The 72,089-nt window shown below is 38.3% G+C and overlaps 4 protein-coding genes and 1 long non-coding RNA gene across 7 annotated transcripts; 3 read left to right on the plus strand and 2 right to left on the minus strand.

Moving 5' to 3' along the window:
• The first annotated feature begins 707 nt into the window (after positions 1-707).
• LOC127417179 (palmitoyltransferase ZDHHC23-A-like) lies at positions 708-11,541 on the plus strand. Its single transcript, XM_051656999.1, has 6 exons — positions 708-1,163; positions 2,344-2,543; positions 3,214-3,858; positions 9,542-9,709; positions 9,827-10,094; positions 10,443-11,541. Exons 2-6 carry the CDS (start codon positions 2,422-2,424, stop codon positions 10,452-10,454), a joined length of 1,215 nt encoding a protein of 404 aa, XP_051512959.1. The 5' UTR covers positions 708-1,163; positions 2,344-2,421; the 3' UTR covers positions 10,455-11,541.
• Positions 11,542-12,209: 668 nt separating this feature from the next.
• Positions 12,210-20,831, plus strand: LOC127417202 (uncharacterized). 3 transcript variants are annotated; one of them, XM_051657055.1, is made up of 4 exons: positions 12,210-12,335; positions 14,523-14,843; positions 16,580-16,709; positions 17,285-20,831. In XM_051657055.1, the coding sequence occupies exons 1-4, from the start codon at positions 12,251-12,253 to the stop codon at positions 17,358-17,360; spliced, it is 612 nt and encodes a 203-aa protein (XP_051513015.1). In that variant the 5' UTR covers positions 12,210-12,250; the 3' UTR covers positions 17,361-20,831. The 3 variants fall into 3 exon arrangements, with proteins under 3 accessions (XP_051513015.1, XP_051513024.1, XP_051513006.1); XM_051657064.1 differs by having other exon boundaries at positions 16,580-16,695; XM_051657046.1 differs by having other exon boundaries at positions 16,580-16,695; positions 17,201-20,830.
• Positions 20,832-26,650: 5,819 nt separating this feature from the next.
• On the plus strand, positions 26,651-30,073 carry LOC127417195 (procathepsin L-like). Its single transcript, XM_051657033.1, has 7 exons — positions 26,651-26,776; positions 26,972-27,094; positions 27,218-27,370; positions 29,012-29,236; positions 29,446-29,614; positions 29,721-29,838; positions 29,974-30,073. The coding sequence occupies exons 1-7, from the start codon at positions 26,651-26,653 to the stop codon at positions 30,071-30,073; spliced, it is 1,014 nt and encodes a 337-aa protein (XP_051512993.1).
• Positions 30,074-51,700: 21,627 nt separating this feature from the next.
• Positions 51,701-55,584, minus strand: LOC127417174 (zinc finger protein 703-like). Its single transcript, XM_051656985.1, has 2 exons — positions 54,721-55,584; positions 51,701-53,907 (listed from the first exon to the last, which is right to left on the minus strand). Exons 1-2 carry the CDS (start codon positions 54,973-54,975, stop codon positions 52,381-52,383), a joined length of 1,782 nt encoding a protein of 593 aa, XP_051512945.1. The 5' UTR covers positions 54,976-55,584; the 3' UTR covers positions 51,701-52,380.
• A 3,366-nt stretch (positions 55,585-58,950) lies between these two features.
• On the minus strand, positions 58,951-61,458 carry LOC127417229 (uncharacterized). Its single transcript, XR_007893243.1, has 3 exons — positions 61,400-61,458; positions 60,983-61,005; positions 58,951-59,039 (listed from the first exon to the last, which is right to left on the minus strand). It is a non-coding gene; the product is annotated as an uncharacterized LOC127417229 (long non-coding RNA).
• Between the last annotated feature and the right edge of the window lie 10,631 nt (positions 61,459-72,089).

Raw genomic sequence — 72,089 nt, forward strand, 5'->3', positions numbered from 1 at the left:
CAAGTAAACAGGTATTTTTCTAAGACTTAGCCATAAATTACACAATAAACTTGTAACTGGACAACATCTCTCAGAATTAATAGCAAAATACAGTAACAGACTGTAATTAATAGAATACAGGATACTATTGTAAAAAGTTACTATACAATTTACAGCAGTTTGTTACAGTGTGGTTTTATTCTGAAATGTAATTTTAAATGGATCTGTATAATGTAAATGTAATCTGATTAAATCAACCTGACACATTAGGTTACACCAACTGGAGTAATTTTCATGGGTTAGTTCAACTAAAAATACTGTAGATCCTTGAGGTAACAATTGCAGGTTATTATTTCAGTGTAGAATAGAACAGAAAAGGTTTGCACAGCACAGTTATTTGGAGTATCTCTGCACACTGAGCCTACAGTAATATATAGTATATCCAAACAGATTTAGTGGTATTTATGTGACTAAAGAATATAAAAAAATTGTTGTGTGCCGTCTTTCGTCGATGTTTTAAAGAATGAGGTGACAGGGTGTCGGTGACCCGGTGTCCGGCCCGTCCAGTATGCGCGGCATGCGCGCGTCGCTATCTCCCCACTTGCTTCACGTTGTCGCTGTCACGGTAACACCTGCCAACTTCCTTTTTCAACACCGCCACCCAACCCTAATCGGTAAACATATCTCTCTCACACGCCTGCCCTCTCACAACGGCGTGAGTGGAGCGCGAGTGCGGTGAATTATCTCACACTGGTCTTTGAATCTCGACAGTCTTTACCAGCCGCACTTCATAAACTGTTAAATCCTACATAAGGCGCATTTCTCTTTATTGGTGGTAGCCTATTGGATATTATAGGCTATTAACTTAATTAACATTTTTGAATGGAATGAAGATGCCTGGACTTTAATCTGCTTTATTGTCGGGAAATATTTAATGACATTGCACAAACTGGATTCAAGTGGACAGTGAAGGTGGAATTCCTTGAATAACATCATTGACATGGTAACATCCAGCGACTGGATATTACGGAGGCGGAACAGAAACCTCTGGAGATGTCTGCTGTGTCAAAAAACTGCTAAAAGTGCTGTCTGAGAGAAGAGTGATCCAAGAACGAAGACTGAACGTAAAAGAACTTCCTGTGGGATGCAGTTCGATCTGTGTTGAGGAGGTTGTTAAACTGTAGGTAAAAAAATTAAAAAAATTATTGCTGAAAAAATAATTTTTTATATAGCTTTTAAAATAAAATTATTGGGGAAATATATGTGATTTAGGTGTTTCCAAACATAACTTCTAATCATTATAATGAAAGGTTAATTTTTGAATCACATAACACACTGCAGGGCAAACCTATTGTTTACTCAAGGGAACCAGTGTAATTTGGAACATGTCAAACACATGTCACTCAGTAATTTTCTCTATCCGACAACTGTGATAGAGAGCAATCTCTTAGGAAAAAGTTTATGATGGCCCAATTATAGGATCCACAGGAGACATGATGGCCTTAATTCAAGAAATGGAGAGTGGTTTCAGTTGTTAATGAGCAGAGAAGCTGGAATACACCAGAGATGTCTGAATTTTGATATTTTACATTTTGATAAGAATTAAAGAACCCTATGTATTGGAGGAAAACAAAAAATAAAAAAACAATTACCTTTCATTAACACAAACCTCTCATGTCCAGACATTGTACTAAATGAAGTAGAAAATTATTTCAGACATTTTACAAAAGTAATTTGAAAATAAAACGAAAATAATTTATTTAAATGTGCAAGGATTCACCCAGTTGCGTTGACATAAAGGCAATCGGTTTGCATATTTTTTCTTTGTAAACATACATATTTGGCTCAATAATGTGAACTTAATTATATACTAGTTACAAGTAAATTTAACTCATCTGTGATTAAAGTATCATTGATTTTATTTAATTATTTAAATTGAGTTATAGCACTTTTACAGTATAAGGGAAATCATGACTGGATTCTAGGTTAGCCATATGGCATATTGGATACTCTTCAGTACTTTATAATGCACGTAAATCTGCACTTTTGTAAAATACAATTGAGTAGAGATGAATGACTTAAATTGAACAGGCTCTAAGTTCACCAGAAGTAACACTAATCACCCTAATGGTGACGTAACACAAATCTATCAACCAGCTACAACAAAACAACAACAACAGACATAAGAATTAAAAGTTGTACTCAAATTTGAGTTGTATTCAAATTAACTCCAATAATGAGCTTGAACAAGTCTTCTGTAAACTAACTGCAAAAACTACATGCAGTTCTAAACATGAAGCTGCTTAAACATCTGAATCTCCTTTTGAAACTCTGTTCCAAGTTGAATAAACCATTTTCATACAGGTGAATACTTGTGATCTAACCTAATCCTGGATAAAGCTTGACTCCACAGTGGAAGCAGGCTGTGTCTGACATAAGGAGATGAAACGAGAACGTTTTAAGCCTCCAGAACCAGATGACCCTTTATGTTGCTGTGGAGACATCGACCAGCAAAGAGAGTACTGCTGCTGTGATTGTGAAGAACTTGATGATGCCTGTGAAAGGTCAGTGGAGTGCCGTTTTAGGTCATGGCATGTAGATGTTGTTTGTCATTACATTTGTTCATCTTCTACATCTTTAAAGGAATAGTTCTTCTAAAAAATTCTGTGAATTAACTCATTTATTTATTATCATTTATTCACCCTGATGTTTTTCCAAACCTATATTTTTGTTTCTTTTATGGAATACCAAAAAATAAATAAAAATAATAATAATTATTATTTTATATATATATATATATATATATATTTTTTTTTTTTTTTTTTTTCATTCAATGAAAGTGGATGGTGAATCAAATGAGATTTGAGAGCTACAGTAAAAGGAAAGATTTTAAACAAATAATTACTTAAATTTCAGTCTGTTCCTCACACAAAGCTATCGAATGACTTCAGTGCAGAATCTGTATGGACCAATTGCTGTAAATCATACTTTTATGGTGCTTTTTTGTCATTTTTGGAGCTTGACAGAACTCTTCCCCATTCACTTTCAATGTACGGAAAGGACAGCCAGGTTATTCTACTAAACTTCTCATTTAGTGTGGCATAGAAGAATGAAAGTCATATGGGTTTGGAATCACATACAGGTGAGTTAATGATGACATACTTTTCATTGTATTGCTTTTTAAGTAATATAGCCACAAATTCATCCCTCATTTCTGTCATCTCCTCTCATTAGATTACTCAGAAGAGAGCCAGACAAGCCAAACATCTTCTCACATTTCGTCTCTCGCATTGCTGATCGTTTGGGTTTGCCTTGTTGTGCCATAGGACCTCTCCGATTGGAGCTGTCTGTCCTACCTCCAATGGTATTGCTTCCTGGCCTGTTGAGGGTGGCAGCAATCAATTGTCTGCTGGGAGTTGTAACCCTGACTGCCTTACCAGGACTGGTGCTCTGGTATTACTATGTAACTCACAAAAGGAAAAGGCGCACACTGTTTTTCCTTAGTTTGGCACTCTTCTCCCTTGCCTATATGTACTACCTTTTCCTCACCGAGATCCTTCCCAGAGGAGATGTAAGTAGTCTGCAGGTGGTTACTGCGACAACAGGCATGCTTCTGACACTCATCTCTCTTGTGTGCACCAAACAGGGACCAGGGTTTGTCAAATCTCACTCATTAGCTCTCAACAGCAGCTCTACAACCAATCAGAGCAAAAACTTAACCCAAGACTCCACCCCCTGCAATGGAATTAACCAGTCAAAGGGAAAGATTGAAGAAAAGAAGAAGTGGTGCCCTGTGTGCCGACTGGTGCGACCACCAAGAGCAGGGCATTGCAGGATCTGTGGGACATGTGTGCTTCGAATGGACCACCACTGTGTCTGGTGGGTTTCTCACTCCTACTTCCTATCTTTATAGGTGATGTGTGTATATTTTTCAATGTTAAATTACTTTCTCCCATTTAAACTTTTTATATAGATCCATTCATTAATATAAGTAATTCATAGGTTGATTCCCTCGAAAAGTGTAAACACTGTGGCTCTGTGGCACTATCAAAACATTGATCTGTTTAAGCATCCAACATAACAACAATGGCTTATACCAATTTTATAGTTTTAGTTTGGTGCATGATTATCCTTTTTCTGACCAATGGCAGAAAGGGGAAGTGTTTGAGAAACCTGTTGGAAAAAAGTCACTATTTTTGCAATTCCGCTTGGTGCAGATAGTTGTGCATAAATTATACATTTCACCTTTAACAATTGAGTAAAAGGGCCTCCACATGACTTGTGTCAGTGTTGCTAAATACATTGAACTTTATAGAGTGATGCGTCAGCTATAGTGTTGCTCCCAGGGCCATGCTGTGCCAAAGTTTATTTAGCCCAAGACGGAGCACTTGTGTTAAATAAATGCGAGAAATTGGAACACCCAATAGAGCGGGTGTAGAAAAGGAAGTCCTGCCTTACAGGGAAAAGAGCCAATCACCTTTAAGAGACAGAAATTGCCTGTCAGTCAACTAAAGTATGCACATGAGCATTAGTTAGACCAGCCTGAAAAATAGCATTTTTCAGCATGATCCGAGCTGAAGAAGCACTATATATAATCCCACTGTTGTTAGATTTTACTGCTTTGATCATAATCTTGACCAACCATTTTGGAGATGGTTGGTCTTTCCCCATTAAATTAGTTAGAAGCTATGCTTTTATGACGGGAGCGTGCCCAAGATGGCCACCAAGTTGACTGAGTTGCGCTGAAAGGGACTTTGGTTGCGTTTTCCTCAAGCATTGTTACCAAAGTCTTTCTAACAAGTCAGTGCACTCGGTGGCCATTCTTGAATGGGGAAAGACTGAAATCTCAAAAAAGATTATGATCAAAGAACATATTTCAAATCAGCAGTAAAATCTGACAACACTGAAATCATAAATTGTGCTTCTTTACCTCAGATGTCACAAAAAATTGAGGCTGGTTTAGCTAATGTGCATGCGTAAACTCAAGTTGAATGACAGGCTATGTCTGTATCTAAAAGGTGATTGGATCTTTTACCTGTAAGACGGGACTTCCTTTCTACATTCGTTGACCGTTTGGCGGTCCAATTTCTCCCATTCATTTTAATAAAAGTGGCTCGTCTATGCTAAATACTCTCTGGTTGTAACGCAGTACTCATAGTTCAAACAATTTCAACTTTGAACCCGTCGCTGACCCTTCAGCAAGTCTGCTAACACCGTAGTGATTTTCACACACGTTTTTACCTCACTAATTATTATTATTGTTTTAATTTTAGGGTATATAGCAACAAGAAATATTTTAAAACTATCAAATTTGTGAAGGGATATTGAATGTTGAGCTTCCAGAGACCTCAATTCCTTAACAATTTAAATTTACCAAGAACATCCTAAGATAGGAGTGTCAAACTAATTTTGGACTGCGGGCCTGATTGGACCAAGCGACATTGCTTGGGGGTCTGAAGTTTATATTGATAAATTATATATACTGTGTTTGTATGTTTATACAGTTTATAATGTATATATATATATATATATATATATATATATATATATATATATATATATATATATATATATATTGTATGTATGTATGTATATGTATATATACTACCGGTCAAAAGTTTTGAAACACTTGACTGAAATGTTTCTCATGATCTTAAAAATCTTTTGATCTGAAGGCATATGCTTAAATGTTTGAAATTTGTTTTGTGGACCAAAATATAATTGTGCCACCATATTAATTTATTTCATTATAAAACTAAAATGTAATAATAAAAAAAAAGTTTTTGAAATTGATGACTTGGACCAAATAATAAAGAAAAGCAGCCAATAAGTGCCCAACATAGATGGGAACTCCTTCAATACTGTTTAAAAAGCATCCCAGGGTGATACCTCAAGAAGTTGGTTGAGAAAATGTCAGGAGTAAATGTCTGCAAATTCTAGGCAAAGGGTGACTACTTTGAAGATGCTAAAATATAACACAGTTTTTATTTATTTTGTTTAGTCTCAACATAATTCCCATAGTTCCATTTATGTTATTCCATAGTTTTGATGACTTTACTATTATTCTAAAATGTGGAAAAAGAAAATTATAATAAAGAATGAGTAAGTGTTTCAAAACTTTTGACCGGTAGTGTATATAATATATATATATATATATATATATATATATATATATATATATATATATATATATATATATATATATATGTACACACACACACACACACACACACACACACACACACACACACACAAAAAACTGAAATATCTTGCTTGCATAAGTAGTCAACCCCTGTGCTGTGGAAGCTGCCAGGTTACACAGATGAAAGAAATTGCCCTAAGGAGGACACAGTTACTTTACCACTGGCATCCACCTGTGAATCATTAAAGTTGCAATCACATTGTCTGGATAAAAAACCCATTATTGAAGGATCATTGGTCAGGCTGTGAATCTGAAGGAAAATGAAGACCAAAGAGCATTCACAGAAGTTAGAGATAAAGTAATAAAAATGCACAGATTAGGGAAAGGGTACAAAATAATACCCAAATGTTTGGATATCCCAGTGAGCACAGTTAGATCAATAATCAGGAAGTGGAAGCTACACCACACCACCCAGGCACTGTCAAGAAAAGGCTGTCCCTCAAAACTCAATGCTCTAACAAAAAGGAGACTTGTGAGAGAAGCCACAGAGAGGCCAACAATCACTTTGAAGGAGCTACAGAGTTCAGTGGCTGGCAGTGGAGTAATGGTGCACCAGTCCACCATATCAAGAGCACTGCATAACGCTGGCCTATATGGGAGGGTAGCAAGAAAGAAGCCATTACTCAAAAAGTACCATCTGAAAGCACGTCTGGAGTTTGCCAGAAAGCATGTGAGTGACCCAGCTTCGATGTGGGAGAAGGTTTTGTGATCAGATGAGAACAAGATAGAGCTTTTTGGCCAAAACTCAAAGCGCTATGTGTGGTGCAAACCTAACACTTTCTATGCCTCAAGACACACCATCCCTACAGTGAAGTATAGTGGTGGCAGCATCATGCTGTGGGGATGCTTCTCATCAGCAGGGACTGGGCATCTTGTTAGAATTGAAGGAAGAATGGATGGAGCAAAATATAGGGAAATACTGCAAGAGAACCTGCTTCAGTCTGCTAAAAAACTGAAGCTTGGGAGGAAATTCACCTTTCAGCAGGACAATGATCCCAAGCACAAGGCCAAAGCAACATTGGAGTGGCTCAAGAACAAAAAGATAAATGTCCTACAGTGGCCCAGTCAAAGTCCTGATCCCAATCCTATTGAGAATCTGTGGCACTATTTGAAAATTGCAGTCCACAAGCGTCACCCAACCAACCTGAACAACCTGGAGCAAATCTGCTGAGAAGAATGGGCCAAAATCACTTCGTTACTGTGTGCAAAGTTGGTACATATGTTCCCTAAAAGACTTAAAGCAGTTATTGCAGCAAAAGGTGGCTCGACCAAATATTAATGTGTGGGGGTTGAATACTTAAGCAAGATATTTCAGTTTTTTATTTTTCATAAGAATATTTCCCAATAAAAAAAACAATGTCACCTTACAATAATTGATTTTGAGTTTCAGTGTTTTAAAATAAAATATCAATCAGAATGAAATTTCAGTGTACCATTTATAATTTGGTAATATGAGAGAATTGGTCAGGGGCTGAATACTTTTGCAATATAATATATATATATATTCTTTAACTTTGTTTAAATAACTTAAAATGATGTATTAAAATTATTAATTATCTTTAACAAAATTCTATCATATATTATCGCATTTTATCAACTTTGTACACAAAACATTTTGACATGACTGAGAGCAACTTGCAGAATATCACATATTCATTCAGCCCCTCCGAGTAATTCAGTAAGTTCATTCAATGAAGGATTCGTCAAACTGATTCAAAACGAGAACTTGTGAGCTGGTGAATCACTGTTTTAAAAATACCAGCTCAGAGTCATTTAGTCATGAATCGGACTAAACCAGTCACCGTGTTTGTTGTTGAGTACAGCCAGCGAACACAACGCAACAGAAAAGCGCACTGTTTTGGTGTTATTTCACAGTGCACGCTTTTTTATGTCACCACATTCAATTCAGACTGCAATCTTATAACTTGGGTAAAATATAATTTCTCTAGTGATGCTGGTAGTTCAGCGGTGGAACAAAGGAAAATTGGAGCAGGAAAACAGAAAGATGCTGTTTTCATAGCTAACACTGGGGTAAAAAGATACACATTTTTTTTGCCCACCAACCACTTTGATTTTCTTTTTTACCAGCTCCTTTGGTTATTCATAAAAGTATATAAAACACCACTTCTGAAGCTGTAGTGAATTATGATGACACACAAGACAGTTCATTAATGTTGCTGCATGTCATTTGCTTTGTATGGTTATGTATTCAGCCACAAATGTTTGGAATTAAGCAATGCTGCATTCACAATGCGTGTAAATGTGAACTGCTCCGTGGAAATCAAGTGAACTAAACTTAGAGCACCTCCTGACTTGGTGTGAAATAATTTGCAGCGTTCTCACAGATGACACTGTTCTTGCAGATGCAAACTATTTTCAGATGACTGAAACAGCAGAAACAGTGAGCACTCTGTATGCGCATGTTCCAATGAGAAAGCTGCGCTTATGGGAAGCAGAGCGCCTCTGAATACACAGCGAATCAATGGCTTTTCTTTTGTCTGTTCTTCAAAATATACTCAAGTGTGTTTTTTCAAATGCGCATCTTTGTGTCTGACAGCATTTCTTGTCACATATCACTCCAAGACTTATTCTAAGTTGCCCACCAAAGAATAACCCACTACCGCACATAAATTAACCACTTTGTACAGCTCCCATTTTTTCCTGGCAAACTCGTAAAAAATACACCTCCATGGTGCTATCTGCAAATCAGCACGTGGCATTGAGTGGAGCGTTGACGCTCTGATGCGAGTCATGTGGAAGCCCCTTCTAAACAGAGTGCTTCATTCCCAGTGTAAATTTAGCATTATTAACCATAGACACTCTGGAAACTACAGAACTATGAGAGTAATTTCACAATGAAGCATCACATGGTAATAATCTGCTCATGGCAATATTTGATTCTTTTGTATGATCTCCTTGACACCCTTTTATGTATGTATATACACTACCCAGTCAGACAAAGACAAAGACACACACATACTGTATGTTCAAGTTGATTCCCAGAAGATGTCACTGGAGCAGGGCAGACTGGCAAGACATGTGCAAAGGTCACAGGAACACAGCACTCAGCACAGTAAAGGTGCCAATCTGTTTCCATGCTACTTCACAACACACACAGGCACAAATTAAAGCATGAACATGGACCATGTAGTTTTGTGTAGCCAGACCTTTGACTAAAACTAAGTAAGAGCACAAAATGTGTCTGAGGGTGCGACTATGGACCACGTAATTCTCTGTTTAAAGTTTAAGGTTTGTGTGTGTATGTAACACTTAATTATTTCAGTGCATATGTCTGTGTGTTTCCCTGGTTTACATTGTGTTTTTGTCTTTATGTGTGTGTGATTTTCCAATTTATGACAGGATAAATAGCTGTGTTGGGCAAGCCAATCACAGGCAGTTCCTTTTGACGCTGCTTCTCTTCTTGTTGACATCATTCTATGGGATCAGTTTGGTCTTACGGAGTATATGTCCACACCAGAGTATATTCACAGCCATGTTATACTGCCCTGGAGTCTACAATCAATACAGGTACACACAATTTCAATTACTTTTTACTGGAAAAAATAGATGCACATAGACAGCTTTTATCAACACGGCCTAATATGACACATTTGTTTGTGTGTGTGTGTGTGTGTGTGTGTGTAGCAAAGCACTGTGCTTTACATGTGTGTGGTACAGCAGTATCATAACAGGTGGTTTGCTGTACCTGTTCATCCTTCAGATCATCAATGTCAGTAATAACGTAACAGAACGTGAAGCTCAAATTGCTTTGCGCAACAAAACTGGAAGACGGCGTTACTTTGGCCTGGTTGTGGAAACTGGCATCTATTCACAGGGCTTCCGCCAGAACTGGATCCAGTTCCTCACCATGAATACTGACGAGAACGTATCCCCCTTGACCTTCACAGATATGGTATGATGACCCAGGGGAGTGGTATTGATCAAATGGAATATGTACTACATCTGTACTGATGTGATACTGTATGCAGAACACACCTGTAAGTGTGGTTAGGCTTAAAGAGGAACTCGTTTGAAAAAATTGAGACCTTATCATGTTTGAAATGTCAATTGGTTGACACATTTACCTCATTTGTATCAAGCAGAATGCTAGTGTTGTTAATAATGGACAGTATAAAACTGGCAAAAAGCAGTCACAATCTACTCTAGACAGATGAAAACACCTATTTTAAAAGTACTATCATGTACATTTTCACACTGTACTTTATTTCATGTTGTTTTTTTGTGTTTTTACTCCAACTAGTGGCAACTTTAAATGGGCGCATTGAATAAGGCACAGCTTGATGTTACTGTGTGTGCTATCACAGCAAGGTATTCATGAAATGAAACTGCCTACTCCCTCATCTAACCAAGCTCTGCCCATAAAGGTTACAACTTTATGGCATAAATAAGTAAAAACAACACTAATTCAAATAAGTTTCACAAGTCATTGTAAGTAGGCCCACATGGGAACTCAACAGAAAAGTGCAACAAATTTCTGCAGAATTAGAACGCTCATCATTAAAAAAATTCTACTAATGCCCCACCGCTTGGGTGTTCATTTATTAAATATTTTGGCTGATCTGATGATGCTTTCAGCTAACAATAAAATAAGTTCTACCATCAGCTCCCTTTAACACATTTTTACCATATTAACAAAATCTTTGCAGAAAATGCTAAGAAAAAGTCTGCAGATTTCTTAAGACTGGATTTTGCAAACTGAGTAGAGATTCAAAAAGTCTGTGTTTTCTTAGAGACAAATATAAGAAATATTAAGAAAATGTAAGTTACATTTTAGGAATACGATGAAAGCCCCAATAAATAAAATGCAACATGGTAAAATGTTTAAAAATTACTGTAATAAGAGGGCAAAGAACATAAAGGTACCTCTTAAAATGTATTTATTGCTATTTTCCAACACATAACGGCCCACATAATATATTCCATGCTTTTCTAAAATATTGATTTTATTTAAAATTTTACAGCTCGTAGAAATCATGAAAATAACATGAAAAACATGAAAATATACTTCTGACTTGAAGGTCAGCTGCCTTCTCAAAAAATGCTACCATGTTATGTTTCGATAAAGATTGTGAGTTGATGGTTTTGCATACACAAAGTCACATGACCTCAGTATTTTCAAGGAGGGTTTTCAATATTTTTCACAAATATTTGACAGACTCACTCATTGCTTTTTTCTCTAGCCTCTTAAATGTTTGGATCCTCCAGGATACAAAAACCTTTTTAGGGTTAAGAAACATTCATTAATAACTGATTTTTAGATATATGAAAGATTGTTTTGTCTATCAAGCTATGTCTACTTGAACACAATAATTCTATTTTATCATCCATATTAAATTAATTATCACACATTACTTCAGTTGTGTTTTCTGGTTTTATCTCTGTGTTAAACTGTTTCAGTGAATTAAATCCTTCTGGTTCTGTTGATTACTGTGAAAATGTCATGAGTGACCTACTTAAAGAGTCGAGGATGATGGGTAAAGAATAAGTGGTTTTAGAGCTTTTAGTTCTAGCCCTTTCGCCTCTGTGCGACCACAAGAAGGAACGAGAAAGAGTTGATTGTTTTTTAGAACATACTTCCTCCTACAAATATGCAAAGTGATGTTATGATATGGTTTAGCTGTTTCAGTTAAACACATTTCCTGTTTCTCATCACTGACATCTTTCACAGAGCAGTACAGAATACTTTAAAATAAAATAATAAAAATATAGTATATTTTGTTAAAACAATATACATTTTACATGTTTACTCAGACAAATTACAGTTTACAAAGATAACCAATTATTTTCAATCTACCTGTCCAATACAAACAATAGAGAACAATATAAAAATATTAATTACAAACCACCCATTATATATAGTTTATATACATATGTGATCATTCTGAACAGGAAGTTATGTTGGTTTCAATAGATCAGATTTACTGAAGCACTGGCCTGCTCCCACCTTGAGGGCTATAGAGCTGCCAGGTTGTTTTGGTGGAAACTTTCTGTCTATGCTGAGAAATGCATTAGACACCATCAAGCACATCCTGTATAGAGTGAGACACCATGAGGATCGGACAAACCAACTCATCTCTCTTACCTGAGAAACACTGGATCCATTGCCTGATACTCTTCATAACACTTATAACAGGTACCATTTATGTGTGTTATAAGAGTTTGTGACTGTGTGTGTGTGGGCAGGTATAAGTGGTTTATGAGGACTTTTTTTTAGGTTATAAACTGTTAATTACAAGGGTATTATGCTATAAATGTGGTTTATGAAGACATTTCTAGTGTCCCCATAATTCAAATCGCTTAAAAAACATACTAAACAATGTTTTATTGAAAATGTAAGAATGCAGAAAGTTTTTTTGTGAGGGTTAGGTTTAGGGGTAGGGTTAGGGGATAGAATCTATAGTTCGTACAGTATAAAAATCATTATGTCTATGGAGAGTCTTCATATTGAAAGCTGCACCAACATCAAGTGTGTGTATGTGTGTGTGTGTGTGTGTGTGTGTGTGAGAGAGAAAGCAACCAAATAGGAGGAATAAACAGTTCTGACCAACTGCTTCATATATAAGCCTGACTGATGTGTTTAGCTTCATGAAAGACACTTTGAAGTCATGATTCCAGAGTAGTAACTCGATCTGTATAGGCTTAAATTTCCACTGATATTTTCCAGGAAAAAATATAGTTTATTAAACACCCTTTGGTCTTTTGTGACAACATGCTCCAACAGTGCTTTAGTTCTCAACTGGTTTTGCTAAAGGACCCAGATTTTACTTTTTACATCAAGTGGCAACCCAGCACAGTACCAGAATGGTTTATTATACAAAAAGTGAACAAAAATAACCTTAAATCAAACATTAACCTTAATTAATATTACCATAAATGGCACAGACCCAAAAATATGCAAAATTATTAAATTAATAGGAACATTTACAATTAACTGCATAAAAAACAATATGAGTATGATTTACCACCTTACTCAATGAAACAAACACTAGGCCAGATATTGTATTAGTATTATCCATGTTATCAAATGACAGATGAATCTGAGTCAAAATACTGTTAGAATTTGATTAAACATGCAGCCTTCGATGTCAACAACAAAAGATAGAAAACGTATTCTCCACCCTTTTGACAAGTGATAAGCTTATTTATTTACTACCCTTACTATGTATTATTTTGTTAGTTTAATTTTATTATTTCCATTTAGCATTGTTTATCTTGCTATCTGTGACCCTATTAGAAGAGACTTGTGACCCATTTTGAGTTGCAACCCACCAGTTGAGAGCCACTGCAATAGTGGACAGATGTAGTAAGTTGTCACAGTGGAACTTTCCATTATACTGACTTTTCAGCAAAATGTAAACAGTAAAACAATTCTGAAACACACACACACATGTTGGTGCAGCTATCATTATGAGGACTCTCCACAGACATAATGATTTTTATACTGTACAAACTATTGATTCTATCCCCTAACCCTACCCCTAAACCTAACCCTCACAAAAAAACTTTCTGCATTTTTACATTTTCAAAAAAACTTCATTTAGTATGTTTTTAAGTGATTTGAATTATGGGGACACTAGAAATGTCCTCATAAACCACATTTATAGCATAATACCCTTGTAATTACCAGTTTGTAACCTAAAAAAAAGTCCTTGTAAACCACTTAAACCTGCCCACACACACACACACACACATGTTTTGTTTTATATCATCGTGGAGACTTTACATAGACTTCTGTGGATTTTATGCAGATCTAACAATAATTTCTATCCCCTAACCCTAACCCTACCCCTAAACCTAACCCTCACAGAAACCTTTTTGCATTTTTACATTTTCATAAAAACATCGTTTAGTACGTTCACTAAGCCATTTCCCTTGTGGGGACCGCTGGCTGGTCCCCAAAATGTAAGTGATCTCAGGTTTGGTCCCTACAATGGAGGTTAAATCTGTACACACACACACACACACACACACACACACACACACAAATCTTTAAAGAAATGTAATGTAAAAAATATGTAAAACGATTTTTTATGCAATAATGTTTTATTGCGTGCCGTTGTTTACCGCTATAGCAAAAGAAATTTGATAATCTTGGTATTTTCATTTGGAGGATAAATTTAACAAAATTGATTCTAATTTAAGAGGGTTTATAAGCGTGAAACCAACATACAAACCCACTATAAGGAAAACACACATTTGCCTATCGAGACTTTTGACTCTTTTGACTTTAGGTACTGAGATATATTCTTGTATATCCCATTAAATTAGCTTTTCTCTTTACACCCTATTTATTTGTCTTTTTTCACTTTCTTTGTCATAGGAGCTTTAACAGATGAAAATGTGATTAAATCTGTCTTGGGTGGGAGTGCATCTTTTAGATTTAAGGTTACAGGAGACATGAAGTTAACCCAGACAGAATTGAGCAGGTGTCCAAATCAGAAGGTTTTTGTGTCCAGCCCTCAGTTTGGACTCAATATCCTGGACAGCAACTATACTAACCGTCTTTCTGTGGAATCAAATCACAGCTTTAAACTGGAAACAGTACAAGAGAGTGACTTTGGGACTTACTGCTATAAACTGACCACTTTCCCAGATGGGAGTCTGACTGGAGAAATAACGCTGGTGAAAGAGACAAAAAATGGTGGGAATATACCTCTTATGTATTAAGGCATCTTCTTCAACAATTCTCTTCATATAACACTAGGCATACATTTGGTTAGATCTCAATAAGCCAATTTTTGTTCCAACAAATGGCACTTTAAGGAATTATAAGTACCTTTTTACATCTATTTAACTATTGCAATGTTCACACCTATATCTGTGTAACATTTTAGATTCAGAATAAAGTATGACACATTTGTGGTAAGAACAAAGCAGACAAGGTGTAATAGCACTTTTCTGTTGTGTTAACCACTTAGTTAGCCATTCTTAGAAACTATTTCACTTTTTTATATCCCTGTTTTTTCATGAAATAAAATATACACTCACCGGCCACTGTTTCAGGTACACCTCTACACCTACTTATTTTATGCAATTATCTAATCAGCCAATCGTGTGGCAGTAGTGCAATGCATCATGTCATGCAGATACTAGTCAGGAGCTTCAGTTAATGTTCACATCAACCATCAAAATGGGGAAAAATTTTGATCTCTGTGATTTCAACCGTGGCATGATTGTTGGAGTCAGACGGACTGGTTTGAGTATTTCTTTAACTCCTGATCTCATGCATGACAGTCTCTAGAGTTTACTCAGAATGGTGCCAAAAACAAAAAACATCCAGTGAGTGGCAGTTCTGTGGATGGAAATGCCTTCTGATGAGAGAGGTCAACGGAGAATGGCCAGACTGGTTCGAGCTGACAGAAAGGCTACGGTAACTCAGATAACCACTCTATACAATTGTAGTGAGCAGAATAGCATCTCAAAATGCACAACATGTCAAACCTTGAGGCAACTGGGCTACAACATTAGAAGACCATGTCGGGTTCCACTTCTGTCAGCCAAGAACAGAAAGCTGAGGCTGCAGTGGGCACAGGCTCACCAAAACTGGACAGTTAAAGACTGGAAAACATAGTCTGGCCTGATGAATCTTGATTTCTTCTGAGTTGCACAGATGGTAGGCCCACTGCAGCCTCTGCTTTCTGTTCTTGGCTGCCAGAAGTCGAACTCAACGTGGTCTTCTGCTTTTGTAGCCCATCACTGTACAGAGTGGTTATCTGAGTTACTGTAGCCTTTCTGTATGCTTGATCCTGTCTGGCCATTCTCTGTTGACCTCTCTCACTGGATGTTTTTTTGTCTTTTTGCACCATTCTGAGTAAACTCTAGAGAATGTTGTGCGTGAAAATCCCGGGATATCAGCAGTTATAGAAATACTCAAACCAACACATCTGGCACCAAAAATCATGCCATGGTCGAAATTTCTGAGATCACATTTTTTTCGTCATTCTGATGGTTGATGTGAACATTAACTGAAGGTTCTGACCCATATATGCATGATTTTATGCAGTGCACTGCTGCCACATGATTGGCTGATTAGATAATTGCATTAATAAGTCAGTACAGGTGTTCCTAATAATATGGTTAGTGAGTGTACATATCATTTACTGAAATCAAATGCATGGTAAATGCAACCCTCTGACAAGATCTGACATGCAATACAACACATAGAATGATGAGGGATGACATAAAAAAGAAGAGTGTGAACAGTGAATTTATTTTTCAAGATTTGTTTATTCTTCTCATTTGACAAATTGGTTTGATTTGGGTTTAAATTGAGAGATGTTTGTTAGTACTAACAAGAAAAGATCAAAGATAGATAATAACACAGTTATCAGCACTCTGACACAAATTACATATTTGTAATTGTTCATGTTCTCTCAGGTCGCTCAGCTCTCTCAGAGCCCTCTGGTCCCCCCATCACGATGTTAATCTCCTTGAACTGTGGCATAGGTTTTGCAGTACTATGTGGAATCATCGCTGGAGTGGTTTGCTATAGGGTAATGGAGAACAAGTAAAGAGAGTCTATATACTTCATTGACTTCCTGGCTTTAAAGAATGATGCATGTAAAGCAAAGTCGGGCGGACTTGAGCAGATCTTGTAGTAGCAAAGATTGCACTTTGTAACATATTTTGAAATAAATAAATAGAAAGGTTAAATTAGCATAAAAGCCCCACTGTTTTTCAAGAGATTATGAGGGTGCAGAGGTGTTATGAAACATTTACCCTGTGGGATTTTATTTGTCAGATGAATATGCCATGCACCTTGAATTTAGGTTTAGTAGACTGATTCGTTATATATGGTAATTTAAGTAATTCAAGAAAAAACATAGGATCTCATTACTCAGAAATACTGTTCACCATATTTAGAGTGCACACCCAAAGATTGATGTTTAATCAAAGAATGACAAAACATATTGAGCACTGAACTCTAACTCTAAATAAACACTAAACCATGTTTCAAGCATTTGCTCTGGCAAATCTGACCCCTGTCTCTCCCCTTAGAAGAGGAGAAGTAAGGTACAAACTCCAGTGCACATTGCGCTGCATCCTGGAAGCCTTCCTGACAGTCAAACTTCTGTCCTGCAGAAAGATCCAGACCAGCCCAATAGCACACGCAGACAGAGAGAAGAAGAGGCAGAGCATGATGATGGCAATTACCTAAATGTTCCTTAACCTTGCCAACTGTACTTGTACTGGATACTGGATGCCTGTACTGCAGGATTTACTTGCGGCTGGACGGCTTTTTATATTTACTAAATTAATCACTGGATTCTGACAAACAGTGATTCTAAAAAACTGTGAAACATTCACACAAACTGTGAATGTTTGTGGACCAGTTGACACACACACACACACACACACACCTGCATCCCCTTAGCTTTTTACCCTCCTATTGCGTTCGGGTCATTTTTGACCCAGTAGAGGTAAATCATAATTTTTTAATACCATATAGTTTTTCGTACAAGAACCAAATTTTGTTTTTTTGTCAGGACTACCAAAATGAACATAATTATTTTTTTTTTCTGATTTGTAGAAGAAATTATTTACGAGATCTAACCATTTTTATAAAATTGTGCTCCTGGGTCAAATCAATTGTGGCTTTACACATGATATTATGCATATACAGTTGAAGTCAGAAGTTTAGATACACTTAGGTTGAAGTCATTAAAACTCATTTTTTAACCACTCCACAGATTTAATATTAGCAAACTATAGTTTTGACAAGTTGTTTAGGACTTGTGCATGTACTTTGTGCATGACACGAGTAATTTTTCCAACAATTGTTTACAGATAAATTGTTTCATTTCTAATTGAATATATCACAATTCCAGTGGGTCAGAAGTTTACATACACTAAGTTAACTGTGCCTTTTAGCAGCTTGGAAAATTTCAGAAAATTATGTTAATCCTTTAGACAATTAGCCAATTAGCTTCTGATAGGAGGTGTACTGAATTGGAGGTGTACCTCTGGATGTATTTTAAGGCCTACCTTCAAACTCAGTTCCTCTTTGCTTGACATCATGGGAAAATCAAAAGAAATCACCCAAGACCTCAGAAAAATAATTGTGGACCTCCACAAGTCTGGTTCATCCTTGGGAGCAATTTCCAAATGCCTGAAGATACCATGTTATAAACAATAGTATGCAAGTATAAACACCATGGGACCATGCAGCCATCATACAACTCAGGAAGGAGACACATTCTGCCTCCTAGAGATGAACGTAGTTTGGTGCGAAAAGTGCAAATCAATCCCAGAACAACAGCAAAGGACCTTGTAAAGATGCTGGAGGAAACAGGTAGACAAGTATCTATATCCACAGTAAAACGAGTCCCATATCGACATATGGACTGCTCAGCAAGGAAGAAGCCAACACTCCAAAACCACCATAAAAAAGCCAGACTAGAGTTTGCAAGTGCACATGGGGACAAAGATTTTGTCCTCTGGTCTAATGAAACAAAAATGGAACTGTTTGGCCATAATGACCATTGTTATGTTTGGAGGAAAAAGGGTGAGGCTTGCAAGCCGAAGAACACCATCCCAACTGTGAAGCATGGGGGTGGCAGCATCATGTTGTGGGGGTGCTTTGCTGTAGGAGGGACTGGTGCACTTCACAAAATAAATGGCATCATGAGGAAGGAAAATTATGTGGATATATTGAAGCAACATCTCAAGACAACAGCCAGGAAGTTAAAGCTTGGTCACAAATGGGTCTCCCAAATGGACAAGCATACCTCCAAAGTTGTGGCAAAATGGCTTAAGGACAACAAAGTCAAGGTACTGGAGTGGCCATCACAAAGCCCTGACCTCAATCCGATAGAAAATATGTGGGCAGAACTGAAAAAGCATGTGCGAGCAAAGAGGCCTACAAACCTGACTCAGTTACACCAGTTCTGTCTGGAGGAATGGGCCAAAATTGCAACTTATTGTGAGAAGCTTGTGGAAGGCTACCTAAAACATTTGACCCAAATTATACAATTTAAAGGCAACGCTACCAAATACTAACAAATTGTATGTAAACTTCTGACCCACTGGGAATGTGATGAAAGAAATAAAAGCTGAAATAAATAATTCTCTCTACTATTATTCTGACATTTCACATTCTTAAAATAAAGTAGTGATCCTAACTGACCTAAGACAGGGAATGTTTTCTACGATTAAATGTCAGAAATTGTGAAAAACTGAGTTTAAATGTATTTGGCTAAGGTGTATGTAAACTTCTGACTTCAACTGTATTTTCACACATTTATGAATTAGATTTTTCTTTAAATACTTTATTTACATTTAGCCTCTTTCCCATGCTCTCAAACACACTTTTGTGTCTCAAAATGGCACTGCATCTTGTTTACAAACATGCTCACACATACACATATAGTCTCAAGCACACACAGAACTGACAAACCAGATGTAACAAACATAACAAATAATATATATCAAAGAAAAAACTGCCTATAGGGAGGTGTGGCAAGAGCAAAAGTTCAAGCATACATAGTCTGAATAAGGGTTGAAGGAAGAAAAGTCTACATTTTACTCTGCCGCTCTCTACAGGCTGATCTGATAATGAACCAGCTTGTACCATAATCACACATTAACATTCAGCAGTTCATGCAATAAACAGAATACATTTAGTTTAAAAACATTGTATACAAGTACAGATGTTGTGTAGTTGTGTTGTATAGTTGTTTTGATATGGTTTGATTGGAAAAACATATTTGGTTGCGCAGATTTTGACTACTGAGTTGTTTTTCAGCAGTAATGAGAAATGTAATTAATGTGGAAGTTATTAGGAGAATTACTAGAAATTCTCACTTTAAATATTTATATAAATTTAATGCAATGTTATATTCAAATGAAATTTCATTTAAACCTTGATAAAAAAAAATATATCTTCAAATGTATCACACTTTTTTACCTGTAGTTAATGTATGTTTTGAAATGTTAAAGAATTTATAATTTTTTTAATAAATAAACTGACATCATACATAATAACATTTATATTTTTCAGTATATTTTTACATGTATGAACAGCTAATAAGTTAACAATGAGCTACAATATGGTTTTTGATGAAAATAACTGGATTATTAATGATTTATAAGCTTAAAATTCCACTGGGTCAAAACTGACCCGCAAATGCAAAAGGTGTATGCAGACTTTGAACGCAATATGAGGGTTAAGTAGTCTTCAGTCTTATTTTTATATGAATTCTTATTTGTAATGTTTTCTCTGTTTTTTTTTCTATGGCAACAAAAAGTATGTCCTTTTTATGCAGCCATTAAATCTATCTTTTTTCCCATCATAATAACATAAGGGACATAAATAGACTGGAGGAAAGAAAGAAAGAAAGAAAGAAAGAAAGAAAGAAAGAAAGTAAGACTTACGTATTACTGATCACGTGACCCTGACACATTTCATGGGGAAAAAAAATTATAAAATCTTGTTATTTGATTAAAAATATTGCTGAAATAAACAATAAAATCTGTAATATATATACAGGTTCATCTCAATAAATTAGAATGTCGTGGAAAAGTTCATTTATTTCAGTAATTCAACTCAAATTGTGAAACTCGTGTTTTAAATAAATTCAGTGCACACAGACTGAAGTAGTTTAAGTCTTTGGTTCTTTTAATTGTGATGATTTTGGCTCACATTTAACAAAAACCCACCAATTCACTATCTCAAAAAATTAGAATATGGTGACATGCCAATCATTTAATCAACTCAAAACACCTGCAAAGGTTTCCTGAGCCTTCAAAAAGGTCTCTCAGTTTGGTTCACTAGGCTACACAATCATGGGGAAGACTGCTGATCTGACAGTTGTCCAGAAGACAATCATTGACACCCTTCACAAGGAGGGTAAGCCACAAACATTCATTGCCAAAGAAGCTGGCTGTTCACAGAGTGCTGTATCCAAGCATGTTAACAGAAAGTTGAGTGGAAGGAAAAAGTGTGGAAGAAAAAGATGCACAACCAACCGAGAGAACCGCAGCCTTATGAGGATTGTCAAGCAAAATTGATTCAAGAATTTGGGTGAACTTCACAAGGAATGGACTGAGGCTGGGGTCAAGGCATCAAGAGCCACCACACACAGACATGTCAAGGAATTTGGCTACAGTTGTCGTATTCCTCTTGTTATGCCACTCCTGGCGTCTTACATGGGCTAAGGAGAAGAAGAACTGGATTGTTGCCCAGTGGTCCAAAGTCCTCTTTTCAGATGAGAGCAAGTTTTGTATTTCATTTGGAAACCAAGGTCCTAGAGTCTGGAGGAAGGGTGGAGAAGCTCATAGCCCAAGTTGCTTGAAGTCCAGTGTTAAGTTTCCACAGTCTGTGATGATTTGGGGTGCAGTGTCATCTGCTGGTGTTGGTCCATTGTGTTTTTTGAAAACCAAAGTCACTGCACCCGTTTACCAAGAAATTTTGGAGCACTTCATGCTTCCTTCTGCTGACCAGCTTTTTAAAGATGCTGATTTCATTTTCCAGCAGGATTTGGCACCTGCCCACACTGCCAAAAGCACCAAAAGTTGGTTAAATGACCATGGTGTTGGTGTGCTTGACTGGCCAGCAAACTCACCAGACCTGAACCCCATAGAGAATCTATGGGGTATTGTCAAGAGGAAAATGAGAAACAAGAGACCAAAAAATGCAGATGAGCTGAAGGCTACTGTCAAAGAAACCTGGGCTTCCATACCACCTCAGCAGTGCCACAAACTGATCACCTCCATGCCACACCGAATTGAGGCAGTAATTAAAGCAAAAGGAGCCCCTACCAAGTATTGAGTACATATACAGTAAATGAACATACTTTCCAGAAGGCCAACAATTCACTAAAAATGTTTTTTTTATTGGTCTTATGATGTATTCTAATTTTTTGAGATAGTGAATTGGTGGGTTTTTGTTAAATGTGAGCCAAAATCATCACAATTAAAAGAACCAAAGACTTAAACTACTTCAGTCTGTGTGCATTGAATTTATTTAATACACGAGTTTCACAATTTGAGTTGAATTACTGAAATAAATGAACTTTTCCACGACATTCTAATTTATTGAGATGCACCTGTATATATATATAAGTATTATATATGTATATATGTATAAGTGTTATTAATTTATTTTCAGTTACAATTGTAATTTGATGGAATTTTTTTTTTTTTTTTTTTTTTTGTGTAGATGTTGCCAAATCTAAATTAAGGTTGCACTCAAATGTTTAACTTTTCACAGTCAACACCTTTTACTGTGTACCAAAGCAAGAGACTTTCCTAAAAGTCACAGATTTTTTTTTTTTTTTTTTTTTTTTAAAGAGATGTTTCTGGAAAGTTCAGTTTCAGTCATTGATCTGGCGGGCTACCAAGTTGCATTGCCCCTTGTTGTTCAGATGGTGGCAGTGTTCAAGGAAAGTACGTCAAACCATAGATGTACATTAGTACATTTCCACAACTCCTACAAGAATAAACATTAAAATGGTTCCTTAACAGAAAACAGTCATAAAATAAATAATATGCCTACATGAAATATTTTTTTTATTTATTTAAATAAAATAAATGCATTTGTTTTTGATTAATAAAAACAAATCAAGGACAGATGTGTATGTTGCTTAGGGTCCCTGTTGAACAACATACATACATCTATTGTTTTTTTTTTAGCTTTGTAAGAAAACATTGAGCACAACTTTTGAGATTATTTACATCAATAATGATATGTGGGTCACCACAAGAAAAGTCACTTTCTAACATGCATGCTCTTTGTAGTTTAAAAAGGCCATCAGTAGGAGTGAGGTTTACACAATCTTTCGGCTTTCACCTGAAATCTGATTTCCACAATCATTTGTTCTGGCTCCTTTCTGATTACATAATTTGCTGATTGACCAGATTAATAACATAAAATACACTGTATATTTACACAATGCAGTTAATAACACCTACTTCTGATAAACACATTGAATATCATTACTTCTTATTTAATCTTTTAGCCATGGGTTTTGGCACTGTTTAAAAACTGATTACTAATGGCATTATAATGGTTCACATTATAATCATTCAATCAAACATCAGACCACAGATTTCCTTTAAATTTCCCTTTTTTGTGTTTTGTTGTCTGCTAAGAAATGTCAGTGGCTGTATTATGTTTTTTAGTAACTGTTGGGGATTTGTGTTGAATAAGTGATGTCCTGCACTAACCAAATCCTCTGTTATGACACCATTTTATACTGTATATGTCAAAACGACTCACCTACAGAAAGCCATCATCCTTAGACACTAGCACTTTGAATAAATTGATAAAGATAATGAGAAAATGTATTTAAAAAAATAATATAAGATTTGTAATAATGGAAGACAGAGAGAGATTGATCATTGACATGAGTTACAGAACCATTACATATTGCAATTTGAATGAAAGACTGATTTGGTTTGAAAAAACTGATTTATCAAAATAAATTTTTTTTTAAGTTTTTTTTATTTAATTATTTATTTTAAGTGAAGACTTTTACTCCAGGGAGTTATTTAGTTACGATCCACACTGCATCTTATCTGACCGATTCTCTAGCTTAAATGCACAAACTTTACTTTCTTGCAGTGTGTTAATATTCAGAATCTGTTGCTGCACTTAACTGAGAGCAAAAAGGTTTTAAACTGAGATGTAAGACAATTTGTACCCAAATGTCACATGTGGTTTTGAAATTTAAACACCAATATCAGAAGCTATTATCCAACACCAGGAAGTACAGTGTGTAGGCCTACATACCATATACAGTTAAAGTCACAAGTTTACATACACCTTAGCCAAAGACATTTAAACTCCATTTCTCACAATTTCTGACATTTAATCATAGAAAACATTCCCTGTCTTTGGTCAGTTAGGATCACTACTTTATTTGAAGAATGTGAAATGTCAGAATAATAGTAGAGAGAATGATTTCAGCTTTTATTTCTTTCATCACATTCCCAGTGGGTCAGAAGTTTACATACAATTTGTTAGTATTTGGTATCATTGCCTTTAAATTCTTTAACTTGGGTCAAATATTTTGGGTAGCCTTCCACAAGCTTCTCACAATAAGTTGCTTGAATTTTGGCCCATTCCTCCAGACAGAACTAGTGTAACTGAGTCAGGTCTGCAGGCCTCCTTGCTCACACATGCTTTTTCAGTTCTGCCCACAAATTTTCTATCGGATTGGGGTCAGGGCTTTGTGATAGCCACTCCAATACTTTGATTTTGTTGTCCTTAAGCCATTTTGCCACAACTTTGAAGGTATGCTTGGGGTCATTGTCCATTTGGAAGACCCATTTGCAACCGAGCTTTAACTTCTTGGCTGATGTCTTGAGATGTTGCTTCAATATATCCACAATTTTCCTTCCTCATGATGCCATCTATTTTGTGAAATGCACCAGTCCCTCCTGCAGCAAAGCACCCCCACAACTTGATGCTGCCACCCCCATGCTTCACGACTGGGATGGTGTTCTTCAGCTTGTAAGCCTCACCCTTTTTTCTTCAAACATAATGATGGTCATTATGGCCAAACAGTTAAACTTTTGTTTCACTAGACCAGAGGAAATTTCTCAAAAAAGTAAGATCTTTGTCCCCATGTGCACTTGCAATCTGTAGTCTGGCTTTTTTAGGGCAGTTTTTGAGCAGTGGCTACTTCCTTGCTGAACAGCCTTTCAGGTTATGTCGACATAGGACACATTTTATTGTGGATATAAATACTTGTCTACCTGTTTCCTCCAGCATCTTCACAAGGTCCTTTGCTGTTGTTCTGGGATTGATTTGCACTTTTCACGCCAAACTATGTTCATCTCTAGGAGACAGAATGTGTTTCCTTCCTGAGCAGTATGATGGCTGCGTGGACCCATGGTGTTTATACTTGCGTACTGTTGTTTGTACGGATGAACATGGTACCTTCAGGCATTTGGAAATTGCTCTCAAGGATGAACCAGACTTGTGGAGGTCCACAATTTTTTCTTTCTGAGGTCTTGGCTGATTTTGATTTTCCCATGATGTCAATCAAAGAGGAACTGAGTTTGAAGGTAGGCCTTAAATTACATCCGCAGGTACACCTCCAATTCAGTACACATCCTATCAGAAGCTAATTGGCTAATTGTCTAAAGGCTTGACATAATTTTCTGGAATTTTCCAAGCTGCTTAAAGGCACAGTTAACTTAGTGTATGTAAACTTCTGACCCACTGGAATTGTGATATAGTCAATTAAAAGTGAAACAATCTGTCTGTAAACAATTTTTGGAAAGATTACTCATATCATTCACAAAGTAGATGTCCTAAACGACATGCCAAAACTATAGTTTGCTAATATTAAATCTGTGGAGTGGTTAAAAAATTAGCTTGAATGACTTTAACCTAAGTGTGTGTAAACAGATCAGTGTGTAAAAGAGTCATATGAAACATAATTCAGTGATTATTCTTTAAAGTGCTTAGAAGGAGAATTTTCTCTTTCAACAGGCTACATGTTTTAATTTTGATTTCCTATATTTGCTGTTTCAACATGTTGACTTGGTCACATTTTGACATGCTGTCAAATGTTTCTTTGTCTGCTGCATAGCCTACCTGAACAACAAACACAAAGAAACGAAATAAAAATGGGAAATAAACACAGAACAGAGACATGCAATAAACATTCAAATATAATAGGTCTATAAATAAATGCAATAAATTAAGACCGATTTGTTACCGCAGTGCCAGCAGAGCACTGAGATAACTAAATTAATTCTCTTAGTTTACTTTTACATCAAATATTATAAACAGTAGCTTTTAAAAGTAGCAATATAATGGTCAACGGCTTTTCCTATATACATTTTAAACCCGATATTCAAAATTATCACTGTATTCCAGTAATGAGTTGTGGGTCTTGTGGTGCTGCTGGATCACATGGGTGAATAAATTAAATTTTTCTCTGGTTCATACTTAAGAGAGAGGATTGGCTGAAAACATGTAGCTCGTCATCACCCTTAGCCAATCAGAGGCAGCGTTTGCGGTCAGCCAGGCTTTAAAAGACGTTTGGTGGTAAACAATAATAATAGTTTCACTCGCCGGTTTAATGTGAGTTTATTTTTCTTATTTGGGGAATTGTGGCGTTTGTGAGTGCGTATTTATCTACCTAAGAAGCATTTTAATTTTTTTATTTTTTATTTTTTTTTAATTTTTTTTTTTTAAATGTAAATATCAGCTCCTTCTGTAGAGGATATATCAGCTTTGCGGTGACAGAATGGCAATATTAATTGTCCACAGTTTGTTTTGACCTTTACCTAAAACGGAGTGGTCTATATGAATGGTTTTTTTTTTTTTTTTTTTTTTTTTTGGTCTAGTAAAACTTGAAATGCTGCACATTTGTTTACAAAAATTTTTTTTTTTTTTTAACCAGTTGAAATTTACAAGCTAATTTACTGTTGTAGTCTGTATATATATCAATTCGAGTCTTATTTTCACCCATCAACAGTTGTGCACGGAGGATGATGTTGTTTGCTTCCGTCCTCATGCTATGCATTCGTGCAGTGTTCACTGCTCCAAGCTTAGACCAGCAGTTAGAAGACAACTGGCATCTGTGGAAGAGCTGGCATGGAAAGAAATACCATGAGGTCTGTAGTACTAGTTTGTAACCAAACATACAATTCAAATGACTTTTTTGTATAAATCTGTGACATGGAAGAACTAAACTGTGTTAAACTGGTAACAAACTGAATCTGCATTGTCTTGGCACACTAGTGATTGCACAAAGACAGATGGGTGTTTTATAGTGTTTTTTTTTTTTTTTTTTTTTTTTTCTCTCTCAGAAAGAGGAGATGTGGAGGAGAATGGTTTGGGAGAAGAACTTTAGAAAAATTGAGCTACACAACCTTGAGCATTCCATGGGCAAACACACCTACCGACTGGGCATGAACCAATTTGGTGATCAGGTGAGTTCCTTAATATGTCTGGGTTATTGCAAGCATGGATTATTTATTCTGGGTTGATTTAATTTTAAAGTGTAATGTTCAGAGGCAGTGTTCTTAAGCTTTTTTTCATCCTTTGTCTCACAGACAAATGAAGAGTTCAGGCAGACAATGAATGGTTACAAGCACAACCCCAGCCAGAAATCAAGGGGCTCTTTGTTCATGGAGCCCAGCTTTTTTCAGGCTCCCCAACAGGTTGACTGGAGGGAGAAGGGCTATGTCACCCCTGTCAAAGACCAGGTACGACTACAATAGAGAGCCCCAACATTAACAATGGCTTTACCAGTGTCACTCTTATAGTTACACATAACCCAGTTGCATCTGCTGTTACTACACTGAATATGCTATTAGCCTTACCAGTCCCATGTGGTAAACCCAATGTGCTCAAATCATGAACATTTCATCAGACTGGTTTCCAGAGATCATTTTGTCTACAGTTGCAATCGAAATTATTCAACCTCCCCCACCAAAGCAGTAAGGATTTACAAAGGTAAGCTTTTCTGATGAACCAGAATTTTTAAACTTTATCAATATCAGTTGAGAGACTCATTCAAAGTCATAGTGTGAATATATAACCTAATATTTGTAAATGGCAGGATTTTTTTTTGTCATAATTATTCAACCCCTATTGCATGTAGCTGTTTCTTAAATATGTAAGGCTACACAAGTATTTGTTTTAAAACAAAATTAAGTCATCAGTCTGCAGTGGCACTTAAAGTTTAGCGTTGTAAGCAAAAATGTATTTCTATGCAAAAAATGCAATTAAAAATAAGCTGTCTCAAGCTAATAGAGGAGATTTATTTCATTACACAAGAAAGGTCATGGCTAAAAGTATATTTCCAAGGCACTTCAATTTCCAATAGATAAAGTTGGCAGCACCATTCATAAATTTAAATATGGTACAACAGCAACCTTCTTGGGGTGTGGAAAACCTCACCAAGGGAAATGTTGACTTGAATATTCAAGAAGTAATAGGAAAGGAGTAGGAAAGACCTGTGGAGTCCTGGAAGAAGGTTTTATAGACGTATGACACTAAACTAAAAATGAGTTTTAGACCCATGGGTCAGCAGTAAGATGGAGTAAGGTGACAAGAAGGACACCATCCCCACAGTCAAGCATGGAGGTGGGTCAGTCCTGTTATGGGGGTGTTTTGCAGCTGCAGGAAACTGCTATCCTGACTATGTGACTGGCACCATGGATTCTTTCAGGTATTAGGCCATTTTGGCATGAAAAATGTGATGCCTTCAGTGTGTAAATTGAAGCTTGGTGATCACTGGATTTTCCAGCAGACAATAACACCAAGGATTCATCCAAGCTGTCCAAAATCTGGTTCAGGGATAGGTTGTGGAATGTCCTTTTTAAATGGCCCTTTCAGTCCATCATTAAAATCCCATTGAAACCTTTGTTAGGATTTCAAGGAAGCAGTGGCAGCACAGAAACCAAAGAATGTCAATGAGCTGGAAGCTTTTGCTCATGAGAAATGTGTAAAAATTCTAATAGATAGGTGTCCGAAGCCTGAGAACACTTACCTGAAACATTTATTTGCTGTTATTAAGGATAAAGGATGCTCCACAAATGATTGACTTTGGGGGTTGAACATTTTTGACATGACATTTGTGGAGAGAATTAGTTTTTTAGTTTTTTTTAATTTGGGTAAACTGAACTTTGTTCTCAATCACTCGTGTATTCAAAAACTAACTTTGACTGTTTACTGAGGTTTTAGTTGATGTGTTTTAATTCACATCACCAGAACGTATTGCTGGTCAGGGAGGGTTGAATAATTTTGATTGCAACTGTATGTAATGGAGTCCTGTCATCATTTTTAAAATTATACTTTGTGTTTGCTCTTTGTTTGGTAAAGTAGTGCTGGTTTAATTCTAGGGCCAGTGTGGATCTTGCTGGGCTTTCAGCTCTACAGGGGCCTTGGAGGGCCAGCTGTTCCGTAAAACGGGAAAACTGGTTTCTTTGAGCGAGCAGAACTTGATGGACTGTTCCAGGCCGGAGGGCAATCAAGGCTGCAATGGAGGTCTCGCGATCCAGGCCTTCCAATATGTTCAGGACAACAATGGACTGGATTCTGAGGAGTCCTACCCCTACCTTGCAATGGTAAGTATTGTGTGCTCCTACTTGCTTGTAATTATGCATGCTGTTGTCATAATGGTATTAAGAGTCCTATCACTGGAGGGTCTTGTAACTTGTACAATAAGTCTATTGATTGCTTTCCTTTTAACTCCCATAACACTTACTGGCCATTTGAATTGGCAACTCCAGATGAGGTGTATATAATGTACTGTCCCATTTATATTTTCTTTCAGGATGATCAGCCATGCCACTATGACCCCAGTTACAGTGCTGCTAATGACACTGGTTTTGTGGACATTCCCAGTGGTAAAGAGCATGTTCTGATGAAGGCTGTTGCAGCTGTTGGTCCTATAGCTGTTGCTATTGATGCTGGTCATGAATCCTTCCAGTTCTACCAGTCTGGTGAGTGTTATCGGGCCTTGTCATTTTAAACCTGTTAAAGACAATTATGTTGGTTGCATTTTTGCAATTTCTCAAGTAACATTATTTCCCTAACCCTCTACTCTAGGCATCTATTATGAAAAGGAGTGCAGCAGTGAAGAACTGGACCATGAAGTTTTGGTGGTTGGTTATGGATATGAAGGTGCTGATGTTGCAGGGAGGAAATACTGGATCGTAAAGAACAGGTAAGCTCTTACTTCAAGGGTGCATTTCCACTGTCCTGAAAAGAACAATTACATGTGTAAGTTTGGTGGAGGAAAGAAAAATCTCTATATTCCATTGTAAGGCTGTGCTCATTTTATTTTATTTTATTTTTTTAGCTGGACCGAAAAGTGGGGTGACAAAGGCTACATCTACATGGCTAAGGACCGTAAGAACCATTGTGGCATTGCGACATCAGCCAGCTATCCCCTGGTGTAATGCCAGTGAACTGTTCTCTGCATTCTCAAAGTGCTAGGACAAGACTATGACTTTCATTTTAAATGCTGTTTTTAATTTGAAGCTACCTGCTGTTTGAATTTGTATTAAGTATTGTGACTGCATTTTAGGACTCTTAATTGATTTGTTTATATACAGTTTTGGCTGTTATTTGTACAAAGACGTTCTATAAATACTTAATGCACTTTAAAAAAAAAAAAAAAAAAGGAAATGGTTAATGGTTTTGATGTGCACCGTGTATTTTAAATGTTGATCTACACTCACTGAGCACATCATTAAGAACACCTGTACACCTACTTATTCATCCCGTTTCTAAGCAGCTAATTAATTTGCTTCAGGAGTTTCAGTTAATGTTTGAAAAAAATTGTATCTCTGATTTTGACCGTGGCATGATTGTTGGTGCTAGATGTGCTGGTTTGAGTTTCTTAACCGCTGATCTCCTGTGGGGGTTGTGGTTTTGTTTTGTTTTTTTCCCCCCTCATGCACAACAGTCTCTAGAGTTTACTCCGAATGGTGCCAAAAACATCCAGTGAGCAGCAGTTCTGTGGACTGAAAAGCCTTGTTGATGAGAGAGGTCAACAGAGAATGGCCAAAAATGATGACCGAAAGGCTGTGGTAACTCGGATAATCACTCTGTACAATTTTAGTGAGCAGAATAGCATCTCAGAATGCACTATACCTTGAGGCAGATGGACTACAACAGTGGCGCCTGCAGCTGTACGGCAGTATGTACTGTGTGTACCATGAGCATGACTGACCTGAGAAATATTTGCTCTCAGAATATTTCATCAATCCTGAAGTATTTATGTTGGCTGTTTAAAAGAACGAGCAATGCCCAATTTGCAAATGAATAATTATTTTGAGTCGGTTATTTTCAGTGAATTGGCCAAACAGGCTTGCAAGCTGGTCTGAATCGATTCGTGATTCAGTACAGTTCGTTCAGAGCGCTCTCACTGAATCATTTGGAGCGCTTTCTCACGCCGTAAAACAGTATCAGGATATTTACGAATACAGAGAATAAACAGCGCTGGATACAGTGTAAATTTACCTAGTCAAGTGAAAGTCTGTCTTTTTGAGAGGTAACTTTCTGAGAAACTTCAGCTAGTGCTGCGTCATGTGAACAAGGGGTTGTTCAAAACGAACGTGTTTTTGCTCGCGCTGTTTTTTTTTTTTCCTTTTTTTTTTTTTTTTTTCCCATGTAAACATTCGCTAGATGGATGTCTTCTGACAACTGCGTCACGTTTCACTGTGTTTAGCATCTCTCACGCGAGTGCTGCATTTTTAGACGCCGTGTCACGTTAAAAAGAAACGCATCTCGAGACACTTGCGTTCTGCTCTTTGGTTGTGGTGCGTTTTGCTCTTTTTTTTTTTTGCGCGAAAACGCGTCTGTCTGAACTGTTACTGGAAGAAACGCTTCAGCCAATAGTTAAATGAATGCTACTCATACTCGAAAATAAAACAAATGCGTTTCTCAAAGTCACCAAAATGGAACTCTTTGGGATTGTTTTTTTTTGCAACCAAAAAAATCTCCCGGGGGAGCAGGCCCTCGGACCCTCCTAGATATAAGGTTTATTAGGCAGATTTCTGTGCATACCCTCAAATTAAATCCTGCAGGCGCTCCTGGGCTACAACAGCAAAAGACCCCATCGGGAAATTTATTAGGAATACCGCGGTGCTAATAAAGTGCTCAGTGAGGGTATATCACATTTCCTTCAACTTGCCCTGTAAATGGGATTAATATTAAATATTGTTTTGACATGAGACTCTGGCCGTTTCTCTGTGCCAAGTTCGTACATGGCAAGTTCGACTCGGAAGTACTTGATGACGTCACCATCTCGTCTTGGCAATACGTGACTACGGTTATCGTCAATGTAATGTGTATTTACAATAAAACGAAATATGATATAAAACACAACCCTACCTCTTTTTCATTTGAAAAATATGAATGTGTGTATATATTGAGTGTTCCTAGATCTGTAGCCAACATATCAAAAGCCAGTGACGGGAAAAAGGTTGTGGAAGGTGGTTGGTGAATGAATGAGGAGAAACCAAATTAATGCAGTTTAATATTGTATAAAGTCTTCAATGTTTTAGAGAGAGGTGTGTGTGTGTGTTGAACTGTACTGGGTTATACTGAGAGGTGTTTCTAATATTTCTATCCCCATTCATAAATGAGATGTACTAACACCTCAGAACATTTAAAAAAAAAAAAAAAAAAAAAAAAAAAACGTAACCACAGCAAGGTTATAATGTAAACATTTATTGTAGGGCTGTTGTATTCGACTACATTAGATTTATCTAGGTCTACCTAGTAAAGTACAGGGGAGGTTTGACAGTTAATAATATTGAAATGGATTTGCCTACATTCCACATACATACCTGCCGTTTGTCTTCTTGGTACTCCATCACGAGGTTAATACTCCGTCTGACAGGCTTTGTACAGTTAGGTGCACAAACATCACTATACACAGGGTTGGGATGGTTACTTTTGAAATGTATTCCATTTCATACAGAATACATGCTGTAAAATGGAATTTCTAACATTCCGTTAGATTACTCAAAGTCAGTAACATATTCTATATACTTTGATTACTTCAGCACTGGTAGGTGTTTTTTTTTTTTTTTTTTGACTAAAATCAAAACACTTGTTAAATACATTCTCTGAAAAACCCAAATACCTTATGCAGTTGTTTCTAAAGCAAGATAAATCAAATTGATCTTGTTTTAAGGTTTTTCTTTTATATTATTACAGGAAAACAATACAAAAGTTATCAAGAATATGATTTTTGCCCTAATATCAAATGTCTTTCTAGAAAAAAGATTGATCTAATGTGAATTTTCTTGATTAAAAAAATATGATCGTACCTGGTAACGTGCATGTAAAATGGCTAGAAATAGCATTTTAGCTTAGTGTAAAGCTGACAATTTATACAAGGTTTATTTCTGTTTCTTCTGCTCCAAACTTACTTCAAACTTACTTCTCTGTCTGCTCGTATGAATGTAACACATCATAAGAAAGTGTTTCACCGATGTTCAAATGCACTTTGGATTGCATCATTTATGTATGAATGTTTTCCATCTGAAAGGACTAAATATTAAATGAAATAAATGACAATAAAATGCAAAGTAATCTCTTCAGTAATCAAAATACTTTTTGAATGTAACTGTATTCTGATTATCAATGATTTAAATTGTAACTGTAGTGGAATACAGTTACTTATATTTTGTATTTTAAATACGTAATCCTGTAACAGGTATTACGTTACTCCCCAACCCTGACTATACATTAATGCAAGTTCCTGTACCTCATCTGTCTCCCGTACCTCATTAGTCATTAACCAGGACAGACTACAACTCTAACGGGACATTTCATGTCTATGATACAGAAATCATGTAGTGTCTGTATATGGACTTGTTAAAACCATGTGATGTTCTCTGCAGGTGACGTGTGTGTTGTACGCGACCCTCTCTATGTTGTTCATAGTACTCGGACCTAGGGCTGTCAAATAAAAATTCAAATATTCATCAAATTTAAGAAAATAAATGCACATTTGAATGCTAAAACTGAATTTTGGATGTGTGCCAAGCACTGAAGATGACTTTAGATCGATCGCATTCTTGCGCTACAAAAGGCTAGACACAGCGCAACAAATATACAGTTTAACAGTAAGCAGGTGTCTCAATATGCTTTTAATTAGACACAGCATCTAAAAAACAGCACTCCTGTACAAGACGCTGAAAAAGAAAAAAGGCGAAACAAATCTGTTCGTCTTATGCGTTTACATAAACAAATGGATGTCTGCAAAAGCGTTCTGTGAACAACCCCTTACAGTTGGAGGTACTTCGCCATTGGCGTCTTCCTCTCTTATAAATGTTTCTCAGATTAAGCAATGAGTTTTCTAAATGCTTTGAACAGTCCCTGCCTGCAGTGCTCATAGTCTGAGCCGCTTCACCACCGAGTTCAGCTGAAAACCACAGCTATCTAGGAATATTTCTACCCTACATACATAGTACATACAACTGTACTGAATAAAAAACAATATGGTATTTCACTGTTATAATGAAGCTTGAGTCTGGGGTAGTATACTGTGGCATCTCTGCAAGTCTAACGCCATGTGGACTGCCTATTGAAGTGTTTACCCCCTTCATTTTACTTTTGACTTAACATTTGAAAATATGGACAGACTAAAACTTTTTATTTATTTTATGCACATTAGCTGAAAATGGAATGCTCTTTTTTTTTTTTTTTAAACAATGTTCTTTGCAATAATATAACTGTGCTGTATGGTTTATGTATTTAATGCACCTTCTTGTGGACTAAGGAAACAACATCAATTTAAAAATCAGCTGACTTTAAAAATCGAATAATATTATTATCATTAATAAGGTAAAAATTTGAATTTAGTTTCTCTGCCCAATTGACAGCCCTGCACGGACCATGACTAATTCTCTCATTGTACAGCATTATAAATGACAAATCTTTGTGTTGACCTTAATCAATTTAAGGTGATGTTGGTTGGAAGAGATTTGGTCAGACAAGACTACTGCAATGTCAGAGCCAACAGTCACACACATTATTCATAAGGCAAAAGTGTATTTCAGTTAAGTAACATGGGTGTTGATTTAAAATTGAGTTGTCTTTGGTGCAGCAGGTTACTTTTGCCAGAAATGTCCCTTGATTTGGAAATCTGTATTTCCTTGCTAAAGAGTGAATTTGACAAACCAAATAAATGTGCTAAAGGTACACATGCTGAACATGTGAACACTAGAGGTAAACAGGACTGACTTATCTGTATTTTAAAGTAGCCCATTACTGATATCACATATTCCCTGTTGTTTGTTTTGACATTTGTTGAAATTCTGGTTTAGTTCCTTTTTCCTGTTAGTTTTGTAGTCCTTTGTAGTTTCTTTTCATGATTGGTTTTCTCCTGATTGTTTCCCCAGGTGTTCCTCGTTCCCTTGTTTTCCCTTGTGTATTTAAGCCCTTGTTTTCCCCTTTTTTTTTTTTTTTTTTTTTTTTTTGTGTGTGTCAGTCTTCATCTGTATTATGCTGTGCTTTGTTCCCTGTGTTTTGTTTCATTATGTTCTGAGTTACCTGGTTTACTTTTGTTTTATTAAAGGCTGCATTTAGATCCTCATTCCTCTCCTGTCTCGTCACAACTGAAAATACATGGGGGTTTTAATGTGGGTGCAAGTTGTTGCTGATTAACTTTTCTTGTAGATTAACTGCCCCCTACTTGCACACAATTAAACAGAGCAGGAGGTATTTCCAGCAAATTAAGGCTATCTAAATTGAGATGCTAAATATTGGGTTATTGCTGATTTCATTAGAAGGAACTAGGATTGTCCTTCGATGCAAAGGAAAAGCAGAAATTCAGCAATTTAAACAATGACTACAATGAAACTGAAATCATTAAACAACAATATTCAACCTGTTGTTAATTTATCCTAGAACTTTCCTCCAGGATGTGCCTGCCCTATATGCAGAGCATTTTGATCTCATTACTAGTTTTTTACCTTTTTGATTTTAACATTGAAAGCTTTCAACCAATTGGAAGACCAGTATATTATACTGTATATTCTTAATTTGTTTTTAAATCTCATTTACTCAAATTTTTTAATTAATTTAAAATAGTTACGAATACATTTTAATGACTAGCATCCCTTCCGTTGCATTATCCACGACCTCAGTGTTTTATCCAAGACCATTCAGTTCTGTTACAGACCGTAGGCCAGTAGTGTCTTGATTTTATGTCATAAATGAATCAAACCCAAAACCGTTGGACATCAATGTGTGCGCGTACGTTCATGCGACAAGGAATAAATCTAGCAAACAGTTAGAACTGGTGTTAAACGATTATTGTTACTTCTTATTTTTATAAACTAAAAGTCGCCGTTGCCAGCACTCATTTGTTCGAACGAAATTAGATTTGGTGCCTTTTGCATGAGCCAGAGCTTTAAAACAGTTACCTCAGAAGATGAATTTCTTTTCCTCTGTGAAGAGTCTATTTATTATTGAGCTTTTGTCAACTTCCATTTGATTATTCACACCAAAATGAGAAAATAGCCAACTAGGTGCTGATGGGTATATATTAGTATGTGAGAAACATTTTCTCTCATTCTTCCTGTAACAGACACCCATGATATCCAGGGCCAAGCTGTGGAGAAAGTTTCAAGCAGATCAGTAGTAAATGCTGATGTTAAAGGTGCTATATGTAATATTTGTACTGTACTAAGTCATAAAATGACCATAATATGTCATTAGAGAATTAGGAAACATGCAAAGTTGAAATACTGGCTTCTCCGATAACAGTGCTACAGCCAGTATATTCTACTTTGAAGTTTCCATTCTGGGCTGGAATATATGTTTATGTTTTGGCCTGTGTGATCCCACCCACTGCCCACTCACCAATAGTATTTTGACACTGTGGGGTTGCCAGATTCGAACAAGTTTGCAGGCAAACAACAACACTGCCTGTTGCAGCCATGGAAGCCAGCAAACGAACTGGATCAGAGATAACAGATTCCACCTGACCTAAAAAGCCTCGCCATCCATCTAAAAACCATGACCAAAGGCGTAGTAAAACAAGGATAAATATTGGAGATGCTTTTGGAAGATGGAGACATCTTAAAGCCCAGAATTCCTTTAAAAGTGACACTGAGTTGGCTAATTTGCGTGTCAACATTCTGGCAACCCACATGAGCTTCGAGTCTGGGGTGGGGCAGACAACTCTCCAATATTTTGAATTTGGACTGCAGTAGCCTGCCCATTGCAAACGCTTGTCAATCTTACATATAGCACCTTTAAAGAAAAACGTCTTATGAAACAAGGACAAGCAAAGCAAGGTATTGCACGCGCACACACACACACACGAGGACATATCATATAATCTTACTATGCTACAGACTATCCCAAATCGTAGGCTAACCTTTAACTAAAAGAAACTTTATATTTTTAATAAATGATTTCAACTTACTTTAGCTTACCTTTTGAGGACAACTTGCCCTAAAACAACCATAGGATGGCTAGGGTGGGGACACACACTTTGTTAGGTACTGAGATGTGTGTTATTTTGAGAAATGTCCTCGCTGCTGACTGTAGCGCGATGACATAGTGGATTGAATCCACTAATGTGGAATGTGGGCTTTAATGTAGGCCACAGCTACATATTATATTAGATTCTCTTTACAATATTATATTATTTAGTTGTCAGTACAGCATAGAGCCTATAGGCCTGCGCAATTTTGTTTGACTGGTTATATTAGGCTAGTGGATAACTAAAAGTGAGTAGTTTAACTACTGCTGGTAGATCTGTGTCTATGTAAGCTTTAATGTTTATTAAATTCATCCATATAATAAATGTTTGTTTCTCTCTGGCAGCTTCAGATCTGTTGTTTATTTTAAATACTGGATGTATGCAATATTTTGTATTTTATCTCCATGAAAATGCTCTACTTACGTATCATAATTGATCATTGCAGGGTACATAAAGATAAATGTTTTCATCTTTTTATTCTTGCCTCAAGTAAGTCGTATTTTATAACAAGATATGTGTTGTCCATAATCCAACTTCCTTTTGGAAATTCACTCCACATATTTAGCAACCTCTTATATTCTTTAGAAGACTAAAATCCCAGATGCTCAAAAGTTATTAGTATGCTATACTATACTACTAATATATACAATCATTTTTGTACTCTCTCACTTTTTATTTACACACAATGCTACATAATGTACATGCTGAATAAAATGTTTGCGTTAAAACATTCAGTATATCATGGCTCCGTATGTGTAAAACATGGATTTAATCCACTACGTAATGGATGTTCGTAACATAGTAGATGAAATCCACTACGTCACCATGCTACAGTCTGCAGCGAGGACTTCTTGGTTATTTTGTCAATGCTACTTATAAACAAGTGATGGCTCTCTTGAGTATAGATGTAAGAAAGACCACAACAAGCTCTAGATCAGTGGTTCTCAACCTTTTTTTGATGAATGCCCACCAACTTCAAAAAGAAAAGAAACAAACTTAAACAAAACTCAGTATTTGTATTATTTTGCTCGATGCAACTTTGATGCATTGCATAACTTTAAAGTTTTGCTGGTAAATTCAGCAGGCTTATATAGGGGCCTATAAAATGAAAATACGATGACAAACTAATAATAAAAGTGATATTGTTATTATATTTCAAAAATAAGTGAAAAGACCAATAATATTGCATATTTGGTCCCACTGAAATGCTCATTCTACATAACAGCATTGATTTTGAGTTGGATATAAATTTACTGGTATCAACAACAGTAAGGTTATCTATAACATCTATAAAAAGTAAAAAGTTAACAGCTAATTTATGTTACTAAATTATTCTAACAGTGTGACTGAGTTGGAACTCCTTTAATCAGGTTCTTATTGATTCAAATTCATCTCTTGGAATTTCTGAAGGCAAACAAAAGTTATATTTTCTTACACTCAAACTAAAATATTTTAACTTAAGTTTTTTTGGGGGATTTACGCATTTCCATTTCATCTACAAAAATAGTGTATTTAGCATTTGCCCTTATGAAAAAATAAATGTTTTTTTTTTTTATAGTTTTAACAGTGAATGAATGAACATTACATTTATATAGTGCTTTTCTGACACTACACTCAAAGCGCTTTACACAGTGAACAGGGAACCCTCCTCAACCACCACTAGTGTGCAGCATCCACCTAGATGATGCAACAGCAGCCATAGTGTGCCAGTACACTCACCACACACTAGCTGTTGGTGGAGAGGAGAGAGTGGAGTGATAGAGCCAATTAATGGATGGGGATTATTAGGAAGCCATGATTAATAAGGGCCAATGGGGGGGATTTTGGCCAGGACATCAGGGTTACACCCCTACACTTTTCGAGAAGTGTCCTGGGATTTTTAATGACCACAGAGAGTCAGGACCTCGGTTTAACATCTCATCCAAAGGACAGTGCCTTTTTACAGTATAGTGTCCCCATCACTATACTGGGGCATTAGGACCTACACAGGTCCGCAGGGTGAGCACCCCCTGCTGGACTCCCTAATACTTCCAGCAGCAACCTTAGTTTTCCCAGGAGGTCTCCCATCCAGGTACTGACCAGGCTCAGCCCTGTTTAGCTTTAGTAGGCAACCAGTCTTAGCAACAGGGTGATATGGCTGCTGGCATATATGGCTGCAGTGGTATTTGTAACAAGACCATAGTATTCACATGGAAGCATGGATCTTCTTCACTACCGTGGTTAGATAAAACATGATTTCTCTAAAACAAATTATGGCATTTTTGTAATTACAAACAGTAGGCCTACTCTAAACATGTAAAACAACGAATACAAAATATAAACATTTAAAAGTTGTACAAAATTTATTATATTCCCTCACTCCCATAATGTAGCCTATGACAAATTTAATAGAGCTAAGGTAGTGATATGATAATATGTATTATGAATCTATTTCAGCCTAAAGTACAGTTAGTGTTGCTAAAGTAAATTCAAGGGTGGTGATGTAGAATTCTGTGCCGAATTTAAATGGTTTCCGTGTCTCGCGCCGTGCTTCCCATTGGTTCTCACAGCGCTACAATGATCAGAGGTGCACGTGTAAGAGCTCAAGACCGGTCTGTGAGTAAAAACACACCTGCTTTGCGCTCCTACTGCTCTGTCCATTGAGCCGTATCCACCTACAGAGCCATACAGGTGCATTAGTGGAGGTTGTGACTTCGCCTGTCTATTTGATGCTGCTAAACCAGATACTTCAGATGCATCGCTAGATTTCAGAATCAGATGAACCGCAGTACAAATGCATATCAACCCATATAATGGAGTCTTGATACAAATTTTTATGCAAACAGGAACTTGTCGACAGCTTTGATTAACATGACTGATAAATGCGCCCCATTTGTAACCTAACGCCCCCCTCTCTACTAATTTGCTCTCAGCGCCCCCTGGCATCCTTTGAATGCTCAACCGCCCCAGTTGAAAACCCCTGCTCTTGATTCTAGAAGTTGAGTGTGCTGTCATGGAAAATGTCTGTAAAACCCATGCTTAGTAGATCAATTTTCAGAAAAAATATAATTTGCTGTTTCTCTGTAACAACATTTAAAAGGTTACATGCTGAGACATTGATACAATGCTGCTTAGCTTGGCTTTGAAGTTTGAGCTGTAAACATGAGAGGTCATTGCATGCTGTGTGCACGCGTTACTGAGTAATTCTTAATTATGTGCTTGGCTTTGCCATTCCCGTGCTGTCATAAGCAGCTTCTATTTTTAATTTCAGCCATCTTAAGACTTTTTCAACCTCGTAGTCATGCTGTTTTAGCAACATGAGCCATTTCTTACAGCCCTGGCCTTGATGACGTTTTGTGATCATTTTCTACTTGCTTTCTTTTTCTTTCTTCTTGGTGAAAGTCAGTGATGAGTCCATGCATGCCTGGACATTTCTTTATTGCTGTTTAAGTAGTACCGAATTATGCTCTTTGTCATGTAAAAAGTAAAAGTGATGGAGTTGATGTGGTGTGTGCCGGACTGTAAACACAGTGTATGTTTATACAAAACTACTCTGCTACCCTTATTTTTCCTGTTCCCTGGTAATGGAAGATCTTCCATTCCAACAATGACATTTGAAAAATAAGTTCTACACTAAACATTTATATTAAAAGAGAGTCCTCTGCTGGTAGAAACATGATTCAACAGCAAAGATCCATGCCTATGTATGACACACAGCAGACAGAGTGTGGCTCCATACAACAATAGATCAGTGTTTTTATTGTATAGTACTAGTTCTAATTAGAAGGATTTTCTCTTTAGGATTTAAACTGCATAAATAACTATAATAATAATAATTAAAAAAAATGTATCTCTAAAATTTAAAAGGCTGACTGCTAATCGTAAATGTAGGCTGTTGATCTTCATATAGCGTCTCATATTGCATTGAATTGCTGGAAAAGAAAATATTCTTGCTCATTACACTGGCTATGACAAGGGGCAAAATCAGAACACCTTCACATTAAATTGCTTTTTTAAAACTGCAACAAGATAGCCCCCTGCTGGTACAAGCTAAAAGCTAAGCACATACTTAGATGAAAGAAATGCTACAAGTACAGCAAAGTAACTTAAAAATGACACATGACACTTCTCTTTGCTGCACATTTTTCCTTTTTGAAGGCGACATGCTGGGAAGATGTTTGACTGTTTTTTATTTGCTTTCTATAGTAAATAATCCTTTGAGTACCCTTAAAAGAATTTAACTTTTGTTTAATCTTGTAGTCTACAATTCAGCAGCATAAAGATGATGAGTGAGAAATAGGTATTATTTTGTATTTTATTTTAATTTCTACTCACTGGTTAGAATAAGATTTCTAAATTGTATTATAATATTCATTGTTATTATTAGTTGTCTGGTTAATATTTCTTCCAAATGTATTGTAGAGAGGAGTATTGAACATATTTCAGTGGTTGGCAATATGTCAAATCAATATACATGTTTGAGACCTTGGTTTAGTGACCTTAAGTTGTTTACTGTGGAATGACTAATGACTGGAATTAAGACTACTCAACAATCATATGAACAGTATGAACAACATGAGCATCCTGAGAATAGTCGACATTGCCAGCGTTGTTATAGCTTTTGCAATTTGACTGCACAATAAATATGAAAACTATGACCTGGGTTTTTGTGCGGCAGTGGCAAATTTAGCTACATTGGGCTTCTCTTAAATAGAGCGGGGAAAAATAACTGGAACACAATGAGGGGAAAGAAGTTTGTCAGACTTCATTAAGTATCAAGGGAACATCGCTGGAACTGGCAACGCAAAGCGCACCGGGCCCGTGTGCCATTAATCACGTCTGACAAGGAACCAGAGCAGGGGGCGTAGGGAGGGAGCGCAGTATTCGTGTGCCGCTGCCAGCGGCTCTGTTTATGATTACTGCAAGGGGTCCTGACTAAGCTAGCAGCCCAGAGAAGAGCGGAGCAGAAATCCAAGATCAGGAAAAAGTCAAAGCCAAGCAGCTCTCATCCAGCATTACTCTCCTCCCTTTCAAAATGACACAGCCACCAATACGATTACACCAGAGTGCCGACTATCCTCCAAACAATAACTAAGCATCGGAGCGGAGTTGAAAAATTTAATGCAATAGAAAAACGGTGAGATATTGGTTTTCAAAGCAAAGTCATCAGTATATAAATGCTCACTCTACTCTAATTTGCCATTGTGCTAGCTTTCTTGGTGTTGTTTGTATAAGGGGAGGGACAGAGTGAGAGAGGAAAAAGATTCTCTTATACTGATGTCTGCAGTTTCATCTAGGGATGAAAATTTAGAACTCACATTTTACATGTATGTACTGTATATGATTACAGATTCATTCCATGCATATACTGGGCAATTCCTCAGAAATTTCAACCACATCATGGAACAATAAAAAGTTTAGTGGTATAATGGCTAATGCTGTCAATGCTGACTTAAGCGCTGAATGAAGGCTATATTTTAAAATGCAGCCTTTTAAGGTTTAGTAATTGGTCAAGGCCATATTTCGATTTCAATCTTAATTCAGTCAATCATGCAGAAGTAATGGATATCATACCAATGTAACCATCGGTTTTCATATCTTAGTTTTTATGTGTGTAACCGATATGCAGATGGTTTTAATTTGGTCAATAATTGGCCGATAAATATCGGCAACCGATACATCGGTGCATCCCTAGTTTCATCTATTCTCTCTGTCTTGTAAGCTTTCACAGCAAAACTGTGTCTTTCCTCCCTTCCCTGCATGGTCTGCCACCCCAGATACAGAAAATAAATGGGAGTGAGAGAGGAAGAGAAAAGAGGGCCTGTGACTGGTGGAGATGGAGGCTTGTGTTAAGTGCTGTGCTTGAAAGCACGTCTAGCCTCATTAGATGTCAGTTGTAACAATACTGAACTGGCAGCAAGGACTGCTGTGAGTCTCACAACCATAAATCACACTCTGACAGCTCTCTGACAGGGCTGGGAACCAGCACACATGCAAACACCGACTTCTCTCTCTCTCTTAGCTGCACATTCTCCTCTTTCTCTCCTGTTTTGTCCTTCTGTTCCACATAATCACTGAATAAAACGAACACCACAAATTTTCTTGCCACAAATCATGCAGTGAAATTTTGTGTTGTTTTGTTTTGCATTGTTTGTATTGTTTTCAATGGAACATGGAGTTGTCGACAATGTCGACATGTTGTAATGTATGTATGAGTGTATGTGAGTCCAGGGGAGCTCCCGCCACTGTCTGCCCATGTCCATTAGTCTGACATGTGATGGTGTGTGTGACATCGCTACTGAGGAAGGAAGCAAGAGAAACAAGGCCTGTGGGTCATTAATCACTACTCCCACTGACACACACAAACAGATCTCGGGACTCTGGCCCCATCACACACACACACACACACACACACACACACACACACACACACACACACACACACACACACACACACACACACACACACACACATATATGCTGGTGTGGCTATCCTTATGAGGACTCTCCATAGACAAAATTATTTTTACACTGTATGAACTATAGATTCTATCCCCTAACCCTACCCCTAAATCTAACCCTCACAAAAAACGTTCTGGTTTTTTACATTTTCAAAAAAACATAGTTTAGTATGATTTTGAGCAATTTGAATTATGGGGACACTAGTAATGTTCTCATAAACCACATTTATAGCATAATACCCTTGTAATTACCAGTTTGTAACCTAAAAAAAAGTCCTCATAAACCACCCAAACCTGCACCCCCCACCCCCCACCCCCCCCACACACACAGCTGCCCAACTCTCAGCTCTTTAGGAACATTGACTTCTCCACCCAGTCTTCCAACCCATGCCCTCCATTAACTCCCTCTGTTTTTAACTCTCTGAGCTTCTTCTAGTCTTCATTCCCCTCTCTGACATGACTCACGGCTACATCAAAAATCAGTCTAATGAGGGATACGTTCATCTAGATATCACTCTGAGAGTTTTGGACCGCCAACTACAGTAACTCTCCCTTTCCTCCTTTTGTTTTCCATGTCTTCATTTATACTGATAGCTGGTAATTTAGCATGATTAGGTTCTTCTTGTGGTCATCTACTTACAAATCCAACTGATAGAAGCTGTTCGGTGTGTGTATGTGTGTATATTACAAGCCAGATTAATGGATGTTGTCCAGTGTGTGTGTGTGTGTGTGTGTGTGTGTGTGTGTGTGTGTGTGTGTGTGTTACATGGCAGCCTGATATAGGCATGTGTACAAACATTCTCTCCTCCTTACTGTATCAGTCTTCCGCTTAATTCTCTTCAACGTCTTCTATAGGGCTGTCCTGCCCTTTATGTAGTATGAATTTATACAAGGCTTCATTGAGTGAAAGTGTGTGTGCTGGTGTTTGTGGCTTGTGTGTTTCAGAGGAGGCCCTGTGAGGGGTTTATGGGAACAGAACAGAACACGGCTATGATGAGGAGGTAGAAGAGAGACATACAGCCTTAAATTCTCCCACATTCAGAGAGGTTCACAGCTGTTTGTGTCTAATTAATGTAGGGGCGTAAATAAAAGAATAGAGTAACAAGGAGATCATGCAAATAATAATAAAAATAAAATAAAAAACAGCCACTAGTCTAAAGCACTGATAATCTTTTTTTTTATTATTTTTTTTTTATTGAAATAATTGTTTTTGGTGCTTCTGTAACTCTAAACCATTCACTTAAATAGTATGTTGAAATGGAAAGAATATTGTTAAAATATCAGCTATATTGCTACTCTTTGTATGTTATGAAGTGAAAATAGAACAGAATGTAATGTCAGGATTAAAACGAAAATGAGAATGTGCTGAGATATTTAGAGTTAAATAATAATTTTTAAATACTGCATAGTTTTTAGTATGGGAACCAAACTTTGTGACTTTGTCAGGACTATCAAAATACACATAATTTTTTACACAGAAAACATTTTATGAAATTGTTTGAGATATAACCATTTAAAAAAAGAATTTTTTACATCTTTTGCTTTCGCGGGTCAAAATTGACCCGGACATCAATTGTGGCTTTACACATGATATTATGTAGATTTTTTTGTACATCTATGAATTAGATTATTTTCTTATAAACACTTTACTTACATTTAGCCTCTTCCCCATACCCATGTCTCTCACTGGGACTGCATCTTGTTAACAAGCATGCACATACACATACAATCACACACACATTCTCATACAAAACAGAAATGACAGATGTAACAAACATAACAAATAAACTAAATCATAGGTACTACTGTCTAAACGGGGTGTGGCGAGAGCAAAAGTTCATGCACACATTAGTCTAAATAGGGCTTGTAAGAAGAAATTGTCCACATTTTACGCTGCAGCCATCTGATGCTGAACCAGCTTGCAGCATACTCACGCATCAATATTCGGCAGTTCATGCAAGTAAATAGAATAGATTTTGCTTAAAATCATAGTAAAGAAGTATTAATGTTGTATACTTGAATTGTACAGTTGTTATGATGATGTTTAGTTGAAAAAGAATACGTTGGTTTCATAACTTGACCACAAAGTTGTATTGAGCAGTTATGAGTAATAGGAAATTCATTCAAATTAAAAATTACGCAATGATGAGTTGTATGTGGGGCAGAAGCAGGAAGAACAACACTAGTAGACTAGTGGCAAGCTACACTATATGGCCAAAAGTTTGTGGACACCATATGTGCTTGATGAACATTTGATTTCAAAACCTTAGGCATCAGTTTCCCCCTTTGCTGTAATAACAGCTTCCACTCTTTTGGGAAGGCTTTCCACTATACTGTATGTAGTAACATGGCTGCACGATTTGGTCTCATTCAGACACAAGGCTATCAGTGAGGTCACAAACTGATGTTGGTCGATGGGGCCTGACTTATAGTTGCTGTTCCAGTTCACCCCAAAAGTGATCAGTGGGGTTCAGGTCTGGGCTTTGTGCAGGCCAGTCAATTTCTTCCACGCCAGACACAGTAAACCATTTCTATATGGACCTCACTTTGTTCACAGGGGCATTGTCATGCTGGAACAGAAAAGGGCTATCCCCAAACAGTTGCCACAAATTTGGAAACACACAAAGCCCAAGCCATTACATAAAGAAACATTAAGATTTTTCTTTACTGGATTTAATGGAGTAACCAAATTTGTTAATTAGAAGGGGGTGTCCACAAACTTTTGGCCATATACTGTACTTTTGGAACAGATGTTCCACCCACATGTTTCTCTAACTTGGTTTGAACAAACTGTAACCAGTGAGGCTAAAGAAGACCTCCCAGCATTGTATTGCGGCCCATACAGGAATTGTTCGCCTGTCTGACTTCTTGATGAATAGCTTGCACATCAATTGGTTTCCAATACTATCAATGAGACTATGGTGGTTAATGAATGTGTGTGCTGTGTCATTATGCAACAGAAATCTACAGCAATGGCTGTGTGTGTGTGTGTGTTTGTGTGTGTGTGTGTGTTTGTGTGTGCATGTGTGTGTGTGAGTGCATGTTGTTGCTGCTCCTTAAGGTCAGCAGAAGTGAAATAGCCAGGTATCAGCACTTTAGCTCCTGCCAGAGGAAAATCAGTCACTTCTTAGGTCAGCTGTGTGACACACACACACACACACACACACAATCTCCCTTAAACTCTGTTAAGGTAAGAACTGACAGAGTCTGCTTTTCTTCTAACACTAATGACTGTTTCTTCACAGCGAGCCTGTTGTTTGACTCATTTGGCTATAATTATTACTGTGGTTATTTATGCCATAAATCACATCCACTGTATTTATGGTATTTGTTCCACCACCTTGAGTTTTGCCAAAAATATCTAATGAGCATATTTGTGAAGTGAAGTAATGCAATCTTGTTGTTCACTCTCATAAAACCTCAGAAACGTTCAAAATATAAATCTGCTATTGCGTCTTATATATTTTCTCTTGTCTCTCTCTATTTCTCTTTAACATCCTGTGATGCTATATCACTCTACCACACCACACATCCCTCCACTTCCCAACACCTACCCCCCTCCACCCACCCACTCATCTCACCTCGCGGTGGCCTCACGCACCAGCACTGCCATTAATCAGTGGCCAGGATCATGTCTGCCAGTTAGACTAAACAAGAGCATTTGTGAGGATTTGCTCCCCCTCATTAATCATCTTGACAGTTTGAAAAACACATTTCCCCTTTAATGACTGTATTTGGATAATCAGGTCAGTTCCCCTCCCTGCCAGTTTCTCTCTCTCGCTCTCTGTCCCTCTCCTGCCTTTGGTTTTAACTCTCCTCAAAATGGCATTGAGAACAGCTGGGTTAGCTTACCGGGCAAGGAGATGTTGTGGTTACCATCACTTCTGCTAAAGGGGCATTGAGTCAGTAAAAATAATCATATTGCTCTGGAAAACTTTTGGTCTTATTTAAGAAACCCCTGCCGCTTCTCATAACATGAACTTGGCTGTACTGTAAGTTTATGCTTGCTATCTCACATACAAACACACATTGAAGGTCCCATAAAACATCCCAAAAAAGGTGAAAGAAAAATCTGGTGACTAGAGGCTTTGGGTGAAGGTTTCAGAGCCGTGTGGTATGTACAGGGTTGTCACATTATGAAGAAAAATGGCAGGGTGTTGACAAGATTACTTTTATCTCTGTATATTTCATTAAACAAGACCTGACAGATTTCTATACCTTTATGTGCCCTTCCGTTGATTGTGTGTGTGTGTGTGTGGACAGATATGTAACCTTTCAAAAAAGTGCTATATATTAAAAGCCAAGGTGGGTTTTTTACCATTTAACTTCATTTTATAACATTGTCTTAAATCGTTGCAAGTTCTTTCCATTCCAACAGAGTATGCCAGTGACAGCAGCCTAGTACGTGGTGTTTAATGGATTGGTTGACCTTTGGTTTCACACATTGTGTCGTGGTTGCACAAAACATTGCCCATTGAAAGTTTTATGAATTATGTCATAAAGTCAGCTTGAACATGACAGCATTATTTAAACATTATGACAATGTTATGCCAAGCCTGTGAATGAGGGCAGCAGGTAAGATAAACAATTACAAACCTCTCTCTGTTACTCAGCAACGTCCTTATAGCAATGTTCACAAGTTACAATGTCCCAATATTTCATTTCAAAAGTCATCTTATTAAAACAAAGTATGTTAAATTCATGTTTGAGCTAGCTGTTTGAATTATATGCTGATGGTTTATAAATACTGACACTGAAGTGCACACACAGCACAGTAGGATGACTATGTGTTTGATATCCAATCATGATATGCAATTAATCAGAGTAATTAAATAATAGAAACTGTTGCCCAGCAGATGTCACTACTCCATACTGCAAGACATACAGAGGCCCTTTGAAGTCATATGAGAGCTTTAATTCTGAAAAAGATCCCAGTTACATTAATCCTATGTGAGGATTGCTCTCAGACATACAATATATATGAAGCATGAGTTATTTGAGATTGCAGGGGTATGTAACTGGGAAAGATTTCCCACAGCAGAGCAGGAAAAGGTACTGTCACTCTGGGCCTGACTCAGGATCAATCTTAACCCCACTGTTCTGGTGCCAAGGCATGATTTTTCATGAGCGCAACGTTCGTGACATCGGTACCGGGCTCCCCCAGTGTGTTCGTAAATGGAATACAGCTGTAGGGGTGAAATGCGCATTATTAGTGGTTAGCCATAATTGCGACACACTCGTTTGCTTGCGTTGTAAGGGTGTCATCACACATACACATAGTTTTGGTTGACAAATGGGATGGCTAAGAGATCATTGTACAGAGGTGTGCACTACACAATTTTTGTTGTTGTTGCTGGCTTATGGAGTGGTATTTTGTGATGTGGTCTCAGTAATGAAGAGTTAACTTTGTTTGTGGAAAGTCGTCAATAGTGTTGCAGTCATGAAGCAGCAGTTGTGTGATTGATTTGTTTATGAGCTGGAGAAAGAAAGGTCTGTTCTGTATCACTGTGGAAAACAATCATCAGAGCATTCATGCAGTAATTAACTGAGTGTAATGTATATGGGAGTTTGTGAAGGGAGAGAGAGTTTACATTAGTGTAACATAATCAAAGAGACAACAAGAAAGTAACAGGAGAGAAGCCAGGGGAGAAAGATGGTGTTGGTGAAGAGAGAAAAGAGACAAGATCTAAATGGAGAGAGACAGCACAAGAAAAAAGAAGGGCGGTTGGGGGGGGGTGGCGGGGGGTGTTAACTCTCTCCCTCTCTCATTCTTTTTCAGGTTGGGGCTGTCAGGCTCATGAGTTGCTGTGGACTTGGCGGCTAATTGAGGAGCAGCTCCACACCCTGTCATCATTAATCACTAGGGCCTGCCGGGCTGCCTGCCCGGGACACTGCTGTGATGGGCTGCAGCTCTCTCTCTCTCTCTCTCTCTCTCTCTCTCTCTCTCTATCTCTCACAGACTCTTTCTCTCCTCCAGTAGTTGTTGACTGGACACATGGGGGGGGGATCACTCCACCCTCCCCCCATCTCCATTGGAAACCCAGTGGGACAGCAGAGAAGGGGAGAAAGAGATCAATCAAACAGGTGTAGCCCTGCTGAGAAGACACTGGTCAGGGACTAAATTAACTCCACACCCCCACCCACACATCCATCCAGCACCCCTCCCTCCACAAGCAGGCGACAGAAACAGAGTGACTGCATATTGACTCAGCTGGAGCCCAGGAGAGGAGGGAGAGAAAGATAAATGGCAGAGAGAGATTGATGAGGAGAAACACGGAAAGAAGGATAGAGCAGGAATGTGATGCATGAGTGTGAATGGGGTGATGGCAAGATTAATTCTTCTCCATCGGAAAAAATGTAAAGTCATCCCCTCCGTTTAACCTTTATGTAAGGTCTTTATAAAAAAAACAATTCTTCACACATTCTTCATCAAAAGGCTGTAGATTTGCATGCTTAGAACACGGCTTAAGGCCTGTTTCATGACCCAGTCTGCATTTTCTCATTTCTCATTACTACAAAATGGGTGATCTCATAAAAACAAACAAATTGCTTACCAAATCGAGCAATTCGTTTTCCCTTTGTCTGGTGCTGTTTCATTATTATTCCATTAGGGGCAACATTAACCAAGTAATGACTCTTTGATCAGTTCTCTTGGGTTGTACCCAAATAGTCTTTAACTCCATTAAAACAACTTCCTCTCTGAGTCTCACAAGAGCTCACAGGAAGTTATTCAAGTCCATTTATTTTAAATTAGGCTCTTGGCAAAGAACATTACTTTTAGATCTGAACTTTTTTTGTCAAGAAACTGCAAAGCCACACCAAGACAGTGAAGATTCTCTCTACTGTAGTTTACATATTTGTGTTTTGTGACGGTAGCAGCAGAAAGCACACTGTCATTCTGTTTGCAATCAGTAGGCCTGTTTTGTGTCTTACTAAAATTGGGGTTTGGGTTTTGGGAACTGTGCCTGAATGACTTTTACCCACACCCAATATATAATCAGTGTTTATTCTCATCCGCAGTCCTGACCTCCTGGTCTCCCATAAGAAGAACCGTATGCTGTGTCCTTGCTGGAAAGTTGGAGTTAACAGTGTTGGTGGAGTGATCTATTCATTTAATGGCCCTGTCAAGTGACACCTGTGCTGCGTCCTCTTCTGTCTGAAGTGCTAATGAACTGCAAATCTGTGTGTACGTGTGTGTGTGTTTGGCTCGTTCTACTGCTTAGGAATAGCACTACTCATTCTGTTTCTTGTAAATGGTTCTCAAGAAGCGTACACACTGAACTGACCACTTCTATAACTCGAAATGTTCTATCATCCATAAAGACTACAGTCGCACAATCACATGAACTATCTTAAATCTTGACCCTCTTTGTAACAGCATTGAGCAAGACTTACCTCTGAACCCATAGTACACTCAGGTCAAACAATAGGGATTTTACTCCTGAGGGTCATGTCAGGCATTTGATAAATTTTTCTCTATTAACAGCCTCCCATTGTCATCTTTTGCCCTTTGTGTAGCAAGGTAATCCATCAGAGTGTGCAGGGAGTGAGTGCAGGGCTCCCATGGGTTATTACCGGGCTATCATTGAGCTGTATTTAAGACCCAATACTCCCTTGTGCTGAGGCAGCTCTTTACACAATGCTGCCAAGGCACAAACAAGCAGCAGTGACTAACACTGCACTTTCACATTAGGAACAGAGAGAGAGGGCCTTATTTGTGTGTTAATAGGTTAGACTAATAGGGAACAAAACTGTCAGCACAGTGTACAAAGCTAAAGTCAAAGATTAGTTGCTCAAGCACAGTACAGGTGCAATCCTTTATATAAATTGGAAATAAAAAAGCAATTTTTGATGAGCTGACTATATGTGAAAATACTTATTAAATAAACAGTTATAAAAGTTCTTTTTGAACATCTGGAGGCAAATGGTATAGAAGTTTTTTGTAAGATGTGCTGTACATTCAAAAGTAGTTCAACAGATATATAACTTCACTGTTCTAAGTAGCTATTTAAAGAATACTATGATATAATGAGGACTGGTCAAGATAACATATGGGAAAGAAAAGGTGTTACTCGTTACTAAGGGTGTAAGAGATACATATGAAAGGGAAGAGAGGGACAAGAACACATCTATAATGTAATCAAGTATCATTTATTACACAAAATAAGACTTTGTTAAATGGATTGCGCCGCCATCACAACATAGTACTCTTATTTGAATTCTCACTTCCATCCCCAACTTTCAGAGTCAGCTACAATAGAAAATATATCACATCTTTCCATTTTTATTCTTTGAACTGTACAAGTACAAAATAAACGCCAAATCAAAAGGAAACAAAGTAGCTATTAATCAGGTCATGCTCATCCATTCTCCAATAAAGAGATTGATTTGCAAAGATCTAACACACAAAAGAAAGTGACAATAAAAGAAAGATTTTTGTCTGCGAGACAATGTCAAAGTCCATCTTTGCAAACACTGGATAGAAAGTGTATGATTTGAGCAACCATATTCATACTGTGAAACTACTGATCCACTGTGAAAATAATAATGCATTTGGGCAGTAAATGTCCCTTAAAAACCAAAAATCAAGCGCTCAAGTGAAAAATAAATACACACTTTTGGTAAACTGAAAAAAATGTGATGAGATAAAATAAAATGAGTTCCCGAAAGCAGATGAGAATGTATTCCTCATAGCAAATATAGCTATCCTGTGTTTTGCTTGGTTCACTTTAGGAGAATCCTGCATGTTCCTGTGCTTTCCAACTCCCATCAAGCTCATGCTACTATCTATACACTGTCCATAGTCTTTCCATCACTGGTATCCAAGAGCAGAAGCTGAGCCCAGTCTCTGACCATATAGAGCATAAGGAGAGTAGTAGGGCGCTGTGCCTGGGAGAGAGTGCATAGGCAGGGATGGGGCTCCTGGCAAATGAGCCTTTCCATAGGGATGGTACCGGGCCAAACCTAGCCCTGGTGACCCGCGCAGGGAGAGGGAACTGGTAAGGGCTCCTGGGCTGCTGGGAGGAGGCAAGTGGAGGTGGCTGGAGGCAGCAGAGGAGACGGATGATGGATAGCCAGATAGCAACTTTCCATCCATACCTGGCAGAGCTGTGTGTGTACGTAAGTGGGCCAAAAGTTCCTCTGAGGTGGCAAAGCGTTTGTCACAAGGGCCACCCACTGAGACCCAGTTACAGGCATGAGGGAGAGTTTCATTGGACAGGATGAAACCATAGGTATATAGAGGATGGGAAAGAGATGAAGTGGCGCTAGAAGACAGAGAACTGGGGTGCAGGGTGTGGAGGTGATGGGTAGGATACATAAGAGGGAAGCCAGACTTAAGGGCAGATGAAGGATCATGGACACAAGAAGAGCAATTGCTGCCCCCAAGATGGGGTGGATTGGGGTAAGTTATGCAGTATGGGTCCCTGCACAAACCCTGCATAAATGAGGGAGGTGAAGCCCCTGTAAGAGGGCTGGAGCTGTGGTGCTTTCCTGGAACACCCATCCCAGTGCCAACAAAACTAGATTTAGGATGATCCAACCCAGACACAAACTGAGAAGGATAGCCTGCATAGGCCCCAACAATGGAGCCATGGTAGCCCATGGTGGAGGATGGGAGGGGAAAAACAGAGTGGCCTGGTTTGAAAGGAGACACGGGGGCAATATGGCCTGCACCCAGGCTAGCCTGAGGGGGCTGGGGGTCAGCCTTATTGTCAGGTTGAGGACTGCTGGAGGAACTGGCATTACTGAAGTTCGCAATAGCACGCACATGACTGGAGTTTGCTATCTGTGCATTGTCCAGGCCTGATTTGCTGTGGTCTAAATCTTTTTTCCCATTTCGATCACCACCACTGCTGCTGCTGCTGTCATTCCCAGGGTCTGAGTCGGCAGCTTTGGAGTCCATGTGGGCATTTTGTAGATGTGCAGTTTTCTGCGAGAGGGGAGCCTGAGACTGAAGATGTGTGTGCGACTGTCCTGATGTCTGCTGAGATGGAGAGCTGGCCCGCGGAGAGGGGGCATGCGGAGGCAAAGAGGGGCATGTCACAGCAGCAGAACCACTATTTGTCACTCTGAACCCTGCTTTATCAGCTGAGCTGTTGATCCCAGCACCATCCTTTCGGCATTCTGATCCAGTTTTAGAGTAAGGCTTAAAGCTGGACTTGTCATCTTGGTTCTGATGCTCCCCAGGCTTCAGGCTAGAGTTGGTGGAACGGCCATCCTTGTCTCCATGGCTGTTGGAGGAGAGGGATCCCAGTTTAGAGGAGGGAGTGGGGTCCGGTTTACCAATCTGTGAGCAGGTCTGGGCCAGCAATGCCAAGGGACTCTTCTTAGCATCCAGCTTTAAGGACAAAATAGAAAAAAAAAGAAATTAACTTTAAAAATTATCTTAATAGGTTTTTCCCAAAATATCTTTAAAAATGTTGGTATTCAAGTCTCACATATAGACAGAAATGACACCTAATTTCAAAACCTATTCTAGGAAAGAAATGTCTTGAATGACTTTCAGATATTGAGAAGGAGGATGACCAATGTTTGAACAATTCTACTGAGTTTGTAGTACGTAAAATATGCCATTTTTAAAAGAATCAAAAATGTGATTTGAAACTTGTTGCAAATAAGTCATTCACGTTTTAACATTTCTGAACTGTGTGGGGTGGATTATATGACTATATAAATTCTATGACATGTAGTTATACTTTTGCAGCATTGTATACACATCAAGTGGATGCGCTACGTTTTTATTCACTTTAATGACTTACTGACTTTTTGTCAGCTAAAAATGTTAGATAAACGGTAGCTTTAAAATATCAAGGACAATGAAAACAAACGTCAGTACCGATCGGGAAATGTGAAACCATTAAATGTTGGCAGCTAGTGGAGCACGGCCTCTGCGCTCCGGCTCTCCAGACCCGGACAATCCTTTTAATTCGTGCTGCATCGCATTCAGAATCTTTCAGAGAATTCAGTAAACTTTACTAATGGAATAAGGCGCGCAAAATAGTACGGAATTCTGACATAAAAACATTAACATTTCGCTCAGAAGAAAAGCACCGTAAGATCTCACAAAGCATTTCGGAGTATATTTTATAAGGAAAGAAAGAGTGACCAATGTAAAGAACAGATATTATATTACAATAGGATTTATTCTTACCTCAATGCTCACTGGCGCGGAGCTGAGCGGCTGGAGATACTCAGGGTGAAGTATATGACTTGTGTGAGCGGTCAACATTTTGAGAATCCGTATAGGCAGCCTCCTTTCCTGACGCGCGGAATCACTGTACGGCAGTAATGCGATCGAGTCGAACTGAGATCGTAAACAGGTGGGTGAACTATCGTTCTGAATGTAATGACTTTTAAGGGTCTGAAACCGTGCGCTGACTGCAAATCCAAGAGGCAGTTCGCTCATCTGGATCGGGGCTGATCAGAGACCTGACGAGGGCAGCTACGGGGCGGGTGTCCTTCAGTTTTCATTTACAAATATCCAATGTCTTCAATAATTCAACAAAGAACCAAACGCCATTATATCCTCTACTATTGACAGTTGAATATCCCGTTGAAACATCAGCTCTGTCTGTAGTCCAAAGAAAGAGAGCTGTTACAGTCTCTAGGAAGAACGTACACTCCGTCTCCACATCGTTCCTTCACCGAAACAGTGTTGCCTTTTAACCCGAAACGAAAGGGAGTCCTTTACGCAAAAAACGAGGACAAAATGAAAACCAAGAGAAGTCTTGCTTACTTGTGATCAAATAAATTAAAAAAACTAAACAACAAAAATACTGATAAATAGCGTGGCAAATAATGGCATTCCGTCGGTCCGTGTGCGCTCCGGTGTGTGCACTACACACTCCATACGCATACACTCTCCTAGTACTGGAGATCTGAGGGAGAACTTCAAAGCACCCTGCCGCCGTCCAATCGGCTGGATCTGCATTAGTAATAAGTGGGTAGGCACAAAAGAGGCGGAGACTATCCTCGTCTCTCCTCTGATTTGCTCCGGATCCGCTGGCCGAGTCCTTGATCGTTGTGTGTCAAAACGTGCAAAGACATTACAGTCTCTTTATATGGTTGACACTTTGTAGATTGCCACGTTGATAGCCTACTGGTTATTAAATAAAAGCTGGCTCATTCAGACATATTCCACAATTATATGTGTGGTGCAAAATGGAATGATAGCTTATTATTTTAATTTGTATCTGTATAAGCAAGACTTTTACACCACTTGAAACCAATAATACAAATTTAGAACTAGTTTTGATGTTAGTTTTACTTTACAACCTACAAACTGTAATAGAATAGGAGTAATAGGCAGCTGTATAAAAGCTTAGGATGTGGTAGCAATTTCATTTTAGGGCAAACAAGTCAAATGATACTGAGTAATTCATTCATACATAATAACATCCTATGCCTAGTGTGCCTCCAGTCCTGGAATGTTAATACCTTTATTACATTATCCCATGTTACTTTGCCATTGAAGAAATTTAGCTAAATTAATTATGCAATGAATTGGCTAAATCACTGAAAAATGAAGCCTGACAGACTCTATTACAGTCTATTATGTGCTAATTCTTGTCTGAGTAACTTTGAAGTTCAGTATTTTTAATGGCTTTGATTGTTCGTCAGCACTAATACCCATCTTTATTAAACTCTAGACATTGAACCTCTTTGTATAACAACACATTTTTGCCAAGTATATTTTGTAAGGAGCTGCATTGTAAATCTGTGTATCTATTTTTGTTTGCAAAAAAAAAAAAAAAACTATATATTTAACTGCCACTTATAATTTTATTTAATAAATATTAAACACATTTGCACTTTTTTGAAGCCTGCCACTAAATATTGACATTATCCATCATCATGACCATACTGTTATTCTATGACAGTACAGTCTTTACATTTCCTTTATTGCATATCCTATATGATAATACAGTGCAGTTAGAAGATGTCATATTTCAAACTGACAGGATAAAAGGGGCCCCTGTTTTACACAATGTAAATACAAAGCTTCTAAATTTATGCACAGTAGAGAATATTTATGTTACTCTGATTGGCAATACCTGTCAGGTGAGTCAGAGAGATGAAAAAGGCCTGCTCTCTAGAGCTGTTCTTTGGGTAAAAATAAAGAGCACCTGGGAAGCTTCTTGAAAGGTGATGTTGCCTGCCTTAGTGTAATAAAAATGACAAAGAGACAGAATGCATGAACTGTTGACCTAGGGAGAGGAGGAGCCACAGGCAAACATGTGTTTGGAAGGCTTTGTCTCGCGTATCTGGGTGGTGAATATTCATTTAATAATGGTGTTTAGGGAGGAATGAAAGCCTCGGGATACTGCATTTCAGAGGCAGAAAGAGTTTTTAGCTTGTCAGCAACCTATCCCTTTAGATCCAACACACACACACACACACACACACACACACACACACACACACACACACACACACACACACACACACACACACACACGTTGGTGTGGCTATCCTTATGAGGACTCTCCATAGACATAATGATTTTTATATTGTACGAACTATAGACATCCCCTAACCCTAAACCTAATCCTCACAAAAAACATCCTGCATTTTTACCTTTTCAAAAAAACATAGTTTAGTATTTTTTATTTTTAAGCGATTTGAATTATGGGGACACTAGAAATGTCCTCATAAACCACATTTATAGCATAATACCCTTGTAATTACCAGTTTGTAACCTAAAACCACCCAAACCCCCCCCCACCCACACCCACACCCACACCCACACACACACACACACACACACACACACACACGTACCTTCAGACACACAAGCACCCAAGAGGATCAAAGCTGAGTGACAAAGTATTAAACCATACTCAATCATACATAAGGCATCTTTATCTTTTTTTCTAATGTGTTAAGTTAATTAAACTGTCACTCTGTCTTACAACATAGATATTTAGAGATACATTAAAAAATTGTTTGTTTGGGTTTTGAACACACATTTTCTTATTTATCTAGGACATATAAACTGTTGAGTCCACGTACAAGGATCACATGTGTGTGGTGAGAGATAGAAGCAGTTGTATAAAGTCACCTCTCCTTCTGTCAACAGCCCTGCTGTTTGCTCAGTCATTATTAGTGTCATCCATCACTTATCACCTATACATGAGTCTTTAATGCCCATGCAAACCTATAAAACTACAGGAACATTCAAATTCAGGTGTTCTCAGGTTTAAGTGAGATGATGTGATCTTTACCTTTGAACGTGTGAGTTGTCTTTGCTTCACACAAACATATAATTTTGGTTATGACAGGTGTGGTCTAACCTGTCAACAAGCTTATTACTGTAATGTGGTAGGCAGTCATTGTTGTTTCTTCATTTCAGCTTTAACAGTGGATCCATCCCTGTTGCCACTCTGTTAAGTTTGGTTGAGATGTCTGGAATGTTTCGGTTTGTCTAGAAATGATATTACTAAACAGAAACCCAGAATCACAGGGTGTAACCTTTGTTTTATTCTTAGGACAGCAAAACGCTCTCTGTCTTGGAGAAAATGAAGGATCGCTGCCTATTTCAAAATGAAAAACATTAAACACAAACCTAAAACCTCAAATCTTAGAATTCCAAGGCATGGTTTGGAATTAAGATGGATTGCCTTACAAAAACATTTTCAGGATAAGTGAGTTTGGCAGGGGGCAAAGGTGTGGGTGGAATGGAGGAAGTTTAAAGGCACCCTAGAGGAGGAGGAAGGGAAAATGAAAAAGAGAAAGAGAGTGAGAGAACTGAGGGTGGGCTGGAACAACGGGGAACAGCTCCTTTCAAGTCTGGCCTTGAAGTGGGCTGCTAACAGCTGTTTTGACGTATAAATGACGGATGGTCATTTCCTGTTGTGGATTTTAAGGGGCAGGCCTCCCCTTAAAGAGGCCAGTTTGACCAATCCTGGTTAAGCCTGAAGGCGTTCGCCTATGCATGACTTTGACTAAACAAAGGGCTAAAAGCAGAGGCTAGACATCCTGCATGACCGTAGCCCACTCATATCTCTGACTGCTTTCTTTGAGAGGTCATGTAAAATAGATTACTGAGGTGCAGAAAACAAACTGGAATTTTATAGTAGGCCATCATTCATGTTAATGTGCAACAGTGATGAATATGAAACTTGGAGACAATAACAGGGAAAAGAAGATAGAAAAAAGTTGCATACTAATACACCCAATAGACTTAAACTTAACTTGTTTTTCCATCTAAAATAAAACCACTGTTTTTTAAATAGGCCCACTTGTAGTTCGCAATTTATTATTTAACTGGCACCTGACAGTTCCAGTCCGTGACAGTTTGTCACTCTTTGGTGCAGACTGAGAGAAGGCACAACAAAACAAACAAAAAGGATGCAAATCACATGCACTTAATTACCTGTGACTGATTTATGAGGTGAGTGGTATGAAAAGGGAGCCTAGAGACAGGGAGTCTGCTGCTCATGCCTGGTCTGTTCTCCAGAAATAATAATCCTGTGAAAAAAGAGGGACAGGACAGCTTTATGGAGTGTAGCTGACATGTGAGACCAACCCTGGAGAACTGTAAAACGTAGCACTCTCTTTGGATCCACAAACCTCACAATCCTTCAGAGTGATTGTGAGATTTAGGATTAAATGCATAATAGCACAGAAGTGGCAGTATTCCACTATGAAATGAGAAATGTTTGTGTGTGCATGTGTACGTGTGAAAGATAGAAAGAGATGATAGAGAGGGTTTATCAAATCAAACAGCCAAGAACATAATCAAGAAACAAACAGAAAGAGAGAGAGAGAGAGAGAGGAAAAAAGAGTCAGAAATAAGGGTTTATTTAGTTGTAATTTATTAGGTATAAAAAAAAAAAGCTCTTCCCAGAATCCTCTGAGAATCTGAGCTCTTCAGGTTGATTTAATGACTCATCTCTGTGTTTTGGTATAATCAGACTTGAACATCTTGAGACTCTCTGATCCAAATACTTGAGTGATGGTGTGATGACAGGATAAATATTTGTGTTAAACCACATGTGTGCATGTGACGGAATGGAATATAATACAATAAGATGGATCAACTAGACCTGAGTAATAGTCTGCTACGTATATACCCAGTAAAGGCTCATTCCATGTCTTTTATGATATCTGTGACTGCTCTCTCGAGTTTAATGGCTAGTCTCTCTTGTCTTACTCTCCGATCAATGACCCAGCAGACCTAGTCGTCTTCCTGTCTCCCAGATTATCTCTGAGTGATTATGCACATGCCCTACAGTTAATGAAAGATCTTTATTTAGTTTTTAAACATGTCATGTGCACCAAAACACACACCCACACACACAGACTCGCGCATATACACGCACACTGAACTTAAATGCACCCTTCTTGCTGAAACAAAAGGTCCCATTGTCTTCCACATGGAGAAGTTATCAGAAGGGGTGGGAGAACTACCCAGCTATACATGGCAGAGCCACAAATCAGATTGCTGTATATTGTTGTGCGAAATCTAAGCAGACATTAAAAGGTGATTTTGATCTGTTGCTGGCCTAGTAAATGCTTGCATGGAGCGACAGTCACTCCATTCACAAGGCTGATGACACGTGGCATTTTAGTAATGCATTGGGCAAATTAAATCTCCATTCCTATGGCTAGCGTGGTTCATCCCCCCCCCCCCCATTTATTCCCTTATTTCCTGTCAGTTACACTCACTTAGGCACACTAAAATAATAATTAATTTTGTCACACAATACAGACTTCAAAGAAAAAGATGTTTGTTCAACAATAAATATATGACATTGACATAAATTGTATTAGTTTTGTCAATCATAGCTCATAGTTGACTGACAAGGCTTAAACACTTGCCAGTGGCTCTCTGAGCAGTTTATGTCGCTGTCGCACATAATGAAAAGAAATAAACTTGCTGCCTGAACAATAAGAACTCAACAGCCGAGTTCCTGGCGGCTTGTAAAAGTCACAGTAAAAAACACAGATGTTTTCCTTCATCACCTCCCTGGAATCCTCCATCACCTCTTTACAAAGATTACATCATATTGTGACAAATACTGTACATGATCCTTCTTTATAATGCAGAATTTGTGGTGGTAATTGTACATTCTGTTTATTACATAAGGCCTCTCTGATTATACATACACAAACCTCCAAATCCAAAATAATGGATTGGGAAAACTATCATTAATTTTGATAAAACACCTTAAAAACATCTGCATTAATAGATATAGGATTTTAATGTACATTTGGAATGAGATCTCAAGGCGAGGGGGAAATCTTAGGCAGAGTGTCAGCTGTCAGTCATCATATGAGAGTATGAAGGAGCTCCGTTTGATGTGACGAGAGATGGAGGCGCACAATTAAAAGCTTATCAGTGTGTAACTAAATCAACACCTATCAGCCTTGTCACTTCAAACAAATGTTTATTATACTATTCCACCCACCTCATTAATCTTGCTGTGTGTGGCTGTCAAGACGAGGTCACAACGGAGGCACACAGAAGACAGAATGGATAAGGAAATGGATATCTCAAAACATTTGGTCTAACTTGAAATACTTAAAAGCAAGATCACTCAAGAGATCAGTGTAGTATAATTTGATTTCTTTGCATGTCAGCTATGGTGTAGTCATAATTTTGCTTATTTTTATAGTTTTAACATTGCCAATGTACAGTATTTTTTATTAAAAATGGAAGAAAATTTATTCAACAATGATTTTTAATAGGCAGGGCTAGGAAAACATAGAATATATTGACAGATTAATTTAATTTTGAATAAAAAGCTAGACCCCCCCCACCCCCCCATCCAAATAATTGTTGTTTAATTATTCAGCGTATGCAGGTATATTTGTAGTATACTTACAGCTATGCGATGAGTATCCAGTAGGTGGCAGTAGCCAGGAAGAGAATCCCAGAGTAGACCTAAAGAGAAAAGAAAGAAAAAAAATAGTTAGTAGTTGTACACATTACGTTGACATGACTAACAGTATTGTACTGAGCTCAAGCTGTGACTAGATCTGTGAATGATCGTGCAAATGATGCTGGCTGAATAAAGAACCCAAAACAAATCAGATGCTTGTTGAACCCTTCCTTCAAGTGTGTTACAAAATACTGGCGATGAGGATGGGATCAGCGTTGCCGTAATGAGTGAGTTGTCAACGAAGATGCTGAGCATGGATATTGAGCAACTGCAAGATTGGCTGAGCGAGGCATTGCTCCGGCTGCAGCTCGATCAACTGCAAGAGGTGTGTGTACATGCAAAACTGTCTACAGAGGGACAAAATAAATGGCACTCGCTGATCAGATTAATAAGTGAAGCGGTAGAGAGCGTTATAGAGACGGAAGATGATGATGTAGCCCGCCAACATGTGAAAGATTTGTTCCAGTTTTCCAGTGGGATAACGCAACGCAGCGGCCGTGCGGTACAAGATGGCGGCGATGACGCAGACAGAAATTCGGCTGAGCTCGTGCATTTACAGAAACAGTACACAGAATTGCAGCACTATTTTGAGTCATCTACGAGCATGCTGAAAAGTGAAATTCAACGCTTAAGTATGAAAGTTCCTGATGTGTCAAGCCCCTCCATGTTTCCTAAACATCCGAATGTCGTTCCTGAAGTCACTATCCGACATGATTTTAAGATTAATGGCCAAATCGGAGAACGAGGACAGAAAGATAAATTGTCGTACAACAACCTGATGCACCAGATTGATGCTGGAGTGAACAAGGGACACAGAGAATCTGAGATCCTCGATGCTGTAATAAGAGCAGTCAGTCCAGGTATGAGCCTGCGTGATATGCTGGAGATCAAGATAGATTTAACCCTTTCTTAGTTGCGTACGATTCTGAAAGGCCAATACAAGGAAGAAAGCTCAACTGACCTTTACCATGGGCTGATAAACATAACTCAAGGAAGCCGTGAGTCACCACAAAACTTCCTGTTCTGAGCAATTTAATTGAAAGAAAGACTTTTAGCTGCTGCCAGAGAGCCTGATGGAGAAGAATCATACAGTCCTGATCTAATTCAGAAAAGATTTCTGCATGCATTGGGAACAGGATTATCCAATGATCACATTAAATATCAGCTAAAATCTTGCCTTGATGATCATACAATCACGGATGAAGTTCTCATCACAAAGATGAACAAAGCTGCTAGTCTTGAGTGGGAATGACAACAAAAGTTAAAGAAAAGTGCTCATGTCAAAGAGACTAAAGTCAATGAAGTACAGGCAGAGCTACATCAAAGTCAAGAAAGAATGGGCAATGCCACTGGAGGTACAGAACAGTCCGCACGCACACAAGTAAAAACTTTGAAAGCCCCACAGGTTGTGGACAAGAAAGACTCTGAGCTCTATGAGGTCGTCAAGCAGTTGAGAGAGGAGATCGGAGAAATGAGGAAAGCAATGAGCACTTACCATTCAGCACCTTCACAGCCGCGAGAAAGGAAGCGGGGATGCCATGGATGTCAAGAGAGTGGCAGAGGTGACCACATTGTTTCAAATGTGGGCAAAAGTGGACATCTTTCCAGAGGGTGCAGGGGATCACCTGTAGGGAGTACAGAAAGAGGAAACCCATTTAGCAGTATAATGGTAACAATTCACACAACATCGTCACTGTGGCCTGACCATAAAGGGAACAGACTGAAAACACAAGTGAACTCCTGTGTGACAGCATTAAGCAGCTGGAAGCCCGGGAGGCAGCTAAGCAGAAGGAGAGCCATCTACAGCTTATCAGATCCATAAGTGCTAATCAGCTGTCTACCAAAGGTAATGCACAGTTACTGAACCTGATCGGAGAGAAATGTATCGTGAACTGTTTCTTCGATGTCATGGCAACGCAAGCGCTATGGGATACTGGCTCACAAGTCTGTCTCACGAATGAAAAATGGAGAAAAGAACACCTCCCACACACGACACTATGCAGTCTCGAAGAGATCCTAGGTGCTGGAAGCCTCACTGGTCGAGCAGTGAATCAAACGGTCATCCCATTTGAAAGCTGGGTCGAAGTGACATTTAAGCTGGGAACAGACAAAGCCACACCGTTGGAATTGGAGGTACCTGTATTAGTATCTGGTGATGATGGGGTGGCAGAGAGAGACATTATTGGATACAATGTCATCAAGTACCTTCTGAACAGCGGCGTAGAGCGACCTACCAGTGTAACGACCAAAGCCATGAGTACTACACTTTCCTGTGACTGTAAGAAAGCAGAAAGAGGTGCTGCTGAACTTAGTGAGGAGCCAAGACGGCGAGTGCAGCGACGGAATAGCAAAAGCGGGAAGGTCAGTAACAAGAATTCCAGCAAAACAGACAAGAACTGTGAAATGTTGCATTAAAACGGGCCCTTTACTATCTGACCAAGATGCTCTTTTTGTGCTGGATGAGTGTGCGAAGTGGCCAGACGGATTGAGGATGGAGGAAAACATTGTCCGCCTCCAGAGAGGGACCTGTTCACATATTAGCATTCCAGTGATCAATGATACTGTTCATGACATTGACCTGCCTCCACGTGCAGTTCTGGGCCATATACAGTGAGTAAAAGCCATCTACCCCGCTGACATGAGACTAGTGACAGTCCAGCAAGAGAGTGCCTGTGCTACTGTCGCACACACCACCCAAAGCCTGTTCCATAAAGACAGGGAATGAGTCATCCATTCCACAGAAAATGTTGACACTATGTTACCAACTCGACAGAAAGACTTATGGGACCCTCCTGTTTGCGTCAATCATCTAACACATGTACAGCAGCAGAAAATAAAGCAGCTTTTGAGAGAAGAGAGTGATGCTTTTGCTCGCGATGACAGTGATGTGGGATGTATTCCATCGCTCCAGCTAAAGATTCCCCTCAGTGAGACCACACCAGTGAAGCACACGTACACGTCTGTCCCGAAGCCATTGCGCAATGTGGTTAAAGAATATCTAGAGGATCTGTTAAATAAGGGATGGATTTCTAAATCCAAGTCACCATATTCCTCACCAGTAGTCTGTGTGCATAAGAAAGATGGAAATCTCTGCCTCTGCTGTGACTACCGGGAGTTAAACAAGAAATCCATTCCAGATAGACACCCTATTCCCCGCATACAGGATATGCTTGATAGCTTGGCTGGTAGCGTCTGGTTTTCGGTCCATGATCAAGGCAAAGCCTATCATCAGGGGTTCGTAGAAGAGTCCAGTCATCCTCTCACCGTGTTCATAACACCGTGGTGATTATATGAATTGGTGAGAGTCCCTTTTTGATTGTCAAATGCACCTACTGAATTCCAAAGGAGCATGGAGGAGTGCCTGAGAGAACTGCAAGATGAGGTATGTCAACCATATTTAGATGATAATCTAGTTCATTCAAAGACATTTGAGAATCATCTTCAGGACATCAGAAAAGTATTGCATGTTATCAGAAACATGGTGTCAAGTTAACGCCTTGAAAATGTGAAGTGTTTCAAAATCAGGTATAATTCTTAGGAAAGCTGGTGACCAAAGATGGCTACACGATGGACCCCGCCGACATCACTCCTGTCCAAGCGCTGAAGGAGAGGACCCCTAAGACAGTTGGTGAGATGAGAAAGTTATTAGGATTTCTCTCTTACTACTGGTCCTACATTCAGAACGTTTCCCACCGCACCTCTTTACATGCTACTCGCCGAAATGAAGACATCAAAGAAAAAAATGCAGCTGAAGAGTAAGAGCAAGGGGAAAAACTGCCAAGGACAGGTTGCATCGTCCCATCCAGTCACATCGACAGATGAACATCAAGAAGTCCTTTGTGAGTTAATTGAATAGTTATCAATTCCACCAGTGCTGGGATATCCAGATTGGAATTAACCCTTTGTACTCCACAGTGACGCTTCACAGGAAGGCCTCAGAGTAGTGCTGTATCAAAGACAGAGAGGCAAGTTAGTGGTGATAGTATACGGATCAAGAACCCTAACCCTAATCTAATCATCTCCACTTGGGAAAGTTGGAGTTTTTGGCCATGAAGTGGGCCATATGCGAGTGGTTCATAGACTGTCTATTATGCCCCTTCATTCATTGTGTATATGGACAACAACCCTCTCACATATGTGATGTCAACAGCCAAACTAAATGCCACAACGTACAGATGGGTAGCCAAACTTGCTGACTTTCGATTCACTATAAAATACCATCCAGAAAAGTCGAATGGGGACACTGATGGTTTGTCGCGCATATCACTGCAGATGGAACAGTACATACAAACCTGTTCAGAAGAAATACACCCCGACGTCATGGTCAGCATAACTCATCAGTGATGGTACAGAGTCATGAGAGAGGGCCATGGATGTGTCCACTTACCATCGAAACAGCATTGTCTGGAGAACAAGAGAATGAGCTGCTCACATCAGTTGCCGAGATTCCCAAGGAAGTCTTGAGAAAAGCCCAAGAGGAAGATCCTGAAATCAGAGAAGTCTTGACGGATCTCAAATCTAAACCATGGTCCACGAACAGAAGCCGAGGTAAAGAGGTTTCCCTGATGAGGGAAAGAGCTAGATTATACCTGGATGAACATGGTCTCTTGTTTCGGAAAACAGCAAACCATCATCAGCTTGTATTGCCCAAGAAATATCACGAGCTTGTCTATAAGGAGCTGCATCAAGACATGGGTCACTTAGGGGCAGAACGGGTGCTGAACTTGATCAGAGATCGTTTTTACTGGCCCCACGTGCAAAAGGAAGTGGAACATTATGTCACGCGCACCTGTAGCTGCTTGAGAAGCAAACGTCCAAACAAAGAAACCAGAGCTCCATTGACTAACATTACCACAACGTGTCTGTTTGAGCTGGTTTCTATTGATTTTCTGCATCTGAAGAAGTGTAGAGGAGGATATGAATATATTTTAGTTGTGATGGACAACTTCACATGCTTTGCTCAAGCATATGCATGTAGAAACAAGAGTGCCAAGCCAGCTGCTGACAAAGTATTCGGAGACTTTGTTTTGAAGTTTGGGTGCCCGACAAAATTGCACCATGACCAAGGCATGGAATTTGATAACATTCTGTTTGCAAAGTTGCAAGAGTACAGTGGTGTGCAAGGTTCCCATACAACACCGTATCACCCACAAGGGAACGGTCAGGTTGAACGGTTCAACTGCACTTTGCTAGCCAGGCTGTGGACCTTACCTGAGACCATCTGCACGAAGAGTGAGGCAACGGGGTTTGCACTCTATTATCTCCCGTTCGGCCGTACTCCCAGATTGCCCATTGATATTATGTTTGGTGTAACAGCGAAAGACCAAAGCTCCTCTTACCGTGACTATGCTGAGGACTGGAGAAAGAGAATGATGGAAGCTTATAAGTTAGCCTCAAAAGTGTCACACAAAGAGAAGAAAAGAGGAAAATCTTTGTACGACAAGAAAGTGCACGGAGCTGAACTGATCCATGAAAATAGAGTACTTGTCCATAACTTTAAGGAGAAAGGTGGACCTGGGAAGCTTCAAATCATTTTGGGAAGAACAAGTTCATGTCATCACCCAGAGGAAGTACCAGGATAGTCTAGTATACGAAGTTCGACCTGAAAATAGGAAAGGAAGAACCAGAATACTGCACAGAAATGTATTGTTACCGTGTGATTACTTACCTGTAGAGAAAGAATACTTACCTGTGAGACCTGCAAAACAAAACAAGAAAAATGGCAGGGTTGACAAAATATCAACACAGCAAAACCAAACACACTGTGACAGTTCAGACGGTGAGGATGATTGGAGATGCTTGATGGGGATGCCAGTAAACAAAGAGAGTAAGAACGACGGTAGGTGTCTGCAGTCAAAACCTTCAGAACCTCATCCTGAAGTGATGCTGAACGATACAGATCCAGAAGAGGAAAATGAGCAAGCAGCAGTCCAAGGAGAAGATGATGTGTCGTCACAAGGGGAAGAAGTTGAAGAAACAGATGATGCTGAAGAGAGTGACTTGGAAACACCTTCACAACCTGCCTGCAAAAGAATATATCCTTTGAGAAACAGAAAAGATGTTTACTTACCATACACTAGGTCAGCCTAGTATTGTAGATGGATAAGCTGACTAAAAATCTAAGTAATGAGTTATAGTTAAAACAAAAGTTAAGATGTTGAATTAAAACTAGATTAAGATTAAGTTCATGTTTTTCAGTTTTGTTGAAGATAAAGTAGTAACCGTAACATTCCAGAAGAAAACATTTACAAAGTAGATTGTTTCCATGGTTAAAGGTTACATTCCTTCAGTGAAAGTACAGTTTCCTGTTGATGAACAGCGATGGTGGTAGAAGATCATGGTGCACAATCTGACTGCAAACACACTGCATGAAAAATTAGATAAATGTTGTGTGATGTGTAAAAATATAGCACAAGTACTAGAACTGTTGTATCACTGACTCCTATAATCTAACTGGGGGGATAACAAGTAATGTATTTTGAGAATGTCGAGACTACATTCTATTTTGTAGCGGAGAATGTGGGGAAACATAGAATATATTGACAGATTCATTTAATTTTGTATAAAAAGCCAAAATTCATTGATTATTAATAATTGTTGTTTAATTATTCAGCGTATGCAGGTATATTTGTAGTATACTTACAGCTATGCAATGAGTATCCAGTAGGTGGCAGTAGCCAGGAAGAGAATCCCAGAGTAGACCTAAAGAGAAAAGAAAGAAGAAAAAGAGTTAGTAGTTGTACACATTACATTGACATGACTGACAGTATTGCACTGAGCTCAAGCTGTGACTAGATCTGTGAATGATCATGCAAATGATGCTGGCTGAATAAAGAACCCAAAACGAATCACACGCTTGTTGAACCCTTCCTTCAAGTGTGTTACAAACAAAATACATGTAACGGGATTACGTATTTAAAATACAAAATGTAAGTAATTGTATTCCACTAGAGTTACAATTTAAATCATTGTTATTTGATTTTGACGAAACAGCACTGTGGCAGCAGTGGAGTCATTAAGGTTCCTGGGCACTACCATCTCACATGACCTGAAGTGGGAGACCCACATTGAATCCATTGTGAAAAAGGCCCAGCAGAGGTTGTACTTCCTTCGCCAGTTGAGGAAGTTCAACCTGCTACAGGCGCTGCTGATACAGTTCTACTCAGCAGTCATTGAGTCTGTCCTCTGCACTTCAAAATCTGTCTGGTTTGGTTCAGATATGAAATTGAATATCAGAAGACTACAAAGGACAGTTCGGACTGCTGAGAGGATTATTGGTTGCCCCCTGCCCTCCCTTCAAGAACTATACACTTCCAGAGTGAGGAAAAAGGCTGGAAAAATCACTCTAGACCCCACTCACCCTGTCCACTACCTTTTTGAACTGTTGCCTTCTGGCCGACGCTTCAGAGCTCTGAGCACCAGAACCATCAGGCACAGGAACAGTTTTTTCCCTCAGGCTATCCATCTCATGAACAGTTAAAACTGCCCCATTGAGCAATAATTAATGTGCAATACACAGCTTAGTCTTTTTACATTATCCAACACATCCACCCTCTTCTGCCATTACATTCCCTCACACTGTATATAACCGATTTGTATTTAGATTTGCACTACATATGTGTATGTGTGTATGTATGTATGTGTATATATACACATATATTTATATATATATTTATATATATATATATATATATATATATTGTCTATTGTGTATTCTATATATACTTTATTTTCTTTTCAATATATATATATATATATATATATATATATATATATATATATATATATATATGTATGTAAATATAATTTTTTAATTTTTTATTGAATTTTTAATTATTTTTTAAAAGTCTTGTTGCTGTTTTGTATTATTGTATACTGGAAGCTCCTGTCACCAAGACAAATTCCTTGTATGTGTAAGCATACTTGGCAATAAAGCTCATTCTGATTCTGATTCTGATTTAGAATACAGTTACATTCAAAAAATATTTTGATTACTGAAGAGATTACTTTGCATTTTATTGTCATTTGTTTAATTTAATATTTAGTCCTTTCAGATGGAATACATTTATACATATAAATGATGCAATCCAAAGTGCATTTGAACTGCGGTGAAACACTTTCTTATGATGTGTTACATTCATACGAGCAGACAGAGAATTAAGTTTGAAGTAAGTTTAGAGCAGAAGAAATAGAAATAAACCTTGTGTAAATTGTCAGCTTTACGCTAAGCTAAAATGCTATTTCTAGCCATTTAACATGCACATGTTACCAGGCATGATCATATTTTTTTATCAAGAAAATTCATGTTGGATCATAATTTCTTTTTTTCTAGAAAGACCTTTGATATTAGGGCAAAAATCCTATTCTTGATAATATTTTTTTTTATTGTTTTCCTGTAAAAATATCTAAAAGTCCTTAAAACAAGAACAATTTGATTTATCTTGTTTTAGAAACAACCGCATAAGATATTTAGGTTTTTCAGAGAATGTATTTTTAACTTGTTTATTTTGTCTTACTGTACTGAGTTTTTATAGTCAAAACAAGTGAAAAAATCTACCAGTGCTGAAGAAGTAATCCAAAGTATTTAGAATACATTACTGACCTTGAGTAATCTAACGGAATATGTTACAAATTACATTTTACAGCATGTATTCTGTAATCTGTAGTGGAATACATTTCAAAAGTAACCTTTCCAACCCTGTTAATAAGTGACCACATAATCAGAAATAACTTATTTATATTTTTTACACAATTGTTAGCTATAAGGCAACTATTTAGTTAAAATCTCTACTAAACGTTTGGAAAATACCAAGTGCAGGAAAGTGAACTAACTTTACATTGTCCAAAGCTCTTGATAAAGCCATATGCAAACTATTTGTTAACTGGGAATGCACATCCTCATTTCAGATGCTACATGAAGGGCCCAGCTAACAGCAGTGAAATATTTCTTTAGTCTACTCTTGCAGTATCTCAACCATTAATACTCCCCCCTCCTCCCCTTTCACTGCCTTTCTCTACGACACTAAATCACACATAGCAAGAACCACAAATAAATGCCAAATCAACATCCAATGATGTCAAGCTGTAATCGTCCACACACTCTTTCCCTTCAATCAGTGCTGCCCTTATTGATTGGTTTTGCTATTTAGTTTAGCCACAATTCCACTCATTTTCCATGATTTATTTGGTTTAGTTTTTCTGTGGAAAACTCAGGTTCAATTGCATTTTACTTTTCAGGTCCTGACTGGATTTGTCTCCAGTGCCCAGTGGCCTGGCCAAGTTTGAGCCTTATAAAAGGTTACTAGTTGCCAAGAGAGAGAGCACAAGCTTCTTCCACAAAGCCTGCCAGAAGGTTACACTGCCTGCGTGCTATAAATTACCCTTGACAGCCCACTAGAACTGGGGAGCTGGAGGAGAGAGAGGGAAGAGGGTGAAGAAGTGGGCGCAGTTTTCTATTCAGTCCCCACTTGATGAATGAGCCTCAGAACAAGGCAGAGAATACATCATATCACCTTTAATAGGTACACATTTCCACCACCATAACTCAGCATTTAAAAATAGAGAAAAGCAATGAAATACGGTGCCGTATATTCTGGCCATGACACTTTTACGAGTCCTCCCTGCAGTACAAAGGCATTGATTGCTATTTCAAAGTGCCGTGTCAGGCCCAATACTGAGTACAACCAGCTGCTACAGAGGGGGGTGGGGGTGGGGGGGGGGGGGGTGCAGAGACAGAGAGAAAATTAGTTATGGCTGCTGAGATTTGGGTGATCTTTTCAGAGAGTCATCTGTAGCTGTAAATTTACAGTGTTTGTGCTTGGTGTTATTGAAACCAAACCCACGGCTGCCTGTCAGTCATCCATTCTGTGAGAGCTGCTGGAGAGCATTACACTCCTGACAGAAACAGTCCCTCAGTGAAAGGTGAAAGAGAGCACAAATTAAACATGAAAAGACAAAAGGCTGGCACTTGTGTTCTCACTGTCTTCATTTATGTCTCCCCCTTCCTCTCTCTTCTCTCTTTTTCTGTCTTCCTTACACTTGCATGTCTGAGGACTTGGAGTGTATGTGTCAAAGTTAAATACTAGTGACTCTAACCCATATGGCTTCAGTCTAAAGGTTAACACAGCTTAACAAACCTAAATGTTTTTTTCTCCTTCTAACACTTTTATTTAAATTGATTCTGGAGGGAGGGCAGGAAATAAAGGGAAGAAGAGGAGAAACCAGGAAATGTTGCAAGCTAGACTCAAACCCATGGCTCAATGTGTCAGCACATGTGCACCAACTAACCACTGGGCCATGGCTGTAATATATCATAAAGGCTCTGATACATTAATTGCAAAGTTATTTGTTCTTTGCTCAGAGCTAAAAAAGAAGCTCAAACAGCTGAGCAACGGTATTTATATACAGTACATATGTACATTAGTAGTAGATAATTTGTAATTTGTCATGTTTACATTCTGCATTCATGGTGCTAATGCTAACACTTACACACTATACGTTGCTATAATAATCACCAGATACCATCTCTTATTGTATTTATGATGAATTTTGAGAAAATAATCCATGTAAGATCATGAAAGCGTTTTAAAAAAATAATAATTTTGTAATATATCTCTACGTGAACGATCGTACA

The sequence above is a fragment of the Myxocyprinus asiaticus genome, chromosome 3 (assembly GCF_019703515.2).
Source record: "Myxocyprinus asiaticus isolate MX2 ecotype Aquarium Trade chromosome 3, UBuf_Myxa_2, whole genome shotgun sequence".
NCBI lineage: Eukaryota > Metazoa > Chordata > Actinopteri > Cypriniformes > Catostomidae > Myxocyprinus > Myxocyprinus asiaticus.

Coding starts and splice junctions, on each gene's coding strand:
- LOC127417174 (XM_051656985.1), bottom strand. CDS start 54,975: ATGAGCGAACTGCCTCTTGGATTTGCAGTCAGCGCACGGTTTCAGACC. Junction 53,908..54,720: donor CCGCGCCAGTGAGCATTGAG/GTAAGAATAAAT, acceptor TTGTCCTTAAAG/CTGGATGCTAAGAAGAGTCC.
- LOC127417195 (XM_051657033.1), top strand. CDS start 26,651: ATGATGTTGTTTGCTTCCGTCCTCATGCTATGCATTCGTGCAGTGTTC. Junction 27,095..27,217: donor TGAACCAATTTGGTGATCAG/GTGAGTTCCTTA, acceptor TTTGTCTCACAG/ACAAATGAAGAGTTCAGGCA. Junction 29,615..29,720: donor CTTCCAGTTCTACCAGTCTG/GTGAGTGTTATC, acceptor CCTCTACTCTAG/GCATCTATTATGAAAAGGAG.
- LOC127417202 (XM_051657046.1), top strand. CDS start 12,251: ATGAGGATCGGACAAACCAACTCATCTCTCTTACCTGAGAAACACTGG. Junction 14,844..16,579: donor GGTGAAAGAGACAAAAAATG/GTGGGAATATAC, acceptor ATGTTCTCTCAG/GTCGCTCAGCTCTCTCAGAG. Junction 16,696..17,200: donor CTGGAGTGGTTTGCTATAGG/GTAATGGAGAAC, acceptor CTCTCCCCTTAG/AAGAGGAGAAGTAAGGTACA.
- LOC127417179 (XM_051656999.1), top strand. CDS start 2,422: ATGAAACGAGAACGTTTTAAGCCTCCAGAACCAGATGACCCTTTATGT. Junction 2,544..3,213: donor CTTGATGATGCCTGTGAAAG/GTCAGTGGAGTG, acceptor TCCTCTCATTAG/ATTACTCAGAAGAGAGCCAG. Junction 3,859..9,541: donor ATGGACCACCACTGTGTCTG/GTGGGTTTCTCA, acceptor AATTTATGACAG/GATAAATAGCTGTGTTGGGC.